We start from the raw sequence: 72,089 nt of genomic DNA on the forward strand, positions 1-72,089 counted from the left end.
CACCCTTTGTCCTCCTTATCAGGCATCTGACCCGCAGGTAATAGAAAGACAATGTCACCAGATTAACAGCAGCAGAATGGACTGCTGTTTCCCTGGCAACAGAGGGAGAGGAAGAGGAGTAGGTGGATGGGATGGAGTGATTAAAACAGGAGAGGAGGAGAAGTGAGGAGATGGATGCTGGGATGATTACACAGACAGAAAACAGAGAAGAAGAAAAGAGAGACAGACAGGAGACGGAGGAGGCGATAGAGTCATTAAAGAGAGACGGAGAAGAAATAGAATAAAATTAAGAGGTGAGAGGATGAGCTGACATAACTTTTTAAAATGTTGGAGCCGATGATGCTGTAACAATCTCTGAAAGAGAAATGATTCCACAACTCCAAAGAGAACATCATCAGTCAGGAGGAGCAAGAGAAAAAAAATCACCTCTATTGTTTGTCTTTTTTTTTACATTTATTTAGGATCTCTTTGTTTTATGTCTTTAACATTTAAGTTTATCAATGGAAAACATCACAATCTTAAAGCTGATTATACTCGAATGTGAAAGAGCATGAAGATATGGTGGAGCTGAGCTAGCTTTAGAATCAGGCCCGGGTCCATGCTGCTTTGATTGGGGGGCATTAAGTAACATAACTGGTCACTTACTGCCCGACTTAAAAGCCTTTTTCAAGCCACTTTTTTTTCTTTTTTTTTTTTGCAAAAGTGCCGGAACGAAGCTCAACCATCATCACGTCTTTGGCACAGCAGGAGCTCCACAAACACACACAGTCAGACATGCACACACACAGAGCACTGCACTCCCCCGCTGGCTCCCCTGCTGGCTCCTCTGAAACCGTCTCCCCCCTGTACCTCTGAAGAGAATACAGACAGGGTATCACTTTGACGCCCCATTACGCCACCGGGACATTCAGATTGAAGGTGAAAGGTCACAGGGGCGTACTGACGTTCTCTATATGCGTGTTCTTTAAGCCTGTAAGCTATAACCTGAAATGTTTTTTTTATATAAATCTAAAGCCATAGAATCTAAAAAAACACAAGTCATAAAGTATTTTATTTTTAACCCACTGCCCACCCTCGCTTATTGGTGGACAACTTTATCTAACTATTCTTACATGGACTGAGACCCCCAGGAGGCAGTACAGTAAGGTAAAAAAAAAATACCCTTTGGATAACCAGACACCTTCGTATAAAAAGTACGTGTATATCCACAATATCATTGAGGGAGTGAAAAAATCCTCACACTGGCGAGCAGAAGAGTATAAAGCAGCTTCATTTCCTTCAAGAGGAATGCACAAGTTGTGACTGTGGATATTTTAATTTTTTTCTGAGACACCAACAACGACTCTCTTCCTACATCCACAGGTACCGTGCAGATCACGGAATGAAATGGGCCCGTGCTGGGCGGATACGACGGTTTAGGAAGAGACAGGAGCGGTTATCACGTCCGGCAATCTTTGGGTGTCTCACCATTCGATTCGATTTTGATTCTTGGGGTCACGATTCAATTCAGAATCTATTTTCGGTTCAAAACGATTCTGGATTCATGATTCAAAGTCTATTTTTGAATAAGTACATACTCCAGGATCTACTCCAGTCATCTTTGAGGCATTTGGCATTTTACTGAGTGAAAGAGCTAGCCCTAGCAATTAGCAGGGAGGGACTGATTAGTTGATTTTTGGAAGTTATGAATCTATTTAAAATCTCAGAAGATAAGAATTTTGATTGTTACATAAATCGTTTTTTTCCCATAAGTCATATAGTGGTCTACTTACACATAGTGCCAGAGACCACCTCTTCAAGTGGACCTCGGGCGCAGTAGGACTACGGTACGTTCACACTTGAACATCAAATGAACTGAAATTTGGGGTCAAGCGTACTCAGATCCAAGCCCGGGTTCTGATTGTGAAACCCCCCTAAACGACTTCTAATCAATCCAAAACACAAAATAATCTAAGCACATGAACTTTGTATCATTTCCCATTAGGGCGGAGAATAAATACCAGCAGGATCAATTGTACATGGATAAGACCATTGTGATTTCTTTATTGATTTTTTTCTTCTTTTATACATTGAGTGGAACAACATTAATTCTTCAAATATCTCCTTCATGTTTTTGATCATCGTTTTATTCCACACCACAAGTTTTCAGTCACTTCTCTTTTTCTGTTACAACCGAATGTAGAAAATTAAAATTAAAAAAATGCATCATTTGATTTCCGGTTACTATGACAACCATGAGAGAAAATGAAAAGAGTAAAAAATAAAACAGAAAAGCACAGGAGAGAGAAAAAAAAAGGAATGAAAATTTGATCTGAGATGAGGTGAGAATTTGGTGGGAGAATGTGTGATGATATAAATTTAATGACACGTTGGGTTTGGGGCTGAAAATGTTTGGATGTGTTTCGCCTGTTGGTGAAGCTTTAAGGACCCCGCGGCAACTTAAAAGTGGATTCAATATGATTTGACCTTTGACCTCTTGCTGTTGTTGCTGCTGTTCTGTCATTTTCTCGTTATTACAATTAAAAGTGCATATTAATACGATCCGGTAATATGATTTGGTATCACATGAAGCCGGTGAAGACATAAAAAATTAGATTAAATCTTTTTTATTTGTTGTTTTGTGTGTAAAATCAATTCAATTCAATTCATAAATATATTTTTGACCAGACTTGAGGGACTCTTCAAATGAGCGTCTCACTGATTGCAGCTCAGACAATGACCTTAATTGAACTGACATTCACAGATTGAACTAAGATAGTGTGATATCAGCAAGCTCCTTAAAGTAACCTTAAAATGACCCTCAGGAAAAAGTCTGCATCAAAAGTGACAACAACCCTAACCCTAACCTGGGTTGTTGAAAAGCCTCAAGAGCAAAATCCTATTTGGTAAGATTCGACACAAATCTTGAATCTAAATTTGACGACTCTGCATAAAATAAATATAAATGTATTCAATTTGTCAGCCAATTGGATGCTGTGAGCAGTTATGGAAGACAAGTAAGAATGGAAGTGCTCCAAAATGAACTTCGACCCTTTTTTACATAACACTGCAGGAACTTGAATACAAAAATACAACACTTTGGGGTTTTTTTTGGCCGTTTTTTTAAATCATTGAGTTGAGTTTAAAAACACCTTTTGATCTTCCTCTCATGAAACACTGAAGTAACATTTAGCAAAACTGTCATTTGGTCTGTTAGTCCATTAGTAACTGAAAACTGAGGTTAATTTGAGATATTTTTCTCAGCTGGTCTCGTCATTAAATAATACTTTTGGTTTCCCTGGCTGCTGATGTAACATCAATCTATATTTATTAAGATCTGCCCATTGGCTCGTTTGATCTGTGGCTCCCCCTCTCTCCGTCTGCTACCTCTGCAAATAGATACTGCAGATAGTGAAACAAGCACTCAAATATGATTAAGTTACTGTGTGTTTGACCATCACAAAATATTTTTGATGCCTTAAACGTAACTAAATCTGATCAATTATGGCCTCTAGTCACTCTCTTCAGAAAACACTTTCAATAATGTTGGGCTTCGTTTGTATTTTAATAAATTAAATTATTGGATCGAAGGTCGATTGGTTCTATCTTGCTCAGCGATGAACAGATCCAAACTGTATCTGACAGTCATCCGCTCACGGTTTCTACCTTTTATGTTTTGAGATCAGTCCACTAGGTTTCTACTTCCTATGTGTCACATTTTATTTTGAAAATGTCTGGTAATTCAGGGCATGTCTTTGGCTGCTCATGAAAACCTCATTATTCCTTCTCCGATCTAAATGGAGTAAAACTTTACAAGTCAGCAGGTCAGAGGTCAAACTAATGTAAGACGCGATGCAAAGTTTTGTCTGCATAGCACAATGAGACTCAAATGAAATGAGAGGATGATGATAATTAGGTCAATAATAAGAATCACAATGCATTACACAGCTAGCTAATCGTAAATATACTCATGCATAAAATCTGGGCTATAGCACTGCTGAATGGGTGATGTAACTGTGATGCTACAGAAGCATTATAACACAGGACACCAAAAAGAGTTTTGAAAAAATGATGCATGAAATTAAAGTGAACTGTGGTTGGATTTAAAATAAATTCGATGGTTCAAAGAAGCCGGTATTATTTTGGGTAGAAACACGTCAAATTCTGGCATCGTTCCAACAATGTTCCCAATCCCCCAAAATATCCACATTTGGGGACAATAACCCCTCAAAAAAAGAACCAGAGAAAAATAAAGATTTAAAATCATAACTCCCCTCAATCCTCGGCAAATCTGACCGAGAGAAATACATCAACAAGAAAGAGAGCATAGAAGAAGACAAGCATTTTTCATTTTTGGTTTCGGCGCACCTTTTTCAAACTATTACAAAAAGAATTACAACTGAAAAATGTGTAAAGCTTTTTCCCCACATTTGTTTAAAGTTACAGTCACCGAAATAAAAAAGGAAGAAGAGCAAGTGAATAATTTATGACATACGCTATTATAACATCATCCTAACACTAGTGTCTATGAGGTATATCTGCAACAGTTTGGTAAAGAGAGCACAGTCTGCGCACAACTCTCACACAAGTTTGTCTCCATGTTTTTCTACATTTAAAGCTTTGCAACCATTTAAGGAAAGATGAGGAGGAGGACTGAGAAGGGGAGGGAGCTACTTTTCCACAGAAGAAAGGTTCAAATATTTATATGTAATCAACATTTCTTGTGAAAACATTTTCAAATTTAGCTTTTAAGCTTCTTTGGCCTTTCATATAAAAGCCAAAGCTCATCTGCTGCACCAACCTGCATGAAACAGACAATTTCCAATCGATAGACGACTAATTTACTGGTATTCTGCACCTTTCAGACATAGCAGCTGCAGTTTCATTCGCTCATATCTGTGTAAAACCCAAGGACAATCTGATTTGACTTGATTCTCCTCTGCACAGCTATGAGAAAATGATGAGATCTGGGCTACAAGAAGCTGAAAAACAAGACCTCTCAAGTGGAAACCAAGCTCAAAAAAATAATAGAAAGAGAGAAAAAGGGGGGAATCGAAGAGATGTGTAGAACAGAACAGGTAGCCTTTGGTATTACCTCTGGATTCCTTTGCATTGATTGCATTGCAAAGTACCAGAGAACAGAGAGGAAACTCAGGCGCTCTGCATCAGCAGCGCTCAAGGTTCTTCTTTTCCAGGAATAAAAAGTTTACAGCACAATAGAGAGGTCAAGACTTCGCTTTGGTTCAAGCAAGGCACTCATCCAAGGTTATCTCATACTTTGCAACTAAAGCGCTCTCTACCTCTTTGTCATTGGAGTTGCCCAATTTGGAAATGCAAAGTGCAACAGTAAGAGTCTGAAAACTATATCTCAAACAAGAACAAGTAAAGGATGTGTTGCCATTTGGCTTCCCTGGTTGATTTTTAAGCCAAATGCTTGTTGGAAGGGAAGCCAAATGGCACAGCTGGACGTATGGATGCCAGGTTTCTAATCCTACTTGCATATAGTCGCAGTGATTCAAATTATAAAGAGATGCCAGTTCAAAGTTTTACAAATATATGTGACTCTTGAGCCTTTGGATTATGGGCTTGTATGTATGTGATGTGACTCCTCAACCTCTATTCTTAATGCTGGTGAAAGATCTCCCAACTTGTAGTTCTCCTGCGTTATTTTAGCGTACTTTTATTCCCCAGACAGGAAAGTGTCATCAGCATAAGGTCGAAGCTGCAGTTCAGTATTCTTGTATGTCTCTCTCTTTTTGGGATGTCCTGTTACATTTTTTGTGGACGCATTTCTTTGGTGTTTCTTAGCATTCGTTTAAGGACCCTGTAATTCTGTTTTTAAGGGTGTCTTCTTTGTATCTAACACTGGTTAGGTGTGTTTCAAAATATCCTTTAGGCTGTTATTTTAGGTATTCCTTTGGCATTGTGTGGCCCTATAGGGGATAAGGAAGAACACTTTTTGTTGCGTTTGTTGTGCTACCTGGTTGGTTTAAAGCATAATGAGGCCTTAAAACTCGAGTTTTCTTTTTAGTTATTAGTGGGCACCCAAACTACTTGGTTAGTTTTTAGGAAAAAGTCATGGTTTGGGTTTAATGCCTGTATGTTATGTAACACCACTCAAATCCACCTGTTAAAGCCAGAGGGGTTAGTGTAGAGTTGGTATTTTGAAATGTTTGCCAATGACAGCCTACGGTATTTGACAAATTGGGAGTGGGAACTGATGTTCATCTTATCTTTACTTGACGACAATGGTCACACTGGTGAATTGGGAATGAAAACGTACACTCCCAAAAGATGTACAATAGTCTTTTTCTGCTTGTGTTACCTGATTTCCAGCATATAGCCTGCCCCTGCACTACACCTGCCTCTTTACCTTCAACACTTCTTCTTTTCAAGGGGAAGAGACAATGCAAGGCCAAGAGAGAGAAAGAAAGAGAGAGAAAGAGAGTAAAAGTGGAAAAGGGGAAAAGAGGACTTAATGTGTCATCGTCCTTAAGAGAAGAGCGAGAGCAAAAGCATGGAGCTGAGCGCAGACCGCACTGAAGAGGACAAAAATCTTTGGTTTCTTTGGTTTCATCAACACGATTAAAAGGACAAATGGAAAGTCAGTGAGGTAGCCTCTCTGGTTCTCACTATTGAAATAGAAAGTTTTTTTCTTTTTACATACACACAAAGTCAGTCTTGGAAGCAGCTAGCTTTAAGGGACTCCTCAGTTTTCCTTCCTAACAAGTGAAACAAGTTGGTGTGTTTGCATTCACGCAGTCATGACCACACAGCTGGAGATATACCGTACAGGTGGTGTTTGGTAACCTGGATAAGCTCTTCAACGAATAAGTGGGACTCTTGTTTCGTGCTTGTTTTTGTTCATCTAAATCTTGGAGTTTCTTTAGAATACATTTTCTCTTGATTCCAGTTTTCCATTTACGTGTGCAGCTTATGTTGAGATTACAAATGAGTAAGGAAGTATTGTAATCTAGATCTGGTTTAAATAAGTATTCATTTTAAGCTACCTTAAGCTATAGTCAGATGTTTTCACAAATGCATTCCTGAAAATGTCTTGGTTTTTTAGTCAGTCGGCCCCTGCAATCTTCCTTTCTTGCTTGTTCACACATGCACTCCCACTTGCTTGCGGTGAATGTTCCTGAATATTTCCTGCTATGTTCTCACATAAGCTCGACCTTCATGTGAAACATTTTCTATGGGGCTGGCAGGAAAAGTTTTATGAATTTTAAGCTGTGAGAATATGGGACATTTTGTAATTTAGTTTGAATGGTGTTTGAGCTATGCAGTAGGAAACAGGCAATTCAGTAATTCAACAAATAAACTTCATGTGTATGAAACTACACAGATGCTCATTTTACATTCAATTGTTTTTCTTTGTGGAGTTTGTTTACTACAATCTAATTGGACGAATAAGACCTTAACCAGGCTGCGAGCTGCGTGGATGTAAACACACTCTGTTTTATTGGCCTCTCAAGGATTCCAGTTATCTTTGGTGAGTCAGTTTATATCAACGTGTGGCCCTTACGTCACCTGATCAAGTGTCACTAGAACATCAGTCTGAAATTCATTGCTTGTTCAACAATGGCCAGTGGGATGCAAACAAATTAAAAAACAAATCAACCAATAAATTAGCCATTAAAAATCACAAGGAAGAAAAAAAACTGATGCAGTGCTCATATCATTTGGTCAGTTTTTTTCGTCACAGCGAGATTGCTTCATTTTAGAAAAAAAGAAAAATCGTATCCAGGACAAAAAACTAGATTGGCTAAAGAGTGAGAGCAAGTGTTGACATTCAGAAGTACTAATAGTCTAATCCGACATTCCTACTTTGTTCTGTCATCAAATCTAAACATTCATAAAACAACATTTCATTTGCTTCTTAAAGTAAAGCTAACTAAGAATAAATTAACAGGCCTGGCATAAGCACTGCATCTTTGATGCAACTAACATTCTTAAATACTCATAAATATTCGTCAAAAACAATTACATCTAATTAAATAAGGTTAAATTATTATTAAGTACAAAACTAGTGTGTTCTAAAACACCTCATAAATAAATACAGCATTGAACAAAAAGAAAAGGGAACAAACAATGTAAACTTTGGCAAAGCTAATCATTAAGGGTAAAGGGTTCAGAGGGAGATTTGGCAACAAAATTTGTTCGCTTAAATTAATTCACAAATTAAAGAAAAACATAAATCACATTAAATAAAAAATCACATATTGCAAAAACCTAAGAAGGAACATAGTAGTAATAACAGACACATACGTATTGGCAAATAATTTGTAAGTACTTAAAAACAAACAAGCAATGAAAACCTCTTTGGGAAAGTTTTTTGGTTTCATACCCATTTTTCTTTTTTTGGTTTGGCAGGTTTAGCCCGTGTTACATCCAGACAGAACTGCAAGTGGGAATGGAAAATGGCCGCCACCCCCCTGAGCCATAGACCACGCCCCTCCTTTGGGCGTGGCCAGCATGATGGGAGGGTCAGGTGGGTGGAGGATTTCTTTGGACTAGAAGCTTTACATACAGAAAAGAGAGAGAGAAAACTCAGGATAAAGCTATTTGACCGATATTTAGCAGTTTCTCTCAGCAGGTGTAGCATTTTTTGGTTTTGTTTCATTTATTGTTGTTGTATGGAGCAGTAGCTTTGTTCCTCCCCCGTAAAGAACTAGCTAACATGGGTTTGTTAGCTGTGGACAGTTAACATGTCCAATAATCACTCTTTGATGGCTTCTCCTCCAGCAAGGTAATAACAAACGTGGATGTTATGACAGATATTTCCAAGATTTTGCTCTTCAACTATAAAGCTAACAGAATTGGTAGCCAGATTGTGACCAAAACAATCATTTCTTTGTATGGTATAATTTCATTTTTTTTTCCCTTTTTGAATTCATTTTATTTAGCTAACTTTGTACATATCTCAAGCAAGGAGCATGTCTTCTATTATCTTAGGCTTTAGTTGAAAAGTAAAAACTTGGAGTAGGTTAGTTTAACAACAGTTACAGACTTAGTGAAAAGTGATTAAAAGGGCTATGGCCAAAAGAAAGGGTGTCAGTGTGCTACTGTTTGTACAGCAAAAAATCTTTGGTATGCACTGTACATTTCACATAGCATTTCTTTGTCACTATCTCCGCAGTAGTAAGTGTGCCAGACAACAGACACTTTAACGATAATAAGCATGTTGTTTGAATCCCAAAACTGGGAGGAAGCAAAAATGGAAGATGGAAGCATTTGAGTTTTCTCAATGCTGACACACAGCTTCCTGTCCGGATTTGTCAAAACATGAATAAATAAACCGTCCCTGTACTGTTGTCTGGCAGCTTTTGTTACTACTGATGGAGATTATTGGAGGTAGACTTTGTCCTGTGGAGCAGGTCATGACTTATGGCGGGAAAAAGAAAACAAACACAAACAGCTACAGAAGCCATCTTAGAGGCTTTTTACTCTTTTGATCATCAGACGTTTGTAAAAATGAAATAGTTCATGTGTGTGACAGATTAATAACTGTGATGGATACCATGCTGGAGGAACACCAAAAATCAATCCCCAATGTGTTAGCACTCTAGGTTAGCTAGATGTTTGTTAGCGTTCAAGTTAAATACTGGCCCTTCTGATCTGAACAATGACGGGCATCATTGTTAAGTTTGTTACCTAATGAGGGTATAAGGATGAAAGAAATGCTTCTAGCTTAAAAGTCAAATTTATACCGTACATGCTAATTTTGCTAGCATCAAATGTAGCATTATGGTTTGTAAAAGTTGAGATTTTCCTTTAAGGGGGAGGAGAACTGCTACTGGAGTTAACGGTGAATCTTTGGTTTGTTAGCTGATGAGGTTTCTGTTGTTCTTTAACCATTTTTTACTTTGAAAAACTGCATAGGCACACGTTAAAGACACTCTTCAACCGTGAGAGACACATTAATGTTCTGCCTTTTTGGGGGGTTGGAGGGAAGAAAATGGGTGACGGCATCCTCCGTTGGTTGCTTCCCTCCTTCCCCCTGTGGATTAACCCTTTTCAGTCCCAAACTTGCTTCCCCTTAAAGATGGCCTGATGCAACATCAGGCAGAACAAAGCTACTTCTTCACCACTCCCTTGATGTCATCCTACTTTCTATCCCCCCTCCATCTCCTCGTTGATGACGTCATCCTCTATCCTCGACATCGTCACCACTCTTTTTTTTTTTTTTTTTTTTTCTTTTTTGGTAATAATTCTCTTCCATCTTCAGTTTTTTCTGTTTGTTGGAACAGTTAGGTGCAGAAAAAGGATTTCTTTGGTTTCGATTTGTCAATAAATAGAAAAAGTCTCAAGTGTCCATTTTTATTTTAAATCGTTCTTGAAGCCTTTGGCTTGCCTCTAACCAGGCCGGGACTCAGCCTGGGGTTTCTAAGGAGCAGGGGCTGCCGACTGACGCCTTTCCTTTGGTTTTGTTTCTTTTTTGGTTCAATAGCTTGAGTGAGAGATGATTGATGAGGTGATTGCGGATGGTGAAGCCTATTAAGACAGAGTAGGAGGTGGTGGTGGTTGAGGTTTTCTTAGTATTTACATCAGGCTGTACAGTGTGACAGTATGAAACTAAAACCAATGGGTTTAGTGGGATTTGGTAGCGAAGGATACTTGGTGAATACTGTAAAGACAAGACAGTCAGACAGGAAATGTCCGTCTGTCTGTCTTCAATCGTTTTTCTCAAGCAGCCGACTCGCCTACGCTGCAAACAAATTAAATTGAGTTTGTCCTCCAAAACAACTTTTAAGGGGAAGATTTCTCTTTGTCTGAATAAAAAGTCTGACTTTAATAATTTGTTTGCAGCTTTTCTCCCTGTTTTATTGTTTTCCAGGCCGCTGACCCTCTGAAAAGGACGGACCTGCCAAGCATCGTCTTTAGATTGTCCTCTTTAACTATTACAAAGGCCCTGATTCGCCTGGACAGTTCGCCCTCCGAGGGATCAGACGGTCTCCTGGTTCTGTTGCTGTGACAGTCACTTAAAGTGGTAAGTACGATTTTTGGTTTATCTGGTTATCTTTGATGGCAGCTAGAAGCTTCCAAAAAGCATCTTAGTTTTGAAGATATATTTACATCCAAAGGTACAATCTGGTTCATAAGGCATTGAGCTGCCAAGAACCTCGTCACAGTCCTAAATTTGCACACAAACTCTAGAGAAGAACGCTTCAATATTTGATTGATCTATCAAGAAAAGGTTTTGGTATGGTAAGGAACACGTTTTTATAGTTAAATCACTCTTTGGGTTTACAACAACGTCTAACAAGGATAGATTGTCCAAAGAGTATGTGCCATTTGACCGTATGGAGTGAATTTGGTATTTGGAACTGGTGAAAACTCTGATGTCATTTAAATGTAGTTGGAGGAGTATATTGAGCTTCTGGTTTTGCACTTTGTGTGCCGGTTTCAAAATGATTTCATTTAAATTTTAAAGGGCAGAAGTAATTTGTCTGACACTAATACATGTTCCAGTGTGAGCGTTGAAAATTATGCTTTTCAATCCCAAATTTTCCTCCAGCTCACCACCGGATTTGGCTCTAATTTGCTAGAAATCACGGCTAGAGTTAGCTTGTTCTACTAGTACCAGTTTCACATCTACGGGCATCTTTGGTCCGACTGAAACAAAGATTGTGCTAATGCTAAGATGCTAAATGGAAGCTGCTGCCTTGATTATGTGTGAGTTGCTATGGTAACACAAATGATGGGTGGGTGAAGCAAGGGTAAACTTGGAGCTTAGCTTTGGTTTTGCTGAAAATGTTTGTGTCATGGTTGGAATTTGGGTTGTTTGTTCAGTAAATTACTCTTCAAATGATGAGAGTGTGTGTTGGTCAAGCAGATGCATTTGCTTGTCGGCAACTAAGTGTATCTGTGTGTGTATGTGTGTGTGTGTGTGTGTGTGTGTGTGTGTGTTAGTTCTTTGTTTTAAAGTTGGAAACGACAGATACCGAATGGAATTCAACCACCGTTTAGAAAAAATGGTATCCTGAGTTTTTCTAAGATGTGAAGACCATTTGGCTTGGCAGAGAGCCCCGGTTCTATTGCAAAGAAAATGTGCTTCAAGATTGTGCTCACATTATGTTGTATTATATTCATAGACTCATACGCCACCAGGTTTGCTGGGAAAGCTTGTAACTCTACATGTCGGCTCAAATCATGAAGAAAGCTGTGTGCCTTGGAGAAAGTTTGTGTATCTGTGTGTTTGTGCTTGCATATTTAGCCAACTTTTAAAATCCTCGCTGCCCCTCTTAAAGAGTCAAATCCTTGCATTTCACAGAAAGTTTGTCATTTTGTAAAAGGAGTTGGCAAGTTTTTTTTTGGAAGAAAATGATGGTGAATTCACAAACTATACCATTTAGATACATTTTTCCATTTCCAAATGGATGTGAATGAATTTAGGGCCCAAATGACCAACTTTGCCTCGGATTTACCAGGCAGGTCTTTCTGTTTGTTTTGGTGACCTGACAGTTTAAGTTAGAGACTGCACAGTCGAATTAACAATTCATAACTTAACACATACATAAATGAATAATTAAATCGTTGAGCTTACTCAACATAAAAGCCAGTCAATTGGCCGATAAAGCTTGTGTTTCCAGGGTCAACAACAACTTTGGTGCTCTAGGTTTCTTTTGAGCGGGAAATAAGGCTTTAGCCATCTTTGGTTTAAAAAAAATAGATTTGATGTTCCTTTGTTTGCTTTAAGTTTCAATTCAGTCATGTCAAGCTTGGTAAATCTGGCTGTGCAATTTCCAAACTACAACTTCCGAATGTGTCAAATAATTGCGCCATTGCCATCTTTGGAGATTTGATGGCTAAAACACTATCGATGGTGATATTTCTGTCTGATCTTTGATCTTCCAACACGTCATAAAGCTCTCGTTTGTTTCTTGTTTCGTTGGTTGTTTGGTGGGTTGGCTCCTAGCTTATATTGCATAATAGAAAACACACTTTGTCTTCTTGTCTTTGGTATTTGGGCTAGTGTGTCTGCAGTGAACGTTTAGTTTCCTACAGTGAGGTTTCTGAGTTTACCCTAAAGCTTCTTTATGGATGTATGATGAATTTTGCAAAAGGCGGTTAGGCTACATACAAGTCGCCGCAGTGAGCAGCCCCTCTCTCAGTTTGTCACCCTCGATAAAAACAAACAAACAAAAAAAGTAAAAAGTTTGGTTTTCCTCGTTGCTGCGAACGGACAAAACCACGACCCGCACCCTCAACCCCTCCACCCCTCCCTGGATCCCCGCCCAAGCCCTCATACCCTCCCAGTCACACCCCTCCCCCCTCTTTGCCCATATTTTATCACGCTTTGGTACAAGTGCTGGACGCCGAAGATTGGCCCCCAGGGCTGGCTCCATCGTCTGTCCATTTGTCGAGGCTCCGGCGGCGGGCGTTCATGAAGAAGTTGCTGACGGTGGTGAGTTCGAGGCCAAGCTGCTGTGAGATGGTGAGCTGCATCTCCTTGGACGGTCGCTTGTTCTCCTTGAAGATGGCCAGCAGGGTGCGCCGCTGCAGGTCGGTGAAGACCAGCCGCGACTTCTTTGGCGTACTGTTGCGGTCCTTCCCCGTGTCCTGCTCCTTCCGTTTGCATGCTGAGAGAAGGGAAGGAAAGTGGAAAGAGGACAGAGGAGGGGAGGGAGTGGGAGAGTAGAGGGGGGGATTGGGAAGAAGAAAGAACGGGGTTAAAGAAACTGTTATATATTGGAATAGTATTCGTTAGTGTGACTATGATGAAACACAAAGGTCTTGTTGAGCCTTTGTGTCTGTCTGACTTTCAGCCGTTCATTGCCAAACTCTACCACAATGATCAGCTTTAATGGATTATGACATATAAGAATCATGTAGAAAGAAAGTATGATGAATGGAGATGAATGATGCTTTCACCCATGCTTTACTTGTGTGGTTTACTCCAAACATGTACATTATCTGTTTAATTTGGTAATAAGAGCTCTCGCTTATTTGACCATTTGACTTAAAAACTTCAAACTATTCCAGCCAAGTGGGGTACTTTTGGAGTGTGGATTCAAAGCAGACAAAAAAATGTGACCATATGATCCAAGGTATGTGATGATGAATCAAATCCATCCGACAGAGAGCTTCAGGTTCTGATCATGAACCTCCACATCCCGAGCTAGAACCAGGCTGAGATACCTTTGTGGAAGGTCTGTCCACATTTCTCTTTTCTTGTTGCCAGACCTGTTTGAAGTCAAGCCTCCAATAAAAACTAAATGTTTGATACATTGAGGCTACTCGCAGAACAAAACATTTATTTTCTCACAACCAATTACAGTTGAGGCAGATGGCGGTCCACCCATAAATCCAGTTTTGCTCCATGTTTCTGCCTGTTGAAACTGGTCATATGGGGGTACGTGGTAGACTGAGTTTACATTATAAAAGGGTCATAGTATAACTTTGAATCTGGATTTGAATGAACGGTTGTTTCTATGTAAGCTATTTGTAATGTTAGGATGGTTAACATATGGCTCAGTAAAGTGTAGACTGATTTGCAGTTAATTTCAGTTCAGTAGGACAAAATAAACAGCTGGCCTGGTTTACTGACTCACAGATTATTCATGTTTACGTCCACTTTATTGACCTTAACTGTTGATGATATCGTCTTATTTTAAAAACACTTAAATAAAATCTTCTTGTCCCATTGGCAGATTTATTTAACTTGTAATAGCATACAACAGGACGTTAATCTGGTCTTGTTAGGTGAGTGGCTTATATAAAGTGTAATGAGACATTTAGGACTAAAATAAACGTGCTAAGATTAGAGTTTTCTTGCAGTGTACTTCCTGTGACGTGTGTGGTCTATTTAAAATGCCGTGTAAATCATGTTTTCCCATAATAACAACAACAACTGAAACATTAATAGCACAGCCTCTAATGTGTCTGCTGTTTGTGTTTCAGTCAGTCAATAAGGAGGAGGAAGTCAGGGTGCGTTTGATTTGATTACCTCTCTGAATTAAGTATGCAGAGTCAGCGCCCGGCTGATCAGTACGAATCAGGTTAACGACTCAATCCAGTCACAAAACTATTATGTAAGGGGAGACACACACACACACACACACACACACACACACATACACACACACACACACACACACACACACACACACACACACTCCCCCTCTCTCCTCCTCACAGCTTGTTGTTAGTCCGCTGCTCTGTCTCTTTGTCTCATGATAGATGGCCGAACAGCTTTGGAGCCTTCAGAGCTGTGCGTCTTGTTACAAGAGCGAATGACTCAAACCTAAGTGTCCCTGTTGTGTGTGTCGCTTTAAATGTGGTGATTATTCTTCTTCTGTTCTCCCGGTAATTAAACAAAATGTTATAAAGAATTCATGTTAATCCTGCTGACTGTCAGGAATCAGACGGCTGTGGTTGCAGTACCCTCGCTCACAGACAGGTGGCACTCTTGATCTCCAGATATGAAGAGCACTGATCCACAAACACACTGTTTTTTTTTTTTTACATATTCAACATCAGTGTGTGTGTGTGTGTGTGTGTGTGTGTGTGTGTGTGTGTGTGTGTGTGTGTGTGTGTGTGTGTATGTGTGTGTGTGTGTGTGTGTGTGTGTGTGTGTGTGTGTGTTCATAAATGTGCGACACCAACATAGAGTGGAGGGAGACTTTTCTTGGAGTCTCGACATAGAAAATGACAATAAATGGAAAAATTAAAGACACAAACAAACATAGATAAATGTAATAATAATCACAGCAGGTTCATCCTGGTTGCTTTTATCACTTGTAGAGGATTTTTCACCTTTTTTAATCTTTGTACATTTACATTTCTAAAACTATCTGCTGGCATGTTTTTTTTTACTATTATTAATATGATTAATTTCTTTGCTGGAAACTTATCGCCATTGGATTTCAAAGTTCTGTTCAACAGACGGGACAAAACATGTCGTTAGGAATTAATTGGTGAACTATGTAATCTTTGAAAAGACAAAAAAAAAGGATGACACATTTTTGAGAATCATGCTTGTGTTTTTCTTTAAGTCTAAACTGGAAACAACCTCGGACATTCAACCCGCATATTTGATTAATTGGGCTCTTTGATGCCAAATAACTTTTTAAAAATACATTCTGTTGATATGTTACCTTTTTGTAGGACTGGGCGATATATTGATATATTCTCAAAGAAGATATAGGGTAAGACAGTATTATACATTAAAAGGCGTCTTCTGTAGAGCTGCCAGTTCACCTGTTTCTCCCTTCACAGTCTGTCCCTCTTCATCCTCCTCCTCTCTCTCTCTCTCTCTCTGAGCCGAACTAAAAAAAACACCTGAATAACAAAACACACAGCTTGTTTGTTTTGTTATGTAGAAAAAGAAAAGGAACATTTTTTATTTATTCTATTGTATTTAAGGGACATATTTATATTATAATATGACTTTTTAATTTCACAAACAGGTAGATTATTTTTCATGTTCATGTTGATCTTGTGTAACTGACTGTCAATGAAAGACATATCGATAGGGGCGCTGGTAGTGTTTTTAAAAAAATATTTAAGCATCTGTGCGTCCACTGGGCTGACACTGTGAACTGCTTTGACAATCCTATCGTTAACTTCAACATGATGTGACACCAAACAATGAATACAACCCTAACAATCTGAACTATTAAACATACATACTCATTTACAGACATTTAAGCAATGATATCATAAAGCACAGGAGGATGAAGAAGATGATGAGTGCATGAGCTGGCAGGAGTGGAGGAGGAGGAGGTGATACCGTTAACAAACACACACAAACATGATGACAAAATGAACCGATGAAGACGTCGTTTAGTGATATGAGTGGATCACAGATGTCGACGTTTGCACTGGTGTAGTTCTGATTGATGTATAAATATCACATGTTGGTCGAGCATTGCTTTTTGAAGCTGCTGGATTTGTTGAGGATTTCAGTAATCTCAGTGTGTGTGTGTGTGTGTGTGTGTGTGTGTGTGTAACATGGATATGTTAGAAACACTTAATATGAAGGTCCTTGTAATAAGCGGTAATTTGAAGTTAATAAAAAAAATTAATAATGTGGTCTTATTATTGTTAATTAACATGTTATTCATTTGTATAAGCTGTCTATATATGTTACAGTTTTTTAAAATAAGTTCCTACATGTGTCTTAGAGATGGAGAGTGGAGAGTGACATGTGCAAAAGGAGCCACAGGCTGGATCCAAGTCCAGGTCCCCGCCCACCAGGAGGACTACAGCCTCTACTACCACAGTCTCCGTACATGGGGCGCGCACTCTAACCACTAGGCTACCAGGTCCCCTTATAAAAGAGCCTATAAGTGTTGTTCTATTATTAACACTAATATAGATTTAAGTCTGTTTACAAGCATCTTATATGTGACTTAGTAACCGTTAATTACAGCTTATTACAAAGACCTTAATATAACGTGTGAATGATTATTTCACTCCACACTAAAAGTGCTCTAAAAACAGCCAAGTGCATCAACATTTAAAAGGCATTACTGTGCGCTTTCATATGAAATCGACTATGGTGAGACTGATGTATAAGGTGTTTGTGTTTGGTTTAGCACCTGTCATGTCCTCAGAGCTCTGACTGGACCTGTAGGGATCATCATGAAGCTGTCGAAGCTCTGAGAGACCGGAGCTACTTCCACCTGACAGGAAAGAGTACACAGGACTTTACTTCCAATATAATCTCTGCACAGACACATCCACTGCTTTCCTGCATGGCATTGTTCTACGTTCAATCAATTAGTGTGTAACATATCATACTGAGCATTGCTTTTATTTATTCCTCCTCATCTTCTCGCTGTTTCCTGCCCTGTCCATTTTTCATCTACACATCTACACACACACACACACACACACACACACACACCAACACCGACACACACACAGAGCATTGTGTTGATGTGTGCTTGCATATGAACCATAGTGTGTATGATGACAGCAAGGATCGAACCATCACAATGAAAGCTGGCTGAGAGAGTTAAAGTTTGTGAAGCAGTTTTGCGCTTTTATTAGCTCATTTAATTTTACGTTTTTTACACTGGAAGTTGATTGGAAGTTGGTTCTTAAATGTCTTTTTATATTTACATTGAATTCCTCCAACTCTGTGCTTTAAAAGAAACAAATTAGTTACATACAGAAACTTTTTGCTAAATTGCAAATCAAATTCTTCAGGAAAATGTTTATATTTTTAAGAAAACATGCATTTGAAAGCTAATATTGCTGCACTTCTGCTAACATACCATCACAGACCGTTTGCTCTAAGGTTGCCACATTTTCTACACTTCCAAACTTTTTAATGTTTTTTTATGACACAATCTGTTAATTTAATGATGAATTGAAAAGTAGAAAAGCTTTAAAAAGTCTACAGATCTTCAGCCACAGCTGAAGCAAAAGCCACCATGAGAGTAAGACAGAGTAAGAGAGAGTGAGATCTGTTTAAGATGCATGAAATATGATGGCAACATTTTGGTCTAAAACATTGCGATTGTGACAGTTTGACAAGAAATCACCCGATATTAGGTTCCCAAGACTTCTACATGTGTTGACGTGGCATCAATACAAAATGTTCAATACTTTTGTAACCCAGTGTTTCAAACTAAACAATCTCTGTTATTTTAACAATCAATAGTATTGACAAGTACCCAAGTTTAAAAAAAAATAAAAAAAATTAGGCAGCCAGTCAAATTTCTAAACAAAAAGCTGCATCTAGCGTAGACATGGATGTGTTTGCAATGTAGACTGTGTTATAGGTGCATTTAATGATAATTTAAAAACATGAGAGCACCAAATATTGGGTGCCTATATGACTTGCATTTTTGTTGCCATGGTATCCAATGAGTCATCAATATCGTAGATTTTAATCAGAATCATAACAAAGTTTAAAATCCTTCCATTTAGAAAAGAGTTGTGGAATTTCATAACGTCCAACAGTGCTCACTCATAGGATGACGCCCTTCAATCTAGGGCAAATTATTTAGTTCATACACTTTATGTTAAGCATATTGCGCAACATTCATAATTTCCTCCAAAGAGACAAAACATCATGCTCTCACTAAAGGGGAAATCATTGCTGAACAGATAACAGCCAAAGTCTGAAATGCTGACCGAATGTTAGCATGCAGCTAGCTAAAAAAAACAAGATACAAGCCGGTCAATCGTTTATTTTAGCACCCTTTTTCTTCCAGAGAGGACAGGTATATTCAAACCCTTAATACTGTCAGTCTGTCTCAATGTCACTTCTTCTCTCCTCAAAGAAATGACGCACTAATATGACAGAAGACAAAAACCTTAATATTTACAACTAAAAGAAAAGGTCGTCAATTATTCTAAAAAATGAACTATACCAGGCTTTGTGTAGTCGAGTTCCAACCCCTACAGTTTGTCTCTAGATGAATTAGTGTCAGGATTTCCCATCCTTCTCAACATTGCTTCATATCTAATCCTTGTATCCTCCCTTTTCCTTAAATGTTTTTCTTTCAGGATACTTATAGAAAAAGCTCAGTTCTAGGTCATCTATCCTTGCATCCCACGACACACAACAGCTTTTAGATATTTTCTGATGTTTGCTTGCAGACAAAAGAGATGAGACATTTACAAAATGCACAGCTGCAAGGACGAGCCCTGAATAATTTTCCTTCCTATGTGGGCGGGACTTCAAAGCACTCTGTCTCTATGAAATGGGCTTGGATTTTTATAAAATGAGTCAAAATTTGAAGAGGCAGTAATAGTCAGAATGTTAGAGTTTTAAAAAGATTTTTTTTTTTAACTTATCACGATCAGTAGAAAAATCTGACTTGAAAAGAACATCAAATGTTCTTTTGGGACGATGAAATGTTATTTCCAACAGTGTACACGGATATCAAATGTACACAGTCCCTCCTGTCTCTGCCTGTATGCTTTCTGCTTACTGTAGCTCGATGAAAAGCAGCTCGGCAGCAGTTCAGCCCAGACAGAGGTTAAAAAAAAAGAAAAGGAAAACTGCAGACATTTACGTGTAAAAAGGGAGCAATCAAAACCACCCGCCCACACACACAAACACAGTCTGCTGTCAATGGAGAAAAGAGCACGCTTGAGTGATTCAATCAGGCTTTTTTTTCCTCTAGTCGAGGTTACAGTGAGGATCAAATACGCAATTATATTATTCAAAAGGGGTTTACCGGTTTGAGGAGGGGTGAGCACGAGGTAGGGGGGAGGGGTGGCTTTCCTTTAAAGGTAAAGGGTGAATCAATAGGATCAATAAAGCAGGGTTCCTCTGTCTTTCATCAGCTCTCTCTCTCTCTTTCTCATAGACATCAGGGTGTTGCTAAATGCGTCTTTAACTGCAACGAGATCAGCAGTAAACACGGACATCCTTCTGTTTTTCTCTGCATGTGAGTCAGCTGTAGTGTTGCTCTGTCACAGCGTCTACCTCATTCCTTCTTTTAATTCAGTATTACACAATGAAAAAACAAGAACAGTGATCTTTCCACAAACAGAACAACTATTATGACATCATCCACTGTAAGACCGTTTTTCACAATCACAAATGAGCATCTTCATTTAACCATTTAGTAATTTTCCAACCAATCACTGCTGTCCCATTACAGTCAAGTCATCTGCATATAAGTGGAGATTAGCTGGGAATTTCAACATCGAGTATGGGCACGGATGGCCTAGCTGTTAGGTAGCATCCCATGTTTGGAGGATATATAATCCTCCAAGCAGGCAGACCAGGTTTAAATCCGTCCTGAGACTCCTTTTACGCATGTCTTTCCCCACTCTCTCTCCCATTTCCTACCACGGTGCATTCAAATGAAGGCAAAAGTCATCATCCAGTGGATCGGCTCTTACTGTGTGAGAGTATGCAGTATGCAAGAGAAACATTTCAGACGTGCCAGAAATTCATCCAATGGGTCCTGATGGAGCCATCATCACGGCAATCAAGCATGCGATCAAGCTGAATTCTGCACAACTTCAAAATCAGTCATGCAACTATAAAAAATTAAGTCAGAATCGGCCTGATATCACACATGCCAAGCCTTAGACCGTCTCCGCCAGAGCAATGCAGAACCACATCCAACACAGGCACCTGGACCTGCAAGGAGGACCGAACTCTTCCAAACAGCAATTAAATTAAGGTTTTGAATAGTTTTTAGATGTGTTGAATAAATTATGCTCTATTTCAAACATCTCAAACTGTAGTGAGACCAGTTGTAGTTGCTGTTAGTGAGTTGAATTAGTGAGCCTTGGAAAGAACCTAGATGTTAAGGTGAAGGCTTTTTGCCTCAGTCTTTTGGTCTAACTCAGAACGATAGGGCTTTCAGAAAATTTAAACATTTAAAAAGACATCCAGAGGCCCAGTTTTAACTGACTTCTTGGTCTCATGTTAATTCCAGCTGCATATGTGAGAAAGGCTAGCTAACCACAGCTAATAAAGCCTATCATTGGTTAATTTTCAATGTTTGCAGTCTAGAAATAAAATCAAGAAATTTAAAAGCAAGCCCCTTATTCAAACATCCATAACACAAAACTTCATTTTGTGGAAAACTGCCACAGCTATCACTGCAAACAATGCACGAAACAAACAGCTGTTTACACCAACCGCTGACCCAGAGGTCAAGTCTTCAATATGAAAGCTGAGAGTCGTCATTCCACCTTCAAGCCCTTTTTCTATTCACCTGAATGGGGTCAAGGGCTGAGCCTCGAGAGCGGGTAACACTTACAGGAAACACATCAACATACTATACAGAGGTTTTAAGAGTCACAGGCTGCTTCATGTAAATAGAAACATGAAGGTGATGTTTTATCAAAGCAGCCATTTCAAATGAGTACGAGAAAGAGAGAGAATAAACAGAGCGGAGAGGTGAGTAAGGAGAGATGAAAACTGAGATGAAACAATGGATAGTATTACAGAAAGGGAAAGCATGAGGATGATGTAACAAACTGGCTCACCTAACCTGAGCCAGATTGTTATAACAGGTGGCGATTCACTTTCTATGAATTGACAATATTTTGACAATTTTTTGTTTCAAGACAAAACAAAAGAAGAAGAAATACCTTATGGGAAAACCATTCCTCTGACAGAAAATAACAGATTCAAAATATTGTGTCCTTCAGGACTCTATCTGACATGCTAATCAGACAGCCTTTGGCAAATTTAGTTCAAAAACACATCATTATACCTATGTAGACGATACCCTGATGTACAGTTATATAAATATATCTTTCTATGCAGATGATACCCTGATGTACATCTATATACGCAGATGATACCATAATTTACATCCATATGTACATAACCAGCTTACTCCTGTTGACAACTGGATTGTATTAAAATATAATACTAATGGTTGGATGATATAACTTACAAACAAACAAAAAATATTGAATAATTTATATTACTGGTGCAATGTCTAAGAGAGAGAGATACATCTTTGCACATATTTCACAAAACACTGTACTTTTTGTGACGTAGTTTGTACACCATAAAATAATCATTATTAATTGAAAAGATAAGAATGTATTAGACCTTTTTTTTGTCGATCACTACTTCCTAAAGCATTATGCACTGTATTTTATTCATGGAGTTTATTAAATGTAAAGTTTAAAGAGAGGAAGTGAGTGAGCCAGCAAGCTCTGGTTTCATTTTACAGACAGAGAGAGAGCGAGCGAGAGAGAAGAAAGAGGAGCTTTGCAGAGTCATTAGAGACTGTTTTCGTCCTCACCACAAAGATAGATCACAGCCTGGCAGCTTTACCATGACAGCCTGAGTCTCCACTCTGTCACGCCTGTGTCCTGTTGCTGATGGACTCTGTTTTCCACAATGTAATGTGTGCAAAAGAAAGTGAGGAAAATCTAAATAAAACAATGTGTGCCTGAAAATAGCAGGTTTCTTAACAAGAATATTTCAAAGAAATTGGTAGGCAAACACCTGATAGACATAACAAATGTAATTCCAGTGAGAAAGGCGATAGTGTCAATGATAACCCAGTTTACTCAGAGATAGTGTTTGCAGCTGGGGAGAGATGAACTTTGACAGTCTACAACCATCAACCAGCAGCAAAGGTTAAAAAGAACAGGCGCTACCCTCACTCAAGTAATGTCAGCTCACAGAAATAAAGACCAACACCAACTGAACACATGCAAATATAAGATGGTGGTTTATGTGACAAGTAAAAGTTAGGATCAGACATCCACTCCCATAAGTAATCTACGCAAACATTTTCATGTCAGTAGCCCATATGACATGCATGGTTTTTAACTGCCACATAATTAAAAAGCAGTCTCCCTCCCAAGAATCTTTAGCATAAATATTAAACGCTAATACTAACACTTGAGACATTTTGACTGTTACCTTTCATGCAAGTTAACAAAAAACAAAAAGATGTTAATATTTAGGTGATTATTCAGTACTTTAAACACACTTATGAATATTATGTTCCATTTCTGCCAAGTCTGTTTTGCTAAATACCACGAAAATATTACACACTGTACCTTTAAGTGCACTCAAGCCCACTCACACGACTAGTAAAATCAGAAAAAAAACCAATTATGTATCAATAACACAAGCATTGATAAAATGCCAGCTAGTTATTCACTCCATAAATTAGAGCACTGAAGACCCAGTAACAAAAGACAATTTAGCTAAATAAGTTATATGCCTTTATTTACTATATTCTCAACTCAGTTTTTTTCTCTTTGCTCCACAAGTTAACAAATAAATTATGTTAGGGGGAAAAAAGTGAAATGTTTATGCTATGTTGTTATCCTAGGTGTAACATAACTACAAGATCAATATGGTTACATATCATATAGCTGCTGCTGTTCAGTTTCTCTACAAGGTAACGGCACAGATGAAACATTAAACGACGAAATAAATGTTTATACTGACGTTAAAATTAGTATTTACAAATTTTCTGATCTCTACCTGCTGCAAACATTTATAAGTGAAATGCTAACGTAAACATTAGCCTACATTGAAATTCCTACTTTATGCTTGCTGAACAAGTAGGGAGCACAGAAGCTCCGTTAGCATGAAAATAAAGATATATTTCAATATTGAAATAAATGTTTGCCGTTTGCTATCAGCAGCCACCCCAGATGTCTTACATTAATGCAAAACTAATACAACTACAAGATCATCAACATAGAATGATGCAAAGCAATATATATGAACTATCACCAGGTCACACACTGATACTTAAACTACAGAGTAAACCGATCTTTAAAGCATTGATCCTGAGGCCTTAAATGGCTTCATGCTATTTTCAACTTTGCATTCTGCGCTAACAAGGGAGCATCCTTCTTGGGATATTGAGTATTTTCTGTTTTAGCCTTTTCACAGGCACTAGACCTCTGGCCAGACACAGACAGAGGTAAAAGAGGGAGACTGAGATGAAATGGTAGATATTGAGAGGTACAGACACAACACAACACAGTGAGAGATTAAAAGAAGGGAGAGAGCAGAGAGTTTAGGGATCAATAAAGCTGAATATAAAGCCGTTTATTTCTGTCAGGACTCCACAGACCGAGACAGACAGGCTTCATTCTGTGAGAAAAAAAAAAGATTTATAGCACAAAAGGCTGCAATCATCTGAAGAGCTCCTTCTCTATTTACTATTCGTCATGTCGCTCTCAGTTTCTAGACTTTCTTTGTGAGACATTTTATTGCTGTCTTGCTTTTCCCTTTGTCTTCCATCACTGTTACCTCCATCTTTCTTTTTCTCTCATTTAGTCCTGAATCATTTTTCTTCTTCAGCTTGTCTTTGGTTCTCCTTTTGTCTAACCTGCCATCTATCTTTTGCATCTCCCTCATTTTCCTCTATTTTCTCCGTTTGTCTTGAACTTTCCTCTCCATTGTCTTCCTTCATTGTCTTCCTCCCTAACTCTTTTCTTCCTTCCTGTCTCCTCGTCTCTGTTGTGTCTCCTTCCTCTCCTCCATCTTCCTACCCCTCCTACCTTTCTGTCTCTCACGCTTTCTCTTCTCTCCACGTCTCTCCCATTCCTTCTCTCTCTCTGTATCTTTTTTTTTTATTGCACCATTACCACTTAAGCCTTGGTATCCATTACACAGAGGGCATATAAGTGCAGGGTAAGTAGTAAAGTCGCCCTTCAACATACACTTCACTGCTTGTGTGTGGCGCCACATTTGGACACTTCGACACTCCGTCATGAGCCGGTTGGGCTGAGCGATGTTTTGATGAAACCGTAAATAAGCTGTGACACTCTTAATGTGTGTGAAGTCAATGTGATGTCAGAGATGACTTTTCACCCAAAAACTACACAACAGTTAGTGGGTTATTTCTGCTTTAGACTTTGAACTTTACTATTTACATGGGCTGAGTCCTCAGCTGCAGCCGAGACGCGTTGAAAAATTATGAAATTATTAACAGCATCATGGTGGTTGGCTAGTGCAAAGCATTTCCCTAAGAAGTTGAAATTAAATGAAAATAACTAAAGTTTTGGAATGAATTATTAAAGGTCCTATTATATTCAGATTTAGTGGCCTTTATTAGTCAAATTGAATACCAAATCTAGTCCCAAACAAGTAGGAGAATCTATGGTGGCCTGGAAACTTGCAAAAGCGTGTAGTATTCTCTTGAGCAAGTCCTTTGTTTGTCCATTCTTTGCAACAGTAGAACATTTGAGTCCTTTCTTTGCGGTATTGAAGCCAAATTCCTATGGCTGCCTTTTTGCTATCAGCCATTCTAAAAAAATAACTTTGGTAAAAGTGTTGACATTATTTGTGCTTTCACTCATGCACAACACTCCTGAATCCTTGGGGCTGAAGTGCAATCTCTACAAACAGATCCTCATCTGTTGCCAAATGACACCATCTTTGGTTTGGTAGTATTTTTCACAAATATTATGCAGACGGTAGGCTTTTGGGCTGACCCAATTGAAAGATGATAAATCTTGACTCTCCGTCATTGTCTTTCAACAGAAATTGTGATCAAGGGTGGAAGACAAAAAACATTTATCTCAATACATAAAGACCAGCCATGACTGCAATAACCCATTCTGTCTACAAGCCCAGTGAACCATCTCCAATTCCTTCTTATAGAAAATCTTAATTCAACTTGTACGGCTTCATCTTTGGAGTTAGACTTTCAGGCCCAAGTCTCAACATCACAGAATCTATTAATGATGCTAAGCTTTACCTGTTTCCAGTAACACTGTCCATATGTTTTTAAAGACAATGTTTTCATAAAAAAAAAAACAAGAGTCAACTAAAACCGAACATGCAAAATTTAAACAGAAGAAAGCATGTAGTGATTTCAAACACACTCAGCATGGAAGCCTCACAAAAACACTGATTCATCATATTGAAGCACTCAAACACACAGACGTTTCAAGGCACGTACAACATAGCAGCAATCAGCACTCCACTAAAAGTATTTGTCTGTGTCTGTGTGTGTGTGTGTGTGTGTGTGTGCCTGCGTGCGTGCGTGCGTGTGTGTGTGTGTGCGCTTAATGCACCACTATGCTTTCCTCCCTTTGTTTTGAGATGATAACCGGAAATGAAACAACAGACTGAAGACTCTCCTCAGTGTGTCTCTGCACACACACACACACACACACACACACACACACACACACACACACACACACACACACACACACACACTCAGTTGAGAGCATAAATGAATGTGTGTCAAATGTTTCTCCTCTAACAATGCTTCAGATGAGAACTAGTGGAGCCCTTGTGTTTATTTTCATGCAGATTATTTTTTGCTCCTCTATATTGATTTATTTTTTTGGTATGAAATAAAATAAAGTCATTCAATAAAACCAACCAGCCACTGACATGCACATTGTAAACAACCAATAGGAGCGCTCTCTATGTCACCAACCAGGAAGTAGCAAACTAGGTAGATAGTAGAGCTGCATGTTTTGATCATATTCAGGATATGGTGTGTAGATTCACACAGAGAAACCTGCTTTACATACTCCTGTATAGATGATAAAAACTAGAATCCTGTTCTGATGTTTCCAACAGGACCTGACCTGCTCCACTGGACGTGTTGGAAAACTGGCGTCCTGCAGCCTGTTCACCACAGACTTGAATAGGTCAGCATTTTGATTATTTTTCCCATCTAAACATCAAAGTTACATTTAATTATTTCATGACACAAAGACAGAAGTAATACTCCTTAATTGCAGCCGCCATGTTTGTTTGGTTATACGTCATTTGGCTGAGGTTGAGACTGCACCTGCGCATGAAGTCTGCAGCGGTCCAAAAACTGAGGTAAGGCGTTCACATGCCACGGTATCTGTTTTTCTTTCTGAATTCTTCAGGTAGCAAAATCAGGTTTGTTAAAATCAGGGTATGATGTTTACAAACACAAACACAGGATACCTTAAAAAACCTGATCAAACCCAAGATACTCACAGTAATCACACTCACTGTGTCTTACTAACTGTCCACTCACAAATCAAGTGTGACATCAAGTACCCTCATACAACACGCCGTAGTAAATAGTAAACAGTAAACATAGAGGTGAAACAAACTTCACATATACTTAATAAATCACATCATGATGAAATGGTCCAAAGGTATATCCTCACTAAACTGCTTCCATGGCTCAACTGTTTCTTTAAGTGCTTTGGCTAATTAATAGATTTTCCAAGACAGTAATTAACTAATTACTGATTAGTTAATCAATAAATACCAACCAACCAATCATGTCCGCACCATTAAGAACGTATTTATAGCAAACAGAAATACAAGTGTCAGTATATATAAATATATATATCCACTAAAACATCTTCAAATGCCTGAATATTCTGTCAATTTAAAATACGCCCTCACAGTGACTAAAAACTTTAAATTCTTCTCTTCACTTGGAACTGACGCACTTCAAGGAGCCACAGACAGGATGAAGTACTGACCAGTAACAAACACATTATGGCCTACATATAATTATGGGATGTTTTTCTGGGATTGGAGATAAAATGAGTCCATAGTTATGCTGATACCCATACCGTACAGAAAGAAGGATATCTGCTGTTTTTATGACTGATTGTACCGAAGACGAACAAAGAAGGAGAGAGAAGAGTGTGTAATCACTGAATCAATGTGTGCGTGTGTGTGTGTGTGTGTGTGTGTGTGTGTGTGTGTGTGTGTGTGTGTGTGTGTGTGTGTGAATAGAGAGAGAGAGAGAGAAAGAGAGAGAGAGAGAGAGAGAAGGTTTATCAGTGTATAATCTGTATGTCCACACTGCCAGTGGTGACATCACCGAGCAAAGGTCTCTCTCTCCTTCTATCCATCACACACACACACACACACACACACACACACACACACACACACACACACACACACACGCACACACACACACACACACACACACACACACACACACTGTAACGTATCGCCAGTTGTTTACCAGGAGAAAAGGGTTGACCAATCATTTTGGCTCAGTGATGTCATCGAGCTGATGGGGAAATGGCCTCAGAGGAGTTTGATGTCATCCCCCCCCCCCTCTTTATCTCCTCTTCTGTTTTATCTGTTTTCAGCCTTTTCTGAAGTTTAAACACATCAACATCTACATCTATACTGTTATGCATAATAAAACATAATACAAAAATACATACACCAATAATTTTAAATGAAGAGGGTTTGAAAGACTGTTGCTCGTCCCTCATGACAAGAAGTTTCCTAAATCCAGCTATTGAATGATCCTTCCCTGTTTCGAAACCTCCGACTCCATGCTAACATTACCGCCTGTGTACACTAACAGGGTTTCTGTACAAAACCAACGCAGCTCAGCGTTTTCAGCACTGATTCGAATGGTTGCAGCTGCTAATGGCTCCAAAGGTTTCACATGATTGGCTCCCACTTTCTGCTCCATCTCAAGATCTCACAGCGCAAATAATGCAGTTATTTAATGCTAAATCTCTGAGGAGGTGTTTGTCCAAGTGTAGCAAGAAAGCTTTTGAAGAACTCAGAAATTTAGGGTGCATTTTAAGCAAGTATCTTAAAGAGAAATTCAGCTTTAGTACTGTTCAACGTGTTCAAGAAGACCTCAAGAGATTTTATATGAGAATGCTAAAAGCTTGTAAGAAAAAGTCAAAACGGGATACAATGCATTAGTTTTATGTCAGAGTCAAAGATATATGTAGAGAAGTAAAATATATTCAGGGAAGATATTTTATAACCTCTGACCTACTAAATGTTGACAGTAAGGTTGAGTAAGATGGAAGCTCTGTGTAAATCAAACACACAAACACACACACTGACTCACTAATAGATGATGAGTTAACCGGCCTCTCGGTGCCTTTTTCTTATCAGTTTTGTTTTTTTGGCAGCCTAAAGCCGCTCAGTCTCGCAGCTCCAGCGGAGAGCAAACACAGGCGGACAGATAATATTCTCTGATCAATAAGCTGTATTGTAATCTGTGATTGATCAAAAGGAGGTCGGGCAGCTATAAACGGACATCCTGGCAAACCGCTCACCGCCGTGTTTGTCTCCTAACGATCAGCGGCAATCCATACCAGTTGATCAGATTTCCTGCCGCGAGAGATGAAAAGCAGCTCGGAGATAAACCACTGACGTGACAGAGAGAAGTCACGACCCACTTACTTTTGGCCATATCATCATTTTTGATCCATTTTACCTTTTTTGCCTACAAAGTTTTATTCTCTCACCTAATTTCTCTCCTTTTCAAACCCTTGTGATTATTTATTCCCACTTTCTTCTTATCTTGTCTCAGGTTTCAGCCTGCTTTGTCTGACTAAACCTGTCCACTTTGAACGCCATAATATCTACAATTGGATCCCAGCCATCCAATATGACACATAATCCAATAACAGACAGATTCAGCTTCGTTATGTGGCACAATCAAATTAAAGAGGATTCCCTTCGAATCACTCCGTCTGATACACATCATCCAACTGTCTGCTTTTAATGATTATACGAGAAAATCTTCATGAGGGAGAAAACAAAAAAAACAACATTTGACCCTCAAACTGAGTGCTTTGTTTGGTTTGGGCTTAATCAGCACAAACAGTACCAGTGATAAGACAAAAGGTCAACACAAGAAATACAAACTGTGCAGGTGAGATAAAGAAACTCGTGTCATCCTGAGGAGAAGAGGACAGACAAAAACCCAGGTGTAACTGCAGGTCGCAACACTCGCAGATGGACACACATTTAAAATCTCTGATCGGTATGGTATGGTGGCCCTTTGAGCTCAAAAACTGCAACTCAGGTAGACAGAAACAGGCGAAACTTTAGGAGCCCTACATCCATAAGGTTTTGGCAACACGTGCAAAAAGCCCATCAGAGACATGACTCACTGATTAAAACATCCTGCAGATTACTGCATCCTTGCAAAAGTTGATTTCTGATTTTTTTTAAATCCAGCAATGAAAGACCAAAGTGAAAGAAATCGATCGGATACTGTTTTATAAAATTGAATGTAGCAAACTGTTCTTTAACACAGGGGTGAGATGTGAGTCATGACCAAGCGGCAACCTCCGGTCTTGAAAAATGAAGCCAATGAGGAAGTGCAAAATCCTGTAGTTTGTCGTGTGTCTGCTTGAGGCTCCAGGAACACCAGAAGTCACAAACACATGACTGGCAAAAAACTAACTTTTGCTATATGTTTGCAGGCGACATGGTGGTGCAGTGGTTAGCGCTGTCGCCTCACAGCGAGGAGGTTCCTGCATGGTTCAAATTCCCGTCGAACAGGAGCCTCTCTGTGTGGAGTTTGCATGTTCTCCCTGTGTATGTGTGGGTTCTCTCTGGGTACTCCGGCTTCCTCCCACAGTCCAGAGACGCGCTCGTTAGGTTAACTGGAGACTCTTAAATTGTCTGTAGGTGTGAATGTGAGTGAGGCTGGTCGTCTGTCTTTGTCTGGAAACCAGTCCAGGATGTACTCCGCCCCTTGCCCGATGAGCGCTGGGATCGGCTCCAGCATTCCCCGAAATTATTTCTACATGGCACTTAGATGTACCTCCATCACCAAGAAATGATTTTCATGTACTGTTGAAATTTAGTGATCCAAAAGAACTACAGGCTACCTCATCATCTTGGATTAGCCTTTGCTCGTAATGCAAAACCAAATGCAGAGGACGATACCAACAAGGGCACATCTTTACGGTTTATCTGGTTGACAGAGCTTTAGCTATTCGAGCCAGAATATACAGTATATGCCTGAAGATTTACAGCAGCAATGCATCCTGGTACATGTAGGCTCTGCGAACTCAACAAGAGGAGAAACGCTTTTTTGTCAGTAAAACAAATATGAGCGATTTATTGTTCCAATTGAAAATATTGAAGCTCAACAGTGCATGGATATCCACTCAAATAAAAACTTGGCAATAATATTCCCTATAGTTGCCGTGGTTACGAGCAGATATTGAATGTATTATTTGAGTTACAGGGTCATTAGCACCCTTTGAAGACCAATCAGATGCCCTTCAATTACCAAATTATTAATTTAGTTAAAATTGCAACACATTACAAAGCATTACAGCATCTCGCTCTCTCTCTCTCTCTCTCTCTCTCTCTCTCTCTCCGTCTCTCTGTCTACACTCTTTGCTCCTCCCCCCCTCCTTCTCCCCCCCTCTCTCTTCCAGGAACTGGTCTGGATCAGGTTCCTGCAGATCAATGGAGATCTGGGTCCGCACCGTTTACGTTATCGTTGCCAGTATTAATGCTCTTTTAATCTGCTCGGGATTACAGCCATCGATCCACATCATCCATCCGCACGCACGGCCGAGCCCAAAACTGCTGCTTCACACACAAACACACACACACACAAAAACCTACACACACACATACACATACACACACAAAGACACATTTCAGAAAAACAACACGCACACTGGCAGACAGCGAAAGAAACCAAACTAAGAGAAAACAACGTGAGCAGAGACAGCAGCAGGAAGCACAACAAACAGAACGTGCGTCCACTTCCTTGTTTGTATGTGAACATCAGAGTATTGATCCGTTATAGATACACATCAGCTCATTTACATACAGAGCTGCCAGCCGAACCAGCAAACAGAGGTTTTACACACTACATAAAAAGAGGAGAACATTTCCAACGAGGTCTGATGTGTAGTTTGTGACAGTGTGTTCTGTTGAATAAAGCCTCGTCATCATTTGTTATTTTTTCTTCATTGTTATTGATTGAAACATTTAACCAGCTTTAACTTCTCTGCTGAACTTGGCTTCACACTGATGCACCGCTGGATTAATTTTCATATGGAACTCATTGCAGACTAAAATTAACTCTTTTATTATAAGTATCGGAATTTCATATATTTAATTTCCATGTTTATTTTGTTTATTTTTTTCTTCTTTGTTTAGATTTATTTTTGGGCTTTTGTGCCTTTATTGGAGAGAGAGGACAGTGGGAAATCAGAGATAATGGTAGGAGGAATCTGTGTAGTTATTGAAGTAGTGGAAGTGTTTGTCACAACAATAAAACATCTGACTTCTGTAACAGTTAAAAAATGATTTTCAAAATAAAACAAATCCCCGATATAAATTCTACTTCTATTTTATTATTTTAATGTTATTTCTCCTTTTTTTATTAATTTCAAAATGAAACTAATCCCTAAAATATATTAAATTTATTTGTATTTGTATTTTATTAAATTCTTTGCGTCTAATTTAAAATTATAATTATTTGATGTTTTTTAATGGCCAAAACATTTAATCAGAAAGTGTTTAATAACCAATAGTAATGATGCACTATTATTGTGCATATTTGTACATTTTATTGGTTTATATATTTTTCATAAATGATATTTTTGTTGGATTTTTATTTTTCATTATATTAATGAATAAATTACACATAATTGGGTGTGATCGTGATATGGTAATGAATAAATCTTTTATGATATTATTTAAAATATATCTCTATAATAATTATAATCATAGTAATAATACTCATCCTGATGTTGGTGGATAAAGAAGTGTTTGTCTTTGTTTGTTTTGCAGGATGTTGTTCAGAAACAAGGTCAAACCAGACCTTTTGTTTTTATTCCTCTTTTTGTAACACCGTTTGTCTTTGACCATAAACCCTGCTCACTGCCTGACAGGTTCGTCCCGCCTGTCGTCGTTCATTACGCCTCCGGACAGAGTTATTTCAGCCACACTGTGACACCAATACTAATGAACCCGGTTGAGGGAGGGAGGGGAGGAGGGGGACACCGAGAGGCAGGAAACAAGAGAGTGGAGATAGAAGCAGTGAGAGGATTCAAAAGGAAGAAGACATAAAAGCTGAGAAAACTAACCACCAGTGACAGAGAAGAATTAATGGGATTTGGAGATGGGCGTTCACAGTTGGCTCGGTCTATTTAAAGGTGCTCTATCCGTCTCAAATGAACATCAGTGAATTAACACAGTGTAATGTTTGAGACATATTGTAAACAAATAATCATCCTCTGCTCTACACGGGCCTCAGATCCACACTCTTAGACTTCCTGTACGCTCTGACCTGAAGTTCTGTGACTCTCAAATATTGATCAAACAAACGACTTTTGAGCAAATGCAAAGCGTATCGCTGAACAGATCACGTTGAACTGTGGACACACTGTGCACCATTGCCATGCATCTTCATTTAATCAGAAGGGTTGAGTTACTTTCTGCACTTCTGGTAAATGATTCTAAAAAAAACACTAGAAACGAGAAACAACAGAGGTGTACTGGTAATCCTCTAAAGCCAAAAAAATATAGACGGAGCTAATTCAAGATCAAAATGGGGTTTTTATTGGTATCAGATTGTGAATTTTGCTTCAAAAGTTTTGTATTTTGGACTACCACACCTGCAAAGTTTAAAATGGGCGAGTTTAAAAAAAAGGTTCTTAAGGCTCAAGACTCACATAACGATTTTCAAGCTTTATGTAGCGCACAATTTCCTAATGTTTGGAAAAAAAGTCATTTAAACTTTGCTGGAATTGTTGCTGTTACGACTCTGACAGAGGCTGCTATGTAAAGTGACCATCACTGATAACTAATCCCATTTATACACTGCAGACAAAGCAGAGGGAGCAATTCTGGGTTAAGTGTCTTGCCCAAGGACACACTGGACATGTTGGTGCAGGAGCTGGGGATTGAACCCCCAACCTCCCCGTTGAGAGACAAACGACTCTACCAATGGAGCCACAGCTGCTCCCTGCTGCAATCAATTCAGGCTGATGTAAGGCCTTACGTTAGAAAACGACAGCTTTTACATTCACAGATTGTTTTGGGTCTTAAAGGAGAAAAGGACTGATGGAGAGAAATCACTTCTGGCATGTTTATCTCAGAGGAAGAGGAGGAGGTGGTACCCATAGCAACAGCACTGATGGGAAACATAGTCTTTCATTTGTTAGAGTCAGGTTTATGATAATGTTCCCGTGGTGAAATATTACCATTGATGCACATCTTTGAGAATACGTTTGATACGTTTTTTTTATAAAATTAAATCAAATGTGCTCCCTACATTGTGCCATGTTGTTGTGCAGCTCGGGCCGATTGTGTCGGTGTGAATTCTGGTGTCTCGATGAGCTCACAGTCCAGGTGTCACCTTTGATTTGACCGCTGTAATAAAGAGGCGACAGGACCATTTTCTCCTCTGAACTCGAGCGGCTCAGCGTGCTCCTGCAAACACTTCTACCGCTCCAACAACACCGGGGCGCCATAATTAGTGTGGACAGCCTTAACAAAAAATCACTACACTATTCCTCTGATTTTCTTATTGGGGGCTACAGTGAAGGTTGTAGAGTTGAAACAGAAACACACTCGGCTGATGTTTGGAGTTCACAGATTTGATAAAGAAACGGGCGCGCTGTAGAATAACTATGAAGCGGTCAACACGATCTCCAAACATTATACAGGTAAAGACAACGGTTAATAACGACTGTGAGTTAATAAGTGAGTTCCTGAATAAGAGAAATTGACCATCAGTGGGATTTCTGCATCATGTTTCCAGTGCCGAGATTGTCCCTATAAAGGTTGCCTTTAAAACAGCATAAATGTTGTTTGCAGACAAATGACAGAACAGTAGCGTCTCACTGTTTGCATTACGGTGCTGATGTCTCAACATGCTCTCCATATTGCAATAAAATCAACAAAAAGTTATTTGTTGGTTTGTCATGCTTTTAGAATCCTATATAACCTCAAGCAGCGAGCCTCACGCCAGAGTGAAATTAGGGTTGCGCCGATAGCCTAGCAGTTATGACACATGCCCCATGTATGGAGGCTATAGTGCTCGTCGCAGCAGCCGTGGGTTTGAATCTGGCCTCGTCAATTTGTTGCATGTCGTTCCCCAACACTCTCCTCCCTACGTTTCCTGTCCTATCCAATAAAGGCAAGAGATCTGCAAAAAGGTACAACTTAAAAAAAAAAGAAGTTTGGTAAGCTCCCTTTTCTTCTTCAATCTTTTACTCTTCAGCCTGAACAATCACAGACCCCAGTGACATCACCTCAGGAGGGAGGTGAGCAATAATTAATCATTTCATTTCAAATATGATTTCATTATTTCCTTCCTAAGGCCCTCTAACCTGATCCTGTTTCAACAAAATAAATGTCATGAGTATAACGATTCAAAAACATAAAATCTCAAAAAATGATATTAATATGATATTCTACATTAAGTTTTATCAACACTAGTTTTTACTAACTCTGTCGTCCAATAAAATGACGGCCTGTATGATTTTTAGTGTCTGCCTGAATCCATGTGAATGCAGCATCTCTGGTAGAAAGGCTGGGCCGGGTTCAGTTTAGCTTGAGGGAGGATGACCGTGTTTACAGTTTGTGTTAAATAATCAGGACTAATGATTGTCTAAAAATAACCTGCTCGTGATTTTTGCCAAAATCGAACCGCTATGAGGACATTTATAAAACTTGACACAGCTCCAACTAAAGCTAAAAAGAGTCATCATTCACATTTTTATAAAGTAATAATTCCCAACATCTGTCAACAGATGTTTTTCATGTCTGTGCTTCCTTTAAAACTGCCGTCGACGTGACAGTTCAAAGATACTGGATTTTATCAAATCTTCTCACACACTCTGACACACAAACAAACATCAGAAGCCTCCTCTCAGCAGCCAAAAATCCATTAATACAGATCAATAGCAGCCTGTGAATATGCAGAGGGTCAGAAAAAGAAACCCTGAAAACAGACACAAACTCTATTCCCACAGTCTGAAAGTGTAAGACCCAAACACGCATATACACACACATACACACACAGCCACACACACACAGAGCCACACACAGCCACACACACACACAGTGGTACTGCTGGTAATCTGTGTCATAAAGCAGAGCCCGTCTCATAAATAATGCACTGTGTCTGCTTGCAGCAGGATGCGTAAAATGGAAAATATTTAGGTTCAGTCATTCAGATTTTCTGCTCAGTTTGACTCTAAGTGGTCTTATTCTGCTCGGTTACAGAGAAGACGTTAAGGCGTACACGTCTGGGGATTGAATATATATTTCTTGTAATCAACAAAAACACAATGACAAGGTACATGGTAATAAACTGATCCCACCAACACTGATTGTTTGTGCATCCAAAACCTATTATTACTTTGGACCATTAAGCTCCACTATTGTCCAAAAAATGATTGAAAAACGTGTCAGTTAACCCCGTCATTATAACCACAATAAGACAAATTGCATGGTATTCCTCTGACAAGCTTTAAAGGCGAAGCAGCTGCAGGTGCTAACTACAGCAACTGAAAAATCTGCCAAAAACAGCAACAGGGGTAACCAGCTCTATGAAGTAAAATGTTTTTTTCATTCATTTCAAACAAGAAACAATTTCCAGTGTAGAAAAATAAAGCCAATGCAAAAGCAAAACACTGCAGTCCCTCGATTGTCCACTAGGGGTATGCTCCAAAAGCCTCTGAAGTCCCATTAGCACCAATATTAAAAGGCCCATTTTGACCATAGAAATAAACATATTAACATCCTGGTTCAAAATACATTAATCATTCTGTTTTCTGTTTTGATGATATTAAGAGTAAGAGTTATTCATATTTAGGAGCAGGTTTTTGTGTGTTTTTTCCTCCCTATTTATGTGGAAGTGAAGTCAAAGACATTTTTTTTATGGTGCTGTGGTATTGGCTGCCAAGTGATTGTAATTGGGCAGACCATCTCGATATTTCTTGTTTTCTTTTTGAATGAGGAGTGGAGAAAATAAGATTTATTCTTCTCTCTGCTCCTTTCCGATCTTGGATGAGAATTTTTAAAAATATGATAATCATTTTCTGTGAACGTTGTGTGTTTTGACATGTGTGGAAAAAAAAAAGAAAAGAAATGAAATAATAAGGAGCGCAGATAATCTGAACCACTGTCCTGCTTCACCTCTTCATCTTTCCTTGTTTCTAGATTAATTTTGGTTGAAACAGTATTTCCAATATGGCGACCGCCATCACTGGACTTCAAAAATGCACTTCAGAAACCAGTGAGTGACTTCACTAAGACTATGTCCATGTTACATACAGTCTATGCTTAAAGGCCTCAAAAGTTGCAGAGTCAAGTGACATCCCTTGAAAACAGGTCTGGCTGCTAATTGGCTTCCAATGGTTATGAAAACAAGATAATCAAGATGACACAGTCACTGTAAACATTATGTACGCTCTTATGTGCTGTTATAAATCGAGCTCACTATTTTCTTTTACAGCAGTGCACCATAACTCCTCAATATAAATTTAGAAAGGCAGAAAGTGCACACAAGATGAATCAACCTTGTTGTTGACCCACAGAAAATAACATCAGTACAATAGAATCAATAGATAGCTTAAACATTAGCTTCTTCCTGACCTGATCACCCTGTTTCCTTCTTATACTTGGGAGCAAAGAAACATGATTTCACATAGGCATGGGATACCTTTGGATCGCAGAGTTATTTACTGTTTACTGCTGCAGATATTCTCAAATGTTACCTTGGAACCATGTGATGCAGCACTCTCAATAAGGCAGTGAAATCATTTTAATTATTGTGATCTGGACCAAATCATCAAATTGGCTCTTTAACTGAGATACCCTAATTAAAAATGGGTGTTTGTGTTTGAAAGAGAAACTGATGTAGATAGATGAGAGCAACAGAATAAGGGCTGTGAAAATGTATTATACTCATTTATTAACTGTTTCATCCATTGGAATAGGCTACAACCAATCTATGGTTTTGTATTTTGCAGTTTTTCTGTTAGCTATTCTGTTCAAACTGACTTGAGTATCATAGTCCTTTCTTTCATTATTTACTTTGAGTCCAAGGCTGGGCAGCGTCCTCCAACCAAACAATGGACTCCACCTCTCTCCCTCTCTCTCTCTCCCTCTCTCTATCTCTCTCTCTCTCTCTCTCTCTCTCTCTACCTCCCTCCATTTTGCCTGGTTAACCCGGCTGCGAGGTGAAGAAGAAGTGAAGTGAGCAGACCGAGGCGGGTCACGCCGAGATTCCCATCAATAATTCATCGGGCCGCTGCTGCCTCTGCTCTTGTGTTCAATTCCCTGGACAATCACATAATACCTCCCCCCAAAAGAGAGAGACAGAGAGAGGTGGGGAGGAGGGGGGGAGAGAGAGAGAGAGGGAGAGGCAGGTCCAGGGAGGAGAGAGATGGTGGTTAGAGGAAGAAAAAAGATTCAAAATGAGGTAGAGAGAGAAGAAAAGGAGGCATGGAGGAAAATCACCAGAAAGACATTCAGACTAAGATCAGTGTGAATTTAGTCTTCACAGTTTCATGAGTGTGCATACTAATGAGTTTGAGGTTGTTGTTGTTTTAATTTAAAAAAAAAGGAGAATTTTGTCATTATTGAGAATTAATAATGGTATCATGCTTTTGCAGTATTCTACTTAAACTACCTGTTTACGGTATGTGCACCAATATGTACCTGGAGGAAGAGACAATCTGGGCCTGGCATGTTTTCTTGTTGTTGCTGAATGCACCGTTCCAAAAACATCTCAGCTTATGAGCTTAAAACATCTGCTGCTGTACACCTCCATTCTTTAGGGAGGTCCTTCTGCAAGGGTCTGGAAGCTGTTAGCAGGTTCTGATGTTTAAGGATGTATGTGAATGTTTAAAGTCCTGCAGTAATTTGTATTCTGATGCTACATCATTCTCAAAACACTCCCATGTATTGAATTATTACTTTACATGCAAAGATCTTTTGTATGGGTTTAATTCTGTGTTGTCTCCAGACCACAAACATAACCAGTATGTTAGCATGCACAGCTAATTCAAGCTACATTTACGGCTAGATTTGGCCTTTTAAAGGACCTACTGTCCTTGTCCCAGTATACAAGTATCAGGGAGAATCAATGTATTTAAGAGTACGGTAGGTGGCACAATCCCCGCTTTCAGCTATTTACCTCTTTCTGCTTGACCTGGACTGATTGTAGGTGGACACTACAGCTCTGTACATTTCAAGTGATGCAAGCTATCCCTACAGCTCACACATGGTGATAATTGAAGGGAGACAACAACGCGACTGCAGCTATGCTACACATTTTATTCTCTTCGACGTCCAGGTCCGACACGGGAACTGTGGATTACGTGCAAAGCGTCCAGGGTCTGACTGAGGCGTATGCATGCAAAAGTATACTGACCACCAACTGCAGGATCTTGGTATGTTAGTCCGACTTTGAGTAATTCAACAGTATGTATTCAGTCATTTGTTGACATACATTTAAAAAGTTTTAGTCAGGCTAACACAATGAGTCAACTTTTCAAACTGCATGTAAACATACAGAGTGAGAATGAGACAGGGAGAAGTAAAAAAGGTTAAACTAAATAATCTCAGGGAACAAGCAGAGTCATGAAGGGCGCAACATTTCAGTTTTCTTACGTACTAAATTTTGTCAGATATCTTGATTTATTTTCCTGAGTCTTGGTGCCTTTTGTATCTTAAAATTCTAAACAAACAAAAAAACACAGCCATCCAGGGAAATGCACTCGTTTTCCTTTCCAGGAGAACTGATACTGATTTTAAACAATAAAAAATGTTTGAATCAATTCTTAAGTCTGCCTTTTGGTTTCCCAGAACTTTTCAAACTCCCATCTCAGCTAAGCTTGTTAGCATTTTAGCAGCTGGATTTCAACGCTATACTTTTCCTGGATGTTGTTATTTGTTAACAGTCAAATAAAGATGAAGTCCTTATTGCTAAAGTTGCTTTAAAGGTCTCAGACTGCTAAATATTGGGTGCTCTTGGGTCTAAGAAAAACAGAAACACAAACAAGAACATCTTATTTATCAGAGGAACAAAACTAGAAAGCCACCATTACTCAACATAAATCTCTACCAACAGCCCATTGACAGATGGATATCCACACTCTGGGCAATGATTCATAATAACCATATTAAAGTATTCAGCAGATCCTACAGAACATGTGCTAGTTCTGTGAAACCCAAACCACAAACTAGACTCTCCCTGGTCATAATATGGCCAACAAGACAGATGGAAACATATAGAGAGATAAGAGCAGAGGCAGGAAAGTGAGGGAACTCATGACAGAATTGTTATTATCATTGATTTTTTAAATGTTGTGCTTGAAGAGAATTTGAATGTTGCTAAAGATATCTAAAGAACCAGAAACATCTCAGTCTCCCTGTGCACTACAGTTTATATTTCTTATCTCCCGGCTTCCCCCCCCCCCCTCCCCTGCATGCGGCTCCTGTCTCTCTCTGCTCGTCTCAGGGTCAGGGGGATATTTGCTCCATCTATTGTCTCAGTGTTGCAGCTATGACCTTTGACCTCAGCTCTATTGGTTGCTTGTGGCGTTGTTGATGGAGGAATTGAAGCTCCCTTTGTATCTGCAGACGTTTTAAAGTCACCGTGGAGTAAAGAGGGAGCGATCAAACGAGCTCCTTCTTTATAAATAAAAAGTGTAGCCTGGCGGTTATTAAAGAAACTAAAATGACTTTCAAACGTCTGCTAGGAGTATCGTAGTAGACCAACATTTGTGCTGACAAGCTGGACAAAAAAAAATACTTACAAGATGCAGAGGACTATGTAGGATATTTGTGGTTGTGTTTTCCTGTACAGGCACGTGGTTACATTAGGGTGACCATCTGTCCCGGTCCCGTTTCCAAGCTCCAACAAATATCTAAAACCATGCAATACACCATGCTTGCACCAGTGATTTGTTTGCATTTGTGTCAATCAATGTCTTTGCCAAGACTGCTGCGATTTTGACCAATCAAAAAAAAAACATTACTAATGCACCACAGGTCAAAGTTCAATACTGATTTGTCTGCACATGTGTCAATCAATCTTGGGGCTGCAGCTGTTGTTTAGCTAGCACTAGCTTATCGAGCTAACAGGACTTGCTATGTAACCACAGGTGACGAGCTGTCATGCCGAACAGGAAGTCAGCGTTTTCCAAAGAGCTCCAGGAGAGTTACAGCTTCCATTCAAAAAGTAACAAAAGGTAACACGTGCTGCATTTGCACCGTGATGAAAAATCCAATCATGCTTATACATGTGTGTTTTCAGTCAAATTAGTGTCCCTATTTGGAGGTCTGAGAATATGGTGACCCTAGGTTACATGTCTAAACACCTTGGAGTTAGCTTCTAGGATGTAGCACCTAGCTTAAGTGGATAAAACAACTTTTGTTTCAGAAGGGGGGCCAAGGGTGACATGGGACCCCCTTGAAATCTGATTGGCCACCCCAGGTGCCAGCCCAAAACTCCTAAATTCTTGTTGGCTATTTATTAGAGGCCTTCTTATGTTAAAAATGACAATTAAGGTTTTTTTTTGCAAAAGGCTGCTAGTAGTTTTCTTTACATATCAATGTTGCATATTTTCTTTTGTTTCTACTCTAAATTGTTAATAAATACTTTGCACAGTGATTTCATAAGACAGGTGCACATTCAGACCACCCCGGTCCAAAAAGTCTGGACACGCCCCTGCTTCTGGGAACAAGCTTAATCAAAACTAATTATTTTGAACAACTGTGGCTAACTTCAAAGATGCAGCATGTAAACTTTAAAGCTAATAAGTGCATGCAGTTCTTGAAAGCAAGAAGAACAGCCTATTGTCTATTGTTCGAAATGTTCTTATTTGATTCCACAAAATAAGGAGCTGACAGAGTCATTTTGGCACAATCAGCCTTCCATAACTCAAGTTGCCTACTAGAGCTTCATTTTTGGCACTTGTAGCAAGAAATCCAAGTCTATGAGCAACCCTTAATGAGAATATCTGGTTTGATTTGTGAATTTTGGACATTTAAATAACAGAATTAAATCTGATATTCATCAGCAAGTAAAGCGTTTGCATGAAGCAGACAAGTGCAGCTCTATTCGACAGCAGTCTGAGGCTGATCAGTGTCCTAACATGATGAAATGTTTCAACAGAGAAGCACAGAAATGCTCCTTCATTGTCCTCGAGCTCCACTATTATATCATGTCCTGCAAACACCAGCCCTGAAAATCAAAGAATCCCTGATGAGATAGCAGTAAAATCCTGCAGAGATACTAGTACTGCAGGTTAGAATGCACGCTGTACTAAATGACTGAGTCTAGGATGATTAAATGCTAATTAATTAAGAATCAATTATTTGGGAGAAACAGTCGTCCATGCTGGGATTTTCCTTGTTTTTGTTTAACGATCCATTTAAAGCAGTTCATCCACTTGAATCTGTAACACATTTCTCCCATAAATCTTCTGCCTCGTTTCAACCACAACACGCCTAAGAACATACATTTAAAGGCTGCTGAGCTATCATGATCCAAACATTGTAAGGTGAAGCAGCCACTAAATATGAGAAAACACACCAGGATGAGTCAGAAGAAAGCCTGACCATGAAATATGATGTCATCTCTATAAACCCACTATTAAAAACTCATTAAGATCATTAAAGTAAGAAGGGCTCAAATCATTGGATATCAAACAGATTAAATTAATGATCATCTTGTGAGGTGGAAGTTTTATCTATTTTTTGTATGTTTTTGGAGGGGGGAGGGGATGACAGAATGTTTTAAACTACAGAAAATAGAGGTGGGGGGAAAAATCGATTCAGCATAGTATCGCTATGTTTTTGACGGCACAATTCATGTTGATTACAAATTACTGAAGTTGTACCGTCGTCCGTACATGTTTTTAAGTTTGATGAGGCTGAAAACAGTTCAGATTGTGAGGTGCATGCAGCCTTTTAATGGGTTTATCTTTAATCACATTGTTGTCAGGCTGTGGGCTTGACTCACATTGAGTAGAAATAAATAGGCTGAAGTGAGATGAATAGTCTGAGAATGTTTTCTTATTTGACAAAACAGTTCTTGAAAAAAAAAATAGAAAACTAATGTTCATTAACATTCACTGAAGTCTGAATAAACTGCACATAACAGGTGTGATGTGAATTTAAAGGTTATTCTTTATACAAACAAAGACGTCATGAGATCATTAATGTGTAATATTTGTTTTTATTCAGAAGTGAGCTGTTATCTGAAATGTTCCTCAAACATTAAAATACTAACTAATGCTTTGACTCCTTCATATATTTTGTATATGAAATGATCTAACTCTGTATCTGCTCTACCTTTAATTTGTTTTTCCTCTTTGTCCCCCTTATTGTTCCTGATCTCCAGTCTGTTTCTGGTTCGTGCTAAATGTTCCAGTTTTTAGTCTCTTCATTCAGATTATTTCTAACATTAAGATTCTTGCAGTGGTTTTGAAAGAGGCGTGTGGTGGCGTGTCTGAAGAAGAAACAGATGTGATAGGCTCAAGAGACTCAAACATCACATCCTGTGTTTGGTTCTTAGAGTCGTCTTTTTTTTTCTCCAGAGAAGAAGAAGTCTACAACGTAAAGGTGAGGACTCAGAGTGTTCAGATGGATTAAAGGGAGCGTTCATAAGATGCTTTACCTCGACTGAAACACGATGACTGACACTACATCTTCACCTTTATGTTCTTAGGGCTTCAATTTATTTTGCATCCTAATGCTTTTTCAATGATTATATTTAACTTGCCACAAGTGTTTGACGAATTAAAAAGAACTAAGGGGACACATGCTGCAGATTAGCAAACACTATTAGTATTGGATTGTTGTTTTCAGTTTGTCTTTATTGTATCTGTCCCTAAAATAAAAGATAAATAAAAGCTAACACAGGGAAAGGACAGGTTTGTTGTATTTGCAGCTTCTAAATTTTCTTTAATTTCTTTGTTAAAATAGATTGCGTACCTTATATTTGTTTAAAATGTAAAAATGGAGCACACACGTCTCGTCTTTGTTTCGAGAGATATTACTAAAAGTGTAATGAAAACATGTCACCTTTTTTAATTGGCCTGGTTTAACCTGAGTAGTTTTAAAGGTGATAAATAATTTGATTTTAATAAATTTCTGTACAAAAAAAAATTCTAACCAAAGAAAAATAAACATTTGTTGCAACATGAATGAACATGAAACCCTTCAGAAAGGTCAAAAATAAAAATCATTACGTTTGGAGATTTGTTGGTTTTCTTCAGAGAGCAGATTTCTGTCAAAAAGATTTCTATATCTTTGTCATTAAAAATATTTTTTAAATGAATAAATCACTGCACACTTCATTAGATTAACTGTATGACAGAGTTCCTGTTAAAGCCATGCTGTTACTCAACGCCCCCGGACGTCAGAGCAGCGAGCTCTCAGAGTTTTTAACAGATAGACTGAAAATCTGGCTTTTAATTAGGAGTCATTTTAATTTTGTCTTTATGATTGTTTTTACATTTCTTCTATGTCTTGTTTTCATTTCCTCTTCGTCTACTTTTCACCACGTGTAATTCATTTACTGATATTTTTACTCTGTTTTATAGATTTTATTTATTACCTTATTTCATTTATATCTTTCTGTTCTTCTTTGTCTGTTCTTTTGTGAAACACATTGGGTTACATGTATTTATGAATGAAAGGAAAGGAGCTCCAAAAGAAACATTTCAGTCTGCTAACATCTTACTGCTTCTCACAGCTTCAGAAATAATCACCACAGTCTGCTGAGAGATTTTATCTGAATCATTTATTTCAGATATAAATCTATTTTCAAAACCTGCTGTGTGTACATGTTCTATACCCTTCTTTAGCTCTAATTTAGGTCAAATACATTTGATTCTAATAACACATAAACAACATCTGATACCTTCATAAATTATGTTGATGCAGTTTTATATAAATATCCGGTTTTGCTCAGTGAACGTTCAGTTTAAAGACAAAATGCAAATTATTAAAATGAGCCTTTATTTCTTTAACGAGTAAATATATTTAATTTAAATAAAAGCACTGATAATTAAGTAAGATAAACAGGTTAAAACTTGAAAAATAAATCATTTAAGACCAGTAAATATCTAAATATGACTCGTTAGCTGTCTTCAATGTAATCATTATAAACTCTACCATTCACCAGCTTTTAGGGTCTTTTATTTTGGTGCTGTGAACTTTGCACGTTTTTGGATTTTTTGTGAGCTGCAAACATTCAACGCTGTCCAGTTGAACCTGTGAATCTGTTTATTTTGATTGTTGAGCCTTGCTTTATGTGTTTAGAGAATCATCTCCCACAAAATAAACTGAGGAAAAGTTCTGAGCATGCAACATTTTCATTTTGACGAACATCCTCAGTCATGAAGCTTCATCTGTCATTTTAAACTAAATAAGCAAACAAAATATGTCTTTTTCTATTGTGTATGCATGCTACCTCTTTTTATAAAAGAGTTGGGCCTTCATATTTGACTTCTTTGAATACTTTGCATGTTAATAAAACAAATTAGAGGCAGGCAGCTTTAAATCCAATAAGACAACTAAATGATATAAATCATACAGGCAACTTAATTTTTGTTATCTGTGAAATGATGCAGGCTGACAAAACGCTGCTTTAAGAACATAAACTCCTCTTAAAGATTTAGAGATTTATTTTGTATAAAGGCACTTCCTGTCTAACATTTAGATTTTCTAAAGTTTGATGTTTTCCTTCTGATTGTTTGATGCATCCTGTCTTACACTGAGCAAATTAAAGCATGCAGCTATTTATTTGGCAGATATCAAATATTGTATTAATCCCTTTAAAACATTTTGTATTTAATTCTTGATAATAATCATAATTAAGAGAGCATTGAGTCCCACTCTGAGCAGCCTATCTCCTATGATAATTCAGACGTCTGCAGTTTTCACTTTTGCAGGAAATGAAATTCAAACACTGAATTCCAAACGACCACGAAAGCCCCTCAGTCCATCTGACAAATAGATCTTAGATCAGATCTTAACAGAAACTTTCCACAGACAAACTAAGGCACTAAAGCAACACTCACTAATCTGATAATGCACAATGAACCTGAGCCTTCAAAATCCACCTGACCGTCCCCCCCTGCAGACAAAAGAGGCTTCTTGCTGTGGGGACAGAGACCCAGCTCCTCACTAGAGGGGGCACCAGACCCACTGATGCTGCTGCAAAACCTTCATGTTTGTGTCACAGTCTGTGTGATCACCTCGGGGTGCTCGCCCTCAAACACAAATCCTCCTCGGAAACCTCTCTGTCTGTTTAAACACACCTCTCTGAAGACTACAAGTATTTAACAGAAAACACCAGCAGAGGGTAAAGTCTGCAGCGTGAAACCATGATACACCTGAATCAACATTGCACACTAAACTGACTTCAACTAAAAACAGGCAAACTGAATTATTTGAAATGGTCAGATCATTACCTAAAATTTTGTGCTGAGTGTGCCAATTTGAAACATAATTTCAAAGTGTTAATACAGAAATATTTTTTTTAATATACTGTTGTATTACTAAACATACTAAGAGCAAGTAATTCACTTTAATTCTATTCAAATGCAGTGTTTCCCTCTTCTTGATTAAAGTAAATTTGGGTTACAGCACGGTGCAGACACAGAGAGAGGGGACTGTTTGTTGGAGGGAAATCCCGTGACCTTGTCATTTTGTATCGATCCCTGTTTGTTATTGATCAATAATGGTAATCATAACACCAGTGATGCTAAATAAATTTCGTTCCTCTACACCGGAATGCATGTAGTCACGGGGAAACACCAAAACAGAGCCAGCAGAGGATTTCATACAGAAAGATCATTTTGGAGTGAGATTTAAATTCTTTTTTTTTTTTTTTTTGTTATTCCAGCGCTCAAAGAAAAACCAAACAGCACGTCGGTTTGTTTTGTCCGCTCTTACCTGCCAGTCTGAGGGCCGACATCCTCTGAAACTCAGGCTCCTGCAGCCACTTCCACATCCTCCTGAAGGTCTCCCGGCCTGACTTTAGTTTACTCCAGGGTTTGGGGTTCCTCAGGAGGTCCGACAGGGTTCCCTGGGAGCGGCACAGCACCCTCTGAGCGAAGATGGCCTGGGGGATGCTGTACCTCTTCAGCTCCGCCGTGATCCTCTGCGCTACCTCCTTGGTGTTGATTTCCTCCAGCTGCCCCGAGCTGTTCACCCCCTGCGTCCCGGAGGAGGAGGGCGGTCTTTCCCGGCTGGAAGCCAACACGGGCCCGTGGGACGGAGACTGGAGGTGGTGGTGGGAGTGGGGGTGATGGCCCGCCGAGGATACCGCCGGGTGCCCGGGGTGGTGCATCCCGTTCAGGTGCGGCATCATCCCGGCCGTGGGGCCAGCGAGGCCTCGGTGCTGGTGGTGGTCCCCTCTGGCCAGCATGGAGGCTGTGTGGTGCGCGTCGAAGTTCAGCATCTTGTCGTGGCCTCCATGCGTCGTGGTGCCATAGTTGTGGAGACCCTGCTGGGTGTTGTGTATGGAACCCAGACCGTTCCCCAGCACCGGGGAAAGACTCTGACCCATCCCGGACATGTGGTCCTTGTGGTAGGGGCTGTACAGGTTGTTCATTCCTGGCAGCCCCCGATCGTCCCGCATCAGGGTGAAGCTCCCGCTCACGTTACCGGAGAGCCGCTGGTGGTGGTGATGGTGATGGTGGTGAAACTTGTCGGACACGGTGGAGATGGGGGGTAGCGGCTGCAGCGGCGTTAAGGTGGTGTATGTGCCGCTCATCCCCATCCCAGGAGAGGACGTGTCGCAGGGGACGCTCATGGCGTGGTGCAGCGGCAGGGACAGCTCTGGACGGTACTCCCCGCTACCGTCCAGTATCGTGGCCATGCCGGTCACCATGGCCGAGCGGGAGGATGCGGCGGCGGCGGCCAGGTCCTGATGTATCCGCAGGGTGGACGCAGCCGCCGCCGCCGCTGCCGCCGCCGCCCCGTGTCCCCCCGAGGAGCCCCCACGGCCGTGGTGCGGGCTGTGGCCGCTCATGAGCTCCAAGTCAGGGGCCATGGAGCTCACCGCCACCCCGCCATGCAGGCTGCCAATGCCGTCCATTGTCATGTCCGTGTTCATGGCGTAAGCGTCCAGGTCCTTGGCCAGGCATCGATAGGCGTTAGTGTAGGCAGTCTTCATTCATCTGTCCTCTCAGTCCATCAGGTCGAGCGGAATTATCTCTCCTTCTGTCCTCCTTCTCCTCCTTTCTCTCGCTGCTTCTCCCCTGATGCTCCGGGATGGGTCAGTATCCGTATCCCCGCTTTTCCTTCACTTCCTCGGTTGTTTCCCCGTCCTCCTGGGGCCTCTCCAGCTCCTGCTCTTTGTGTCTTTTCCCCGGTGTGAACACATAAAAGTGTTTTGTCTTTTTTTTTTTTTTTTTTGTCTTTTTTTTTTTTTTTTTATCTCGATCGTACGGGCCTGTGCGGTGACTCCCCCATATCCAGCCCTCTCCTCCTCCTGCGTTACTCTGCTCTTCAGACGGGAGCTGTCCACGGTCCCCTAGCAGACCGCTCAACCCAACCTGCTGCGAGAGGAGGGGGGGAGGGGGGGTGGGGGGTGGGAGACAAGCGGACTGGGCTGAAGGGGCGTCCTCTGCTTGAGTGACGGCACAATCAGCCAATCAGAGAAAGGGATGGGATCTGGAGGGTGTGGCAAACGAGGAAAATGGCCAACCAGTGTATTAGAGGAATACAGCGGTGTGTGACAATCTGCTGTGGGTGGGAACACAACGAAAAATCATTACTGTGTAGTATTGCTATAAAATGATGCCAGTGTGTTGTGCTGTTGTGACTTCTCTGTAGGATTTGATGGTCACTTCCTGTTAAAATATAAAAAATCAGGTCCATTTAGGTCCATTAGGCCTACAGATTTATTTCTAAGACTTGTTAGGGCCTACTATAAACATCTTCTTCATTGTGTTGTATTAACCTTGCCTTGTAAAAAGCTTCCTGTTTATTGGCTGCTCAGAGGCGTATATATATTTCTATAATAATTAACCTATAGTCTTTTGACTCAACAGTTAATAAGCAATTTGAACCAGAAGCTCATGAAATGCGTTATAAATACAAGTTTAAGCAGTCCTCAAAATATCACATTTATCATTTTTAACTTTGATCTTCATCTTTTATTATAATATAAATACAAAATACTATTTTTTTACAGTTTCAGCAGATGGCAGTTCAACATAAGTTTGGTTCTGCTCGAGGTTTCTGCCCGTTTGAAGGCATTGTTTCCTTGCCACTGTAACTTTGCTAAATGTTGCTTAGTGCTGTGCTCTTGATGGATTCATGTTGGGTGTTTGTAGATAATAAAAACAAAAGTACAGTCTAGACCAGTGGTCCTCAACTGGTGGGTTGAACCCATTGGGTGGGACCCGTTTTCACAGAGGGGTTGCAAATGTGTACCTGGAAACAAATTGTGTCAATAAAAATCTATGAAGCGCTTTTTAAACAAGTTTGTTTTGTTTGGTTTCTTTGTTATGTCACATGTTTACTGCTGTTGAGGTCCAAATTGTGCATTTTTTTATTAAATAAATTACCAGAATTTTCATCACAATTTTTCATGTAGGAGTTTAGTCCTGACTGAGGCTAGACCAGTTGGGAACCATTGGTCTTTTTGTAGTGTCTTTAGAAAAAAAAATGTATGAGATGGCTCTACAGAAATAAAGATTGATTGATTTTTATACATATTAAAAATAATGAGAAAAAAATAAATTGAAAGAAAAGGGGAAAATAAAAGGTTATGGAAAGTTTGCCCGGGAATTCACAATTATATTGAATAGTTTTCTGATCATTGTTGCTGAGCTACAGTCAGGCTGAGCACAAAAAGCTTGATGCAAAATTGATAAATAAATGAGAAAATAAATTCAGTATTCATGCAGAAAGGTTGGGTGGTAAAAGCATCCAACAGTGCCTGTATAGTGAGTCAATATTGTTTTCTACCTGCAGATATTCCCATTCAGTGTGCAGCTAACAAATGTGATTAAATCATAGGTTTCAATCTGAGGATGCTGGTTGGTCTATACTGCTGCTACAGAGACACATTTTACCCACAGGGATCATTAAAATTTGATCTCATCTCATCACCTGCTGCCTCTGATCGTTCAGATAAAGAAAGGTGAGAGAAATGACACATGATAAACACATGATTAAACCAGCACTTTCTCTTGAGACACTTTGGTTTCAACAAAGGTTTTACTTGCTGCCGTCATCTTTTCATTGTATTATTTTGTGTATGGAGTTCAGTTTTCAGTCAACACTATTGCTAGATGTGTGGACAAACTGGTTCCATAACAGTGATGATGTTTGACCAATTGCAATGCTCATTTTACCCTCCAAAATCAAGCTTATCAAAAAGAGTTAAGACAACAGCTCTGAGTGTTTTTAAGTAAAACTAATCCCCAGAAAAGACATTTTTCAGTCTTGAGTTAGCACACTCAGTTATCCATCCATCCATCATCATCCATCCATCCTACCATTCATCCTACCATTCATCCATCTACTCATCCATCCATCCATTCATCCATCCATCCATCCATCCATCCATTCATCCATCTACCCATCCATCCATCCACTCATCCATCCATCCATCCATCCATTCATCCATCTACTCATCCATCCATCCACTCATCCATCCATCCATCCATCCACCCATTCACCCATTCATCCATCCACCCATCCATCTACCCATCCATCCATCCATTCATCCATCCATCCATTCATCATCCACCCATTCATCCATCCATCCATTCATCCATCCACCCATTCATCCATTCATCCATCCATCCATCCATCCACCCATCCACCCATCCACCCATCCATCCATCCATCCATCCACCTATCCACCCATTTATCCATCCATCCATTTTCTTCTGCTTATCCAGGGCTGGGTCTCAGTGGCAGCAGGCAAAGTAAGCTGACCCATATGTCCCTCTCCCCAGCAACATTAGCAACTTCTCCTAGGAGTACCAAGGCCAGAAGAGATACATATTCCAATCAGCACGTTCTGGGTCTACCCCAGTTTCTTTGCTTGCAAAATGATGACCTTTAAAAATGTTTCACCTGATGAAATAAACAGCGGAGTTCAGATTTCTTTATTTGTACCAGCATGTAGATTCTTAAGTGTTGTTTAAGACAATCAACTGCTGAATAGCTCATTTTTCACTTTGCCTTGGCAGTGACTTTAAATCCCAAGGTAGCATGGCCAATTCACTCTAGTTTACAAAATGAACATCATGCTGTATTGAAGAAGACTTGCTTGAGACTATAAAGTCATTACGAAAATGTTCACTGAGGCTTACAATCATCTGAGAAAAAGGCTCATTTCTCATAGACTTCAAACTATTTGAATTCTTTTTGAAATCAGTGAAGTCTCCTCCTGCTGTTGGTTAAAAAAATGTGAGATAGGTAAAGTGAATACATTTCAGTCTTTGTTGGGCTGATGCTTGTAGCTGTGTAGCTCAGTGTTGAGTGCAGACTGCTACTGTGAAAATAAAGTGTTGGTGTGTTCGTGTTTGTTGTATGTGTGTGTGTGCATGTGTGTGCGTGTGTGTGTGTCGGTGTGTGTGTGTGTCGGTGTGTGCGTTGGGACGTTATCGACAGTCTCTGGGCGGAGTGATGAGCGTGGGAGCTGCACTGAAAAAGCATTATGGCCTGTAGCCTGTTCACTTTACAATTCATTACACTTCCAAGGACAAACGACTGCTAAATAACTCTCTCTCTCCCTCTCTCTCTCTCCCTCTCCCTCTCCCCCTCTCTCTCTCTGCTTCTGATCCATCATCATAAAATAACAACAGTTAAGACATCAGAGAAAACAACCACGCTCTCTTTTAGTAAATTAGTTACTGGACATATCTGTCACCTCTTTCATTGTTAATTGTGTAACAAATGCTCACAGCATAGCCTCGGGGTTAAAGTGAAGACCCACTTCAGTTTGCATACAACAGTAGAAGTAGATGTAGTAGCTGCTCTTCAGCTCTAACCTAATATATATTTATGCAGAAATATTTGAAGAACTCTAGTGGTCTAGAGGTTTCCTGCTGTCATTGCAAACCTTGCACATTTTAAGTCACTGTTATGGCCCCTCAGGGTCCTCTATCGGGCCTCGGGCCCCAATCAGTTGCCTGCCTTGACTGTTGACAAGCAGCACCTCAGATGTTGATCAAACCCTCAACATGTGTGGACGTTTTTTGGCAAGTGATGTCCCAATTCATAGTATCGCTTACAAAGCTCTGATTGGCCAAATGGTTCTCCAACTAAGTAAAACAAAAGAAAGAAAAAACACAACACCAGATATATTGGAATTACTGAAGATTTAATGAGTAGAAGATATAAGTTCTCTGATTTGGAAAAACTTCCCTTTGCAAAGAATTTCAGAATTGTATTTTGTGTCTGTTTTCCTTTATTTAATAGGACGGTGGATAAAGTAGGATATCGGGGAGAGCGAGTGGGGAAAGACATGCAGAATTGATTTATTTTCAGGAAATATCTGTTGCCTTAATATCAGAGGTCTTCTTCCCTTCATTGGCATCAATATTTACCTCATATTATTGAACTCTGATTTTGCCATTTCACAAAATCATATTTTGCATTTTCAGCTGACCTGCTTGGCGATCTCTCTGCGTCACATGTAGAACCGAGTCCTTGGAAGTAAACCATTGCACAAAGGCTATATTTACCCTAACCAATACCTCTTTCAAGGATCTTCCAATTGTATTGAGTTTGGGTGATGAGGATGGGGATGGAGGGGCTGTAAAGGGGAGAAAAGGTAGAGGAGATGGGACAGAAAGAGGAGGAGGAGCAGGATGGGTAGTTGGGCAGATGTTGCTTTGTTTAAAGACTGTTGTGTAATTAAGGACAGAAGAACAGAAGCCTGACCCATTTTCTCCTTTTGATCAGCTGTCAGTAGGACAGGCAGGGGGTCTGCTGACTGAGGGACGACCTGTCTGTCGGTCCGTCCGTCCGACCGACTGTCTGTCTGTCTGTTGCTTCTGTAAACTTTTGGCTTTCATGCGGATGGAAGCGGATTTAAGATGAGGCTGGGTCACACCAGAGGAGAGGGGAGAAAAGAAGAGGTGTGCAGAGGAGGAGGAGGGGGGGGGCAGCAGGAGGAGGAGGAAGAGGAGGTGGAGAAGGTGTAGGAAATGGAGGAAGAGATGGAGAAATGAAACAAGCATGGGTTGAGGAAGGGAAGAAGAAGAAGAAGGAGGGAGATAGACGAGGTGGAGGTGGAGGAAAGAAGGGATGAAGTAATGAGTGACGGGGAGGGGAGGGTTGTGGGGGAAGTTTTAGGAGGAGGGGGGAGGGGGGCTGTAAAGGAGCAGCTGCAGGGGGAGGAGGAAGAAGAGGCGGAGGAGGAGGAAGTGATAGAGTTTGGAGTCAATATGACAATGTAAGCAAAATGCTGACATAATTTCTATCCTGGGACTGAAGCCCCGCCCCCTCAAGGATGTTATTCCTAAAACTGCAGAAGAATTTTTTTTTTTGCTACTATTTTCTTGCACTTTTCTTTTTTCTTTAAAATGTCACTGTTTAGCAAGATTAAAACAAAGGTGAAAAACATTAAAAGCAATCTGAAGAAAATTCATCTCCCATGATTCTTTGCTGTGAGCGAGCTGTAAACGCCGACAAGTTTCTCAACACTTTTACTCTGAAGTCACTTTAACTGTCCTCAGTGTCGTAACAGGTCAACTGTCCAACGGCTGCAAATACTGCGAGGCTGAGAGACATGACTGACAGGGTGTAAACAAATCAATACACACTCACACACACACACACACACACACACACACACACACACACACACACACACACACACACACACACACACACACACACTCAGAGAAAGAGGAGTTGCTTCTGGAAATATAAATCCCTGCCTCAAATATTTAAGTACATTATAAAAAAAGTTTTGAGTTATTGCAAAAAATGTACCCATGAATAATTGTGCTTTGAGATTTTGAGAGACTAGATTCTAGTTTTCTAAAACAATTCTGTATTTCTTTTTTTAATCAAACTCAGCTTGGAGGGAAGTGTTCATTGTTGTTTTTCCAGGACTATTTTCTGCAGCGGATGAATCCACATTTGTTGCTTTGGGGATGTCTGTGAGCAGGATACAGAAACACCTCTGGTTACTTTTAAACTGGCTCGATTTGATTTCAAACCGACCCCTCAGATTCAGATTTATGGTTTCTTTAACTCAATTATTTAAACTTTGGTGTCAGAGTAGATCATATTTCCAAATGAACTCCTAAATTAGTGTTGATTTCCATCTTTTAATGGGATCTGTCGTCCCCTCACTCCCTCCACCTTCTCTAAAAACTCACCTCTTCAACATCACCTGTAACTCTGTTCTCATCCTCCTTCTCTTGGATTATTTCTTCTATGTTTTGTTTTCTTGTTGTTCTTTGTTTTGCTTCTTTGAGTATTCAGAAAAGTGCTTTATATTTATCTTAAATCTGTAATTTAAACTGGTTTTATAATTTTGTATGGTCATATTGTTGTACATGTATTGTAATGTATCCTCACATGGTGTTATGTGGTTTTATGTGATTTAAGTTTTATATTTTTACTCAGTTTGTTTACCTAAAGAACCAACGAGGGACAAGAGTCTGACATTAGCATTAGCTTTAAACTCTGCAGCACATCAGTTTCATGTATGTATTGAAACTATGTGAAATTGTCCCTATTGGATAAATAAATTCAACAAGTCTAAATTATGATGATTATTATTATTACTATTATTATTATTATTATTATTATTATTATTATTATTATTATTATTATTATTATTATCAGAAGCCAAATAACATCAACACTATTTGTATAAATCGATTAAATCAGAAAGCACTTTGGTTATATTTTAAATAAACGTAAATGTTTTTTTTTATAGTTCATTTTAAATTTAAACCAACAATTTGAACTTATTTCAGAATAAAAGTCTTTAACATCTGTGACAGTCATCCTCAGCTACATTAGATTTAATTTGGTACTAAAAAATAAAGCATTTAAAAAAAATAAAGAAATGTTGTATCTATAAATTAATATAAAACATTTGATTATTTATGAACATTATTGCCCATTAGTGCCTTCAGAGGCATTATTGTAAACTGATATTTTTTCCTCTATCTTAATTATATAAAATTGTGTCATTGCTTTGAAACTGTTTAAAAATTAAAATGTGAGACAACAACAGCAGCCAGTCAGTCAAATATTATTATTATTTTTTTTAAGTCTCCTTTCAAAATAAAAGTGCGACTGATGGATTGTTTGGTCAATAATATCGTCTGATAAAGGCCGGTCAAAGATACATCGACTTGTCTAGTCTTAACTATCAAAACTCTTTTAGTTTGTATTGGTTTATTTATAGATTATAAAATGTAGAAAAGGATGCATGGGGACAGCAAACTGCAAAATCTTCTTTTAGACTCAAACAAGAACCATGTTTATTCAAACATAAGCATGCACACAGAAACCTCAACTCTCCCTCAGCTCTCTCAATGTTTTATATCTTATTTATATATTTTATCTATCAGTTTTATTTTCTATCCTGTCTCCCGTGTATCCCCTTTCTGTCCAGCTCGGAATAATTTTATGTTAATCATTTCATTTTCTTATCAGGTCAGCAGAGTCAGTTTATAATTAATGACATAAAGCAGACAATTCAACATTACACACAAAGATAATAATTAGCCACATCAGGTGTAATAAAACATAAATAATGATTACAAGATGAGAATCAATATGGCTTCTTATGAAACAGTTAAAAAAAAAAAAGGCAGGATGTCGAGAGCTGTGGTTATAACGTGAATAAAACTGCAGAGCTGGAGGCTGATCAGGGCACTTCCTCTCTCTCTCTCTCTCTCTCTCTCTCTCTCTCGCTCTCTCTCTCTGTGTGTCCCGGGCCATCTGCTGTGTACGGAGCAGCAGTATTGATCTGCAGCTTTGTGCTGAAGACCACATGCTAATCTATAGCGTTAGTGACAAACACCGCTCCGCTTTGCCTCGCATCTGTCCCACTGACTCTCTCTCTCTCTCTCTCTCTCTCTCTCTCTCTATTCTCTCTATATAACCAGTGTCATCCTCTCTCTCTAAATGACCCAGCAGTTTTAGGACGGGGGTCCATCTGTCCGGCTCTTCCTCCTCCTCCCCCCCTCCTCCTCCTGTAGGGGTGTGTTTCTGGTGAGTCCTGTTCTCAGTGTTCCGGTGTTTCATGGCAGACATATCTCATGTTAGATATAAACACGGACATTTAGTTAATAAGTTTACCAAAGGACAAAGCTAGGTTTGTATAAATGTGCAACGTGATTAAGAGCTATCAAAAAGTGTGAGACTTGCAGAGAATATGATAAATATGTGCACAGATAACGTCATTTACGTAAACACCAACTAAACAGAGACAAAACATCCCGAGGAGAGAGAGAATTCTTCAGACTAATTATAGAGGTTTCAAACACATTTAGAGATTAAATATCTTACAGAGAGAAACCATTTAGGAGCTAGGCTATTAGTGGAGATAAAAAAAATAAAATGTATACATGCCTAATTGAGAAATCTATAAAAACATATAATAAAAAATACTTCAGGACTTCTCTAAGAGCAGATTTTATTAAGGTAAAATATCATAAATGTGTATTTATACATCAACAATATTAAGATAAATAGTTATCACATCATATAAGGATGCATGAGGATGAATTTGAAATATATTTAAAGATTTATAATTTCATATTGATAATTAAAATATCTTTGTTTAACACCTTTTAAAAAAAGTTTACAGAGTGCTTTACATAAAACATAAAATAAATAACACAACAAAGGAAAAGATTACAAAAGAAATACAAGACATCAAGTATTTTATTATTTATTATGATGATGATTTTATTATTATTACTCATCAGTCAGGAATAAAATAGGTTGTGTTTTAAATATTAGAATATAAATTAAATCATTTAAAGCTTGTTTGTATAATTGGGTTTAAAGAAAAGATGAAAAAGATGAAAATGATAATTGTAAAAACAATTATGACAAATTTGACTCTGAAAGAAAAACTGTGTGAAACAAAGATTTTGTTGAAGGAAATAATAAAGAAACATATTCACCAGTCAGTCCTGACACTGAACGTGGTGCTGAATCTCAGATCTACATGTTTGAGGCCTCTGAATGTTTGATTGTGTTTGAATATGTTGTCAAATGTTCTATGTATCATGTTTGTAATTTTTATGTAGCAAATGGAGCCGCTGTGATGTGAGACACATTTCAGATCACGTGTGACAATAAAGTCATACCAATCAGTCAATCATATAAAATGTAATATTTCAAAAGATGTTTTGACTCAAGCAGTGTAGTTATAGATCCTGATCCTCATGTTTTCCTGCCTGGTGACCCGCCCTGATTGAGCTCACCTGTGTCTCATTAACCCCTGATTGTCTGTGTATTTAATCCCTGTGTGTCCTCCCTCATGTTGTCACTTGGTAGTGTGTTCCTTGTGTCGCCTAGTTCCCGCCTTTTTGGTGAGCCTTCTAGTGTTTGTTTTCTTAACTTGCCCGCCTTCTCTTTTTGTCTTTTGCCTGCTGATTGTGGATTTGTGTGCTGCTCTTTATGCTTACCTGTGTACCGACAGGGGTCACACACTTTCACAATGCACGGGAAATGGCGTACTCCAGTTTCAGGCCCAGTTTTGTGCTCAAGCAAAGGTTATAAATGAGACCCTGGACTGGATATTAAACTGTGATTTTACTGAACTCTTCATGTTGGGTCCATTTATCTGTCTGGTTCTGTTATGCTTAGAGAGATGTCCAAGAGAGGTGGATCCAACGAGAGATAAAAAAAATGTATTTATGTAAAATTATTGTAGCAATAAAAACCCAAAGTATAAATATTGTAATTTAATCGAGGCTCATATTTACTGAGGGAGTAAAAACACAAACTGAGAATTTATATGATAGAAAGAGATCAGTAGAGATTTGAATTTAACATAAAAAGATTTAAGATTTGATCAAAATACACAAATAAGAACGTTCTTCATAGATGTATTTATTCTGAATAAAAAGACGATATGAACATTTTTAAAGTGGTCCAAAATATGGAGACAATACAAAAGATTCATATTCTCTGTTTGACAGATTACACACACACACACACACACACACACACACACACACACACACACACACACACACACACACACACACACACACACACACACACACACACACACACACACACACACACACACACACACACACACACACACACACACACACACACACACACACACACACACACACATTATACTGTAGCATCTCAAAGCCATTCTTTGCAATTTAGAGGGAAGAAAATGAAACAGAGTCCGGCACACTTCCATTGTCTTCTTTCTTTTCTTCTTCCATCTTCTCCCCCTTTTCTTCATATCCCTCCTCCTCCCTCCTCCTCCTCCCTCCTCTCTCTTCCTCCTTTATTCTCCTGCGGTCTTTTCAAACTTTTGGACCTGCTGCCTCTTTTGTTGCGGTTCTGCTGGCCGTGAAATCGGCTTCTAATGTGAACACAATGGCCGCGTGCGGAGCCGACCCGCTGTATTCAAATGTGAGCGCACGCCATTCTCACTGCGTTTACAACTTTAAATAAACACCCGGTTAACAGCCTTTCATCTCAACAACTTTATGAATTCTCATCATTTATCGTGTACGGCCGCTGACTTTTGATAAACTCCAGTGAGGTGCGACCAAACAGCCTCAAGAGATTCAGACATTTTAAAGTGATTCATTTTCACAAGGGAAGAAAAGAAAGACGCAAAGGGAATTAAAGAGTTAAACAGAAGCTACTTTTAGAAATGAAGATGTAGAAATGAAGGACAAGAAGCACATTTGACATTGAACACACAACGATCAACATGTATATAAATGTGTGATTGTTAGCCAGCAGGCTCATTTTCATCTTCAGGCCTTTTAGCAAGATGTTTCAAAAGTGACCAGGAGGAGATACTAAGGTACTCAAATGCTGCTAAAAGCAACAGCATGTTTTTAAATGTAGTCGTTGTATCTGTGTATCCAGGTCATGGTCAATTCAAAGTTTGATCCAACGGGCAGCTGGACTGGTCGGGTACGGTTCTACGGGGGTGCATTTAACCCTCATGTTAAATTTCTGCACCCTCAACTGAATGGACACAATTAAAAAAAGTCATCAAGGCTTTCAAATGAACAACAGTGACTTGTGTTTATTACATCTGATGCTCATGACAGGTGTACATGACCGCTCTGTTCACAGAGGACCACATGACATATAACACCTAAACGCTATTTTTCACATTGTTGCTGTTGGTCACTGTAGCTGCTGCACCCTCAAATATCAGACATTTTGTTCCAGAGCCGGGCCGGGATGTAGTCATTGTACAAGCTGGCCTCAGCTCTACAGACCTATACGTGCACATTTTGTTGAGTCTGAGTCTATTAATCAAAAGATTTAAAAACATCCCGGAGGAGCTCAGACAGTGAGACTTATGAGGCTCAGAATGAATCTCATTTTCTTCTGTATCGTCCTTTTTTATGACAAGTTAAGAACACTTTTGATTCAGGAAATGATCAGAATCCTGAAATCTTTTGGAGCCCTGTTGATGACGGGATGGAGCAGTCGATTTATTTAAATGTTTATAAGTCGGCCATGTTTGTCTCGAAAGCCTAGAAGAAATGTCATGATGGTTTATCTTGTTTATATTTTTACTACTGTATTACTAAGTGTGGTCTTTTGGTCTTTGGTCTCTGTGTCTTCATAATGGTGTCTTGTCAGACAGTTTTGGGCTGAGCAGATTATTTATGCATGACACAATAATAAAATAGAATCAATCAAATCGATCAATTTTTGTTTGTTTGTTTTCTCTCTTTCTTGGTCTTGTGATAAACTTGAAGCACTGTCACGTCTGTATGTTTTCAGACTTTTATTTCATTATATGGACATTATAAAGCGAGAAACTCAACACTGATCTGATCGTTTGAATCAGGACGCTGTTCATAATTAATGTCATCAAAGGGATCATCGTGATCCCTCATTAGACTGAGTTCAATCACACACACACACACACACACACACACACACACACACACACACACACACACACACACACACACTGGTATATATTTGTGTTTTTTTTGCAGAGATCAGAGAGAACATGGCCACAGGCAGCAGCAGCTCATGCTAATTCAGATCAATATTAGTGATGAATGTGAGCTCAGTTTCCTCTCAGAGAGCACATTTACTTTCTCATCTCTGCATGTGAGTTAACACTTATTAACGAGTGTGTGTGTGTGTGTGTGTGTGTGTGTGTACCATGTAAATACACATATTAATAGAAGTTGTTTGTATGACTTTGTACCTGATTTGTTGCAGCCTCTCACATAAACGCAGCATGTCCTCGAGCAGACGGTGCAACGTCTCTGCAGCCAGAAAACATCCCATCAATGTTTCTGACTTTGTTCTCTCAGAAAAAAATGAAATAAAATATCAACAAAACTTACAGCTTTCTGAAACTAATACAAGATAAGATAAACCTTTATTGATCTCTCTGTGGACCGATGCTCGGTGTTCACAGCAGCAGATAATCACAAAATCAGGCAGTTAAAAAAGAAACAAGCAGTTACAGAAACACAAGATCTGCAAATGAGTATTACACAACCAAAGAGAAATGCATATTTATATGATTAATCTTCTTACCTTTTTTGCACATAAGGAAATAAGTGTGTTTGTTGTGGGTGGTGTTCTTAACTGTATCTCTCCGTCACACAGCGCGGGTGAAGCAGAATTAAAAGGTTTCAGCTTCATTGGTTTGTTTCAGCAGCACATTGAGTTAAAGTCAGAGTCTGCAGAGATTACAGACACATAAAGATTGACAGTTCAGATATCGTCCTGAGCTCCTGATGTGCGTCACAGACATGTAAAGCTAATTTCTGTTATTTTTATCATCCTTATTATTTTATTGAGAGATAGCATTTTTTAATTTGTGAATGTGTTTCCAGTTTAAGTGCTTTTAAATGTATTGCTATTAAATATGTTTAAAGAAGCGCTCTGTCTGTGCACTCTCCTTATTTATTTCTCCCTTCATCTAATCTCAACACTTACATAAAGACGACTTACTAAAGAGGGGGATGCAGACCAGCTGGGTCCCTGAAAGGCCCAGTGGATGAGCCCTCCATATGATTTAAATCGACGTATTCACATTTGATCAGTACCGTTAGCGCTAGCCTCCTGGCTAACATTAGCTCCCATAAGCCTGAAATAAGTTTAGTAACAAGTTCTTGTTGCAGTCAAATGTCTGATCCAGCTCCTTCATTTTCTCCTTCTTCCTTTTCTGGCTTCCTGACTTTGTGCAGGTCCTGGAGTGGATATATTTCTTCCAACATAACTAACAGTTAAAAGTTAAAAGTTTCATATCATTTTAAGAAGAGGGGGTTTATACTTTGAAACTACATTTTACTGAAACAACAATCAATAAAGCTTGTGTATTTGTTGCTTTAAGAGGTCATGGTGAGTATTTAGGTGTAAATTAAATGTGGTCGTTGCTGCTTAAAATGAGAATGGATCTTGTTTTTTTTCTTAACCTCCATGAGCCCTCGTCACCTGACTGAGCCCCAGAAAGCTTTCCCCTTCATCCCCCTTATGGGCGGCCTTGGATGGAGTGCAAGTCTTGCATCCAAAATCATTTTTTTATCCATAAATAAAAACACTGAAAACAAGGAGAAATCACATGACCAAACATATTTACACCAGCGAAACTTGAACTGAAAACAACAACAACATGTCAATAACTCTCCTGTGCGGGCTCGTGGTTCAGACCTCGTCAGGTTGAGGACGATTATTAAAAACTGTGCAGTGCTGAAGTTCTTTCTCGGCCTAATCAGACTTTGAATCTCCTCAGACTGTTTGATCTTTCTCTCAAATATAATTTTTAGTTTAATCTATTCTTAAAAGACAAAAAGGAAACACGTTTAATAATTGATAAAACCCCAAATCGTTACAGAGAATCTGCATTAATGAAGTGCAGGACTAAAGAAGCGAGGCTTTCCTCCTCCTCCTCCTCCTCCTCCTCCTCGTCTTTGCCTGACTCTTTAATGTCCTCTGGCGTGTTGCTCTTTTAATCATAACATTCGACTGATTGATTTCCTCTCGACCTGAAGACGGAGCCGACAATCAGCTCGACGGCTGCAGACTGAGGGTTTTACACTCCTGATCAAAGAAGAGGAGGAGGAGCTGCTTTAATATTTCACACCTCCTCATGGTGGAATCAGAGACGACAGCAGATTAGCAGAGCTGTTTTATTGGCTCTCGGGTCAAATTCAGTTAACGATGCACTTCTTTGATATTTTCCCAGAATGTCATCGATGTGGTTAGAAAAATAACCTTTAAACTTGAACAGACTTTTACACCTCTATGTGAACCTAGATTACTGACATGTCCTGTTGTTTGTACAGAAGATTATTGAAAAAAAACATCTTGAATTTTGTCAGATTACGATCAAGACCTCAAAGTTTCTGAAAAATGGCCTTACATTCAGAATAAAGGAACGTTCACAAAAAAAGTTTAGTTTATGGTTTAGTTTGTCAGGGACCGTGTACAAAATATACATTAATCTCAAGTCCAACAGAGTACCCCCATGCACAGCCTTTACGTTCTCAGGTGCATAAGATTACAGGAACATACCGTTAGCTTCCTCAGGCATTGATCGCTCACAATAAAATACAGTAAAGTTATTTTCAGTGTGCCACAGAGTTTAGAATCATTTTTCATACATTGATCTCACTTAGCGAGAGGAGACGCATATCACCAGATTCACATGATGAGCTCGATTCCATCTGCAGGTAGACACACAAATAATGAGTCCACTCAAGATATTTAATTAAAAAGACAAATAGATAAATAACATAAAACTGGGAAAGTGTCACATTTTACACGTTTGTGTGTACAAACGGAATTGTATTTTTAATTTAGTCCTTTATGTCATATTTTTCACGAGTAAGAAAAATCTATTTTAAGGAATCTATTTTATCACCATCAGGATTTACCCAAACATGAATATATTTAAAGCTTACTTACAGATTTACATCCAGACATTTGATTTACTCCCTTTTCACACATGAAGGGTAAAGTTAGATTCTTCAGATCTCAACGTATTTAACTTGTTCATTTTAGGATAATAACACTGGTAATTTCATGATGACGACTGAAGTTCAGCCATTATCTTGAGATCTTTAGATATTCACTTTTTAAATTACGTGAAACCCGCAGACAGCAGGATGAAGAAGCTGAGGTCATGATAAAACAGCTGAAATGTTGAATTATCATGAGTAAAATAAAATAAATGGATGGATGTTTGTCCACCAAGGGCTACCGTAGAATTTAATTTTCGTGCAATCAACATTTATTCAATCACCAAACAGAAAAAGGAACAAATCGTATTTTATATAAACCCTCCATCTTTCTGCATGAATCTGCTTCCTCCTGTGATACCTTATTTAAATAAACAGGTTTTATGAGCTCGTCATATTATCTGTTGAAATGTCAGATTTTTGTGACTCTCTCTGACTCTCTGAGCCGTCGCTGCTGCAGTGACCTCATTTCCTCCTGCAGCGATCAATAAAGTTTTCTCTTTATTTTATAACTCCAAAGTCACCAACAGAAAATAAACTCTGCACATTTTTATTCATCATGATATATGTTTTTAATCTGCCCTTTCTTACACAACTGAATCTCATGTTGTCTCTTCGTGTAGACGTACAGGTATTGCTTTAATTCTCACATTTCATCTCTGACTGTTTGTCCCACATAAATCAATAGCTTTGTCATCGCTCTGAACATCCTGTTTGCTGCTGGGATAAATAGTCTTTTTGTTTTCCAATGAGAAGTTAGAACGACATCAGATGAACTGGGTTTCAAACGATTACACAACAGTGTTTAACAGAAATACAGCTAAGAGAAACAGTTAAAATATAAATTTATATATTTAAACTTTATAAGTTATTAATATGAATATTTCAGGTTTATTTCATTCTGTATGAAAGCGAACAAATTGCTTCATTCAGAAGAAAATGAATCTTAATCCGTCTGTTTAAATCCAGCTGTTGACTCCTGCAGGTTTTCTTTGTTAGCAGCTGCTGTCATGACGCAGTTGGGCTAAAAGGCAGAGGTCAGAGGTCAGCGGCCCCCGGCGCACGCCATCTGACCTTCGCTCATTTCCATCCACGCTGACCTACATCCCCGAGACCGTTGAGTCTGTTTCTGGTCAATACCCTCCCTCTAAAAAAAAATAATACAACTATTAGAAAATTAAAGATTTCTGAAATTTAACACGATAAGTCAAATATTTATGATTCAATAAATAAAATGTTTAAATTGTTTTTATATAATTTACTGAACAGTTTAATGTCGTATCGGTTATTGTTGTTTATGTGTCATCATCATTGATCATTACAAACCTACTGAGGGAGAAATAATGACATCATTCATCAGAAGGAGATACTGATTGATTATCTCACACACACACACACACACACACACACACACACACAAACATTCAAAAACACACTTACACAAACACACACACACACACACACACACACACACACACACACAGGTATTTATTAACAGAAAAACTTGTGGGTCAATTCCAACAAAAAATAATTATATGACTTTAGATTAAGGAAAACATACAAAAACATTTAATATAAATTATCTAACTTGTTTTTTATTTATATTTTTTTAACTATTAATAACTTGTCAGGAAGATTCACTTCATGCTGCCGTATCTTTGTGTTATTCACGTCTTTTCAATTCAATTCAATTCAATTCAATTCAATTCATTTCAATTCAATTCAATTTATTTGTATAGCGTCAACTCATAACAAGTGTTATCTCAAGACAATTTACAAAAAGCAGGTAAAATACCTTACTCTTTGTCTGTTAACATTACATAATAAATAAAATTACTTTAATAAAATTGAAATCATTTTTCCTTTTTCTTTTTATTGATGTGTAAAATGTTGATATCTGTGATCGACAGATTTTCTCCGTATTTAAATGGATGATGTTTGTTTTATATAATTTGTTGTTTGATTTTTGAATGAAAAACAAGAAAGTCTGTAATTTAACATGTAATCCCTGAATATATACATAGATATAAATATAATAAATTATTAAATTATCCATGACTGTTTGACATGTTCTCTTATTTCCTTCCATAGGATGTTTTCTGTATATTTGAGCTCACCAGCACAATTAAGAAAAAACTGTTTCAGACTCTTTAGACATTGATAATGACATCAAAGCTGTCACACAATTTAAATGTGCAGCGATGCTGAGGATCAATAATAAATAAATGCATGGATTTCTGTGATTACTAAAATTACATTGAGCTTTTTTTCCACACAAACACATGAAATAGTGTTGCTGTAAAACACTGAAAAATGTTTAATATTACAACTCATTAAATGTATTTGTGACCAGGAGGTTTCCCATTGAGATAAAAGAATCTTTTGAACAATGGAGTCCTGCACAAGAAAGCCATTTTTAGCACAGACTGTGGTTGTCAGCCTGTCATCATCATGAGAAGGGATGAAAGCAGTGAGACATGACTTCACGCTCGCCAAGACCCTTTACCAAAAGAGCTAGGTCTAGGCCGTGCCACAATGCATGATGGTTTATAATGCTGAGTTAGTCAACATGGAGGTTGAACAATTCAATTCATACGGTATAATCAGCCCCACTCACTCATGATGTAGAAAGCATGCACCTACTGTATATAGTGTCCTATGTGGGGTAGTAAGTGAGCAGTGGGTGATTATGTATCCTGTGTCTTCCTCCGCTCAGTTCACAGTGTTCAGAAGATGCTCACCAACCTTTGAGCTGTGAGTAAAACTACACAGTCCTCCAAAAACCAGCAGCACACTATCGACCTGCAGGCTGCTGACATCGACTCTGTTTGCATTGCAGGAACTACGTGAGTGTGTGTGTGCGTGTGTGTGTGTGTGTGTGTGTGTGTGTGTGTGTGTGTGTGTGTGTTTGCATGCTTTTGTTCGTCCGCCTATGGGTAGTTGAAGTTGCAGTTAAGTGAAGACAGTTGCCTTGGTTTAAATTTACAATCCTATCTTTGCCATTCGAAGCTTGATCCAAAAGGAACTGAACAGGTTGAAGATCTTGAAGACGTTTTACCTCTCCTCCTCTGAAAGGATTCTTCAGTTCTAAACTATCTCATGGACAGAGTGACAAATAGAAGAAATTTCACCTACGCAACGCTAGGTTAACGACTCAGTTTAAAGAAGCCTTTCAGTGGAGGAGAGGTGAAACATCTTCGAGATCTTCAACCAGTCCAGTTGCCTTTTGGATCAAGCTTCATATTTACCATGCCCTGGATGACGAAGAACCTACACAGATATCTTTGGCTTTGTTAGAAGAAGGAAGAAACCAAGAGAGACACACACATGTTCTAACACACACACAATGTCTGCTGATAAATCTATATAGAAAATTGTTAAACACCTGAGGTTTAAACCCTGAAGAATATCACCGACAATTTTTTAAAAAAATAAAGCAAAGAAAAAATTGTATTTCCTAAAAAGTTGATGCACATATTCTCTCTTTCTACCTGGGCCTTCTTTAGTACCCTTTGCCGGGACCTGGACCAGCTGATAGAGCTTACAGATCAAACCTTAAACTCCATTAAAGATTGTTCTGAAGCGAAAACAAGTCTTTAGAAACAACCAGTTAACATCCAATCAAATAAAGAAGACAGGGATCACGTCATCAAATTAATCATTTCATTCATTTAATGGCTAAAAGTCAAAATAAATACAGAGTAGATATATTTCCCTTCAAGTATTGGATGATTAAAACATGTTAGTAACTCTACAGCATATTGTGCGTGATATATTCATGTGGTTTCCATTAGTCGCACACTCTCTGAAGACGTCTTTATAATCTGTATGTGGAGTTCGCCTCGGAGAGTTTCAATCAACCTGCAAGAAAATACATTCTTCAAATATGTTACCTGACACTTACAGATTCTTAATTAAAAAAAAAAAATGACAAAAGCAATAAACACATTTACATCCCCATTAGCTTTGGTCATGTGCTTTCAAAGTAAAATAAAAACAATAACATCACTACTTTTATGAAACCTAAATGCAAACAATCTTTTTGTCAAAGTCCTGAAACATTTCAAGTCATAGATATGTCATGTTAGAATGAAACAGCAAATGACTGAAGATCAAAAAAACAGCTTCTATTTCAGCTGCAGGCCACAAAGAAAGTCCCAGATTCTCTCCTTTGTGTCTCACTAACACAACACTGCAAATATGATAATACATGAAAAGATAAAACACTGAAAAAAGAAGAGTATCTACCTCGAGGAAAGCTCATGTAAAATATGTGTGTGCGTTTGATTGAATTTACTGCATGGGAGTTTCACATGTAAGAAATTTGATATACCGCTTTAAATTCATAAAAATAAAAACAATGGTGATAAATGATTAAAAGATCTGCAATATAACAACCACAACCTCCATCTGCTGTAACGTCTCTACTCCACACATCCACACACCACTTAATATCTGAAACTAATCAAGTACATATGACACTTACTTGACACATACTGGTGGTATTAAAATACCAACAAACACACAAAAACGTTCATCTTGAGCACAATAGACGGACGATACAACCGTAAATCTAGTTCTTAACACTGTACCTACTCAAAAAAAAAGTTGTATTGGAAAGAAACAACATTTGTATGGAGTGCCAAATGAGACAATATTTCAGTCACCAAATCTAAACACAAAAATTAGTGGACTTAATTTTTTCTTTTCATTTGTGTAAAACTAGGACTGTCAAACAATTCAACATTTTAATCTTGATTAATCACCAAATTTCAATATTTTATTGCCATTTATGATCGCATGTTTGAAATTATTTTAATCCGCACTTAAAAAAATAGTAAGGCTTTTATTTTGAAATGTTGTACTGTCTTAAGCTGAGTGTACTTTAACTCCTTCTTTTATAGAAAGGACAGTCTGCTGGCAGATTGTGTTGGCTCTTTGCAATTCAGAAGCACCCATAGACAACAGGAATACACTGAAGAGGCTTTTCTACGGTGTGCCCTAAAGGGACAAAATAGCATGTGGTTAAATTTTTTTAATTTCGACCTTAATTAATCACAAGTAAATAGTTGATGCTGACAGCCCGAGTATAAACACTCACCAAACCTAACCTCAATTTTGCTAAAATTCTTTAGCCAAAGTGACTTTAAGTGATCTGATGAAAATTACAGCTCAGTAGGCCTGTTCATCATCATGTCATGGTTAAATTAAAGCACCTCCTTCCTTTTATAGTCATCTGATCTTTACTTTATCTCTCGCTGTCTCATGTCTTGAACAGGTCGACAGAGTAAGGGTTGGAACTCGATTTGAAGTCTTTTCTTTCTCCTCATTGTTGCTCGACCAGTTTCTTTAAGACACTGAAACACGTCATACTTGAGAGGTGTGCTTAGGAAATGTGTTTAAAGATAATTATCTGATATGGAGAATCATCTACAGCCCCTTTATCTTGTAGTCAGCTGTAGACTGAGGTTTCCACTTTGTTGGAATCAGAGGATTTCCAATTTCAGTTTCAGTTTTCTTTGTGACCAACATGAAAATTAAGAACATTTGCAGGAAGTATTTCCCCCTTTAATTAGGTGGAGAGTAAAGGTGTGGAGGTATGGTTGGATGAGGTATGATGCATACAACAGGACAGGTTGTCCTGTTCCTGCAACTTTTCTAGTCTCCTGATCTAGCAGCAACAAAATGCTCTTTTATCTGGGCCGTTCTTATTGATTATGTCATTAACAGATGTACATTTTATTGATTTTAGAACACCATTTTTTTAAATTAAAACAAACTTTTTATTTTTTCTTCAAATTTCGAAACCAATTACTTTTCTATAATAGAATCCAAAATAACAGAAGAATCAAACTCATAATATTCACTGTTGTTTGGCCTGAGTCTCAAGTTAAGAGGCAGATTGAGTAATGGTTTGTGTGGTACTGCTGGCTGTAAAGCAAATCACTCCTTTGGGGATGATTTTTTTTTAAATCCTTGATCCCTGACTTTAGGAGTTGACATTTTGCTTTAAAGGCATCTTTAAGAAATGGTACATTATTGTTGGTTGATAAGAATATGGAACTATAAGGCTAAATAATGACAGACATCACCAAAAACCAAAAGAGATCCACAACAACAACAAAAAGCCAGCATCCTGGCTGAAAGTACATTTTCCTGATAAGTTGCATAGTTCTGGTTTCGCGACCAGCTAGCTTTATAAATAATCTTTCAGAGGAAGGGCTCTATCTTAAATTATGAACATTTATATTTTGCCTGTACATGTTCACATCTTTCTTAATAACACAGATTAGTTTAATATCAATCATGCTGCACACTCTTCTATGTTGCTGTTAGCTTGGGCGCTAACAGTGATTACTCAAAGACACCATATAATCATAATTTTCACCTTTCATGTTTTCAGTCTGTGAAACCTTTAGAGAAGCTTTGTACAGTCACAAAACTCCTTGTTTATCTGATACTGGCGTCTGCCTCTGCCTGAAATGGTTCGTTTCAGCTGCTGTCTCTTTAAGGGCCCCTCCCTACATGCCCAATTTCTTCTGATTGGTCGGCTAACTGGAACCTTCCGGGGGTCTGAACGCTGCAGGGCTGCCATGGGAGGGCTGCTCTCCAGAGCTGGGAGAAGAGAGCCTATGCAATCTGATTGTCCAGCCTTTGGAGAGGCCATCTCGTGAAATTCTTGGTTTCATATCAGGGAACTATTGCGTGATTTACAGAACAAATCGTTAAGCGCCCTCTGCAGACTTATTCTGGGATTACTCCAACATACGTGATCTGAAACTTTGTTTGGGCATCCAGCATTGTAACACTATTGACACACACTGACTCAGTTTGATGTGCTTACAGATTATAATAATGCTATTATTTACTTTCAAATGCAAAAAACGGTGCCGCTATATGAACTCTAACTCCAGCTAAAAAACTCAAAGAAACACATTGTACACTACACTCACCTGTCACTGAATAAGTGAGAGGTGGTCTTAAACTTTGCTGGTGAAGAAAGTGGAACACATTTGGCAGATATTTTCCCAGGAGTTGGTTGAGACCAAAACCATGGTTAAAAGGAGAGCGGATATTCGACTTACATTCATCCATTTTGACACATAATGTCTGTGATGATATGAAACGCTGTTTGTTGAGTAAAGAGGAACCTTTAAGAACTCTAAGTCTAAATACTTAGAAAAAAATGTTGTGCCCCTTGATATGAAATAATATGTAAATTTCAGGAGATTGGGAGAGACTTGATAATCAATATGTTGCGATAATTTGGAAAATAATGGAATATTTGATTTGCAAAACTCCAATATAATGCAACAGTGGATGCAAATGTTCCCCTTCATCGGGGGGCCCCAACTTCAAACGAAGTCATTTTAGTAATAACTGAACTGTAATCTGAGCAACAAATCAAACGTTTTTGTACCTGTAACTTAATTACTATGACTATTGTTAGCTCATCTTAACTATGCACTAATTCAGGTTTTTGCTTAAGCTTCTGCTGCATGCCTTAATTTAAAGTGTAGTATCGTGATATTCAGAATTGGAGATCCCCAAGACTGATGCTGGTAGAGTGCTGTCAATGCATTTACTTTTTAGACTAGTTCAACCAATGGAAGCTGCCCCCTGCAAACCTTAACTGGATAGCTTTATGGATGGATGGATGGATGGCTGGACAGAATGATGGGCTCTGTATCTTGAACTGGGATCAGACTACACAAAATCTGCCATAATGGGCACCTGTGATTGAAAGGAGTGCAGGAAACAGTTACTGTTAATCATCTGTAAAGTGGAAGACAATTTATGCAGCTTTTTTGGAAAGCTCGAAATGCCATGAAAAATAAGAATGGAACATGTTTTATGATGGGGTTACAGAAGAGGATAATGCCAAGATATTACTACCCTTGTATAACTTGTATGTGATTTTGCATATATGATAGACTAGTGGCTCTCTTTCCAAAGTTGTCAAATACCAACGTTTTGGTGCCAGTTTAGCTCAGTCGGTAGAGCAGGCGTATCATATACAGAGGCTTCATTTTTTTGACACTGCAGCCACAGGGTTGACTCCTGACCTTGGCCTTTTGTTAGTCTATCCCACTCTCTCCAAGCTGCCCTATCAGTAGAGGAAAAAAAAGCCACACACAAATCATTAAACTAAACATTTTGTCATACCTAAAAGGTATCCTTCAGCAACTGCATGAAATGTTTTGAGCTTTCTACTACCTCCAGTGACATTGTCAGTGTTAGAGACTGAAGAGCTGCTCTGGACCTCCTGCAGAAAATAAGACAGGTGATATGGACTGTTGATGTAAAGGATAATGGATGGGTCAAACAACTTAAGAATCCCCCAAAGAGCCGTGATTCCATGTGATTCCTTAACTAAACCAACTATTATTGTGCCCAAACCATACCAAATTAAACGAAACCAACCACATTACATCAACCACGTCTTAGAAAGGGCAAAGACACAACTTAAAACAGAAGCTCAATTGTTAATCTATGAGTTGCCAAATGGTGACTTGGCGGCCCCTGGATGGGATTGTTGGATAGGAAGTTGGATCTACGCAGTAAGTTACCGAATAATATTGCATTGAAATTCAGAAACCATTGAGCCTCGTTAAATAGTGCTTTTTTGCAGCTATTGTGCCAAGAGTGCTGAGTGAATAAACCAGCATGAAGCGATGTAAAGTTCTGATATTTTGCTAAGGAGCAACACTGCCCAAAAGTCCAAAGACCTAGTTCCCAGCAGTCCCCTTCTTCTTTAGATTCTTGAACCATAGAAAATAAATAGACTCCACATTTCCTTGATTTGTTGTGATTCATACAAACTG

At 38.8% G+C, this 72,089-nt stretch overlaps 2 protein-coding genes across 6 annotated transcripts in view; both read right to left on the reverse strand.

The window, feature by feature from the left end:
* Nucleotides 1-13,262: 13,262 nt before the first annotated feature.
* onecut2 (one cut homeobox 2) lies at nt 13,263-48,655 on the reverse strand. 3 transcript variants are annotated; one of them, XM_065965929.1, is made up of 3 exons: nt 47,048-48,655; nt 17,529-17,612; nt 13,263-13,565 (listed from the first exon to the last, which is right to left on the reverse strand). In XM_065965929.1, exons 1-3 carry the CDS (start codon nt 48,270-48,272, stop codon nt 13,276-13,278), a joined length of 1,599 nt encoding a protein of 532 aa, XP_065822001.1. In that variant the 5' UTR covers nt 48,273-48,655; the 3' UTR covers nt 13,263-13,275. The 3 variants fall into 3 exon arrangements, with proteins under 3 accessions (XP_065822001.1, XP_029137496.1, XP_065822002.1); XM_065965930.1 differs by lacking the exon at nt 13,263-13,565 and adding an exon at nt 13,586-16,266; XM_029281663.2 differs by lacking the exon at nt 17,529-17,612.
* Nucleotides 48,656-66,913: 18,258 nt separating this feature from the next.
* Nucleotides 66,914-72,089, reverse strand: part of st8sia3 (ST8 alpha-N-acetyl-neuraminide alpha-2,8-sialyltransferase 3) — an 18,978-nt gene continuing 13,802 nt past the window's right edge. For all 3 annotated transcript variants that reach the window (XM_065965737.1, XM_020656081.3, XM_065965736.1), the window contains one exon: nt 66,914-72,089. This exon is cut by the window's right edge and continues 454 nt beyond it. The gene's annotated coding sequence lies outside the window, so the exon portion shown is untranslated.

This window comes from Labrus bergylta, chromosome 17 (assembly GCF_963930695.1).
Source record: "Labrus bergylta chromosome 17, fLabBer1.1, whole genome shotgun sequence".
Taxonomy (NCBI): Eukaryota; Metazoa; Chordata; class Actinopteri; order Labriformes; family Labridae; genus Labrus; species Labrus bergylta.

What these genes read in the sequence shown, in the direction of transcription:
- onecut2 (XM_065965929.1), bottom strand. Translation starts at nt 48,272, where the DNA reads ATGAAGACTGCCTACACTAACGCCTATCGATGCCTGGCCAAGGACCTG. An exon ending in GTCGGCCCTCAGACTGGCAG is followed by an intron (nt 17,613 to 47,047) that starts GTAAGAGCGGAC and finishes CTTTCCTGTCAG; the next exon opens with GTGGAAGTAGCTCCGGTCTC. An exon ending in GAGCTCTGAGGACATGACAG is followed by an intron (nt 13,566 to 17,528) that starts GTGCTAAACCAA and finishes CCCTTCTCTCAG; the next exon opens with CATGCAAACGGAAGGAGCAG.